Raw genomic sequence first — 72,089 nt, forward strand, 5'->3', positions numbered from 1 at the left:
ATCAGAGCACTAGGTTGCCTAGGACTCATGATGACGAGCATGCTTACTAGATTCTGGAAGATCGGTAGGGAGACATCTGTACTTATCTTCTAGAGGATATGGAGTTTAGGAATAATTTCATTTATATTTTTCTCTATAATTAATGATTTAACTCTTCTATTTTTGTTCTCTCGCAGATGGGAAGAACACGTACTGCATCTACATTTGAACAGCAGCCGGAGCCCCTAGTGGTAGCTTCTACGAGGGGCAAAGGTTGAGGCCGAGGTCATTCCAGAGGTCGAGGCCTAGGTCGCGTGAGAGGTCGAGGATGAGGTCACGCTAGAGGCTGAGCTAGAGGCATAGCTCAGCCTAGATCTCAAGCAGTAACACTAGTAGTGGAGCTTCAGGTAGATTTTAATAAGGAGGTTCCAGCTCAAACTATACCTGTTGGACTAGCTCAGGTCCCGAAAGATTTCATCGCTACTCTAGTACCTCAGGAAGATCTAGTCCATTTGGTGGGCCTTATGGAGAGTGTGGCCCAACCTGCTAAATTTCTGGTGGCACCAACTGTCTCTTAGGCTGGGAGAGGAGCACATACTCCCTCTACTCACACTCTGGTGCAGGGGTCTGATAAGAGGCCTCGTCATTTTGATAGGTTTAGTGGTGCCTCGACTGGAGGCAGGAGTACTTTTGGTAGAGTCCATCCTCCCAGACCATTTTAGTCAGTGCTTTAGGCATCTCACAATGCTTTAGGTAGTCGCGACCCTTATGTGTCTCATCCGGATCAGCTAGCCTACAGCGCACCACTAGCCCCTATTATTGAACCTCCGCTCTAGAGTTTTTTGGGGTGGTTACCCTAGTCGACAGGATCAGTTCTAGGGTCAACAGTCACAGCAGCCAAGGGCCTACAATACTTGTGATGATCCGAGGCACATTACTAGATTTTGCCCACGGACACCGAGCAAATCACAATAGTTGGGTTCTCGTGCCATGGTTCCGGCATTGATTACTTCACGGCCCACTCAGATAGTTAGAGGCAGGGGTCAGGCAGCCAGAGGTGGAGGTCAGGCTGCTAGAGGTGGGGGTTAGGCCGTTAGAGGTGTAGACCAGCCAGTTAGAGGTCGTCCTAGAGACGTGGTTTAGAGTGGTGAGGCCCAACCCAGATGTTATGCTTTCCCAATTAGACCTGAGGTTGAGTCATCTAACACTGTTATCACAGGTATTGTTCCAGTTTACCGTAGAGATGCTTCAGTTCTATTTGATCTGGGCTCTACTTATTCCTATGTGTCATCCTATTTTGCTTCATATCGTGCCTTGTGATTCTTTGAGTGCTTCTATGTATGTCTCTATACCTGTGGGAGATTCTATTATTGTAGATCATGTCTATCGTTCGATCATGGTTACTATTGGGAGTCTTGAGACTAGCACTCTTGGGTATGGATTGGCTGTCACCTTATCATACTATATTGGATTGTCACACTAAGACGGTGACCTTAGCCTTGTTGAGGTTGCCTCGATTAGAGTAGAGGGGGATCCTGGCCATTTTACTAGTAGTGTTATCTCTTATGTGAAGGCTCGATGTATGGTCGAGATGAGGTGTCTACCTTATTTAGCTTATGTCCGCGATTCTAGTGCGGACGTTCCTTCCATGGATTTAGTACCAGTTGTTCGTAAGTTCCTAGAGATGAGTTTGTGAGTTCCTAGAGCTTATTTGACTTCTGTATTGATTTGGCTCCGAGCACTCAACCCATTTCTATTCTGTCGTACCGTATGGCCCTACCAAAGTTGAAAGAATTGAAAGAATAGGTACAAGATTTGCTTAATAAGGGCTTCATTAGATCTAGTATCTCTCCTAGGGGTGCTCCCGTGTTGTTCGTGAAGAAGAAAGATGGGTCGATGAGGATGTGTATAGATTATCGGTAGTTGAACAAAGTCACTATCAAGAACAAGTATCCATTGTCGAGGATTGATGACTAATATATCAGTTTCAGGATGCCAAAGTGTTTTCGAAGATTGATTTGAGGTCTGGCTACCATCAGTTGAACATTAGGGCATCCGATGTCCCTAAGACATCTTTTCGGACTCGGTATGGGCATTATGAGTTCCTAGTGATGTCATTTAGGCTGATAAATGCCCTAGCAGTTGCTTTCTTGGGGCATGTTGTATAAGCAGAGGTATAAAGGTGGATCCTAAGAAGATTAAGTCAGCTTAGCACTGGCCTAGACCCATTTCAACTATAGAGATCTGGAGTTTACTAGGTTTGGCGGGTTGTTACCGCTGGTTCGTGGAAGAGTTTCCATCTACAGCAACCCCATTGACTAGATTGACCCAGAAGGATGCCCCATTCAAATGGTCAGATGAGTGTGAGTTGAACTTTCAGAAGCTTAAGAATACTTTGAATACAACGTCGATGTTGATGTTGCCCACAGGTTCATGATCTTACACAGTGTATTGTGATGGATCTCGTGTTGGGATCGATGTAGCAATGATGTAGAATGGCAGGGTAATTACTTATGCATCGCGGTAACTGAAGATTCATGAGAAGAATTACCCTGTTCATGACTTAGAGTTTGCAGCCATTGTTCATGCGCTAAAAATTTGGAGGCATTATATTTAAGGCGTGACGTGCGAGGTATTCATAGATCATCAAAGTTTACAATATTTGTTCAAGAAAAGGGATCTTAATTTGAGGCAGAGGAGGTGGTTGGAGCTATTGAAAGACTATGATATCACCATTTTGTATCATCTAAAGAAGGCCAATGTGGTGGTTGATGCCTTGAGTAGAAAGGTAGTGAGTACGGGTAACCTTGCATACATTCCAATTGGTGAGAGACTGTTGGCATCAGATGTTCAGGCTTAGGCCAATCAATTTGTGAGGTTATACATTTTAGAGCACAGTCGTGTTCTAGCTTGTATAATCACTCAGTCCTCCTTGTATGAGCGCATTAGAGAGCTACAGTATGATGACTCACATTTGCTTGTCTTTAGGGCATAGTGCGGCATAATGGTGCCAAGCAGGTTACTATTGGAGATTATGGAGTTTTGAGGATGCAAGATTGTATTTGTATTCCCAATGTGGATGGGCTTCATGAGTTGATTCTTAAGGAGGCCCACAGTTCCCAGTATTCTATTCATCCGGGTGCCTCCAAGATGTATTAGGACTTGCGACGCCATTATTGGTGGATGAGGATGAAAACGGATATAGGTTCATATGTAGCTCGATGTTTAAATTGTCAGCAAGTAAAGTATGAGCATCAGAGACCTGGTGGTTTGCTTTAGAAGTTAGAGATTCCTGAGTGGAAGTCACTATGGATTTTATTATTGCATTCCCATAGACTCATAGGAAGTTCGACGTGGTATGGGTCATTGTGGAAAGGCTGACCAAGTAAGCACATTTAATTCTTGTTGCAGTGTCTATCATTTCTGATCAAGGTACACAGTTCACCTCGCACTTTTGGAGGGCAGTACAGTGTGAGTTGGGAACGCAGGTTGATTTGAGCACAACATTTCATCCCCAGATGGACGGATAGTCCAATGCACTAGCCAGATATTGAAGGACATGCTTCACGCTTGTGTTATGGATTTCGGGGATTCTTGGGACCATTTCTTTCTTTTGGAGTTCCCCTATAAAAATAGCTAAAAGTCGAGCATTCAGATGGATCCCTATGAGGCATTACACAAGAGGCGGTGTCGCTTGTCAGTTGGATGGTTCGAGCCGGGGGAGGCTCGGTTGTTGGGTACCAATTTGGTATAGGATGCCTTGGATAAGGTCAAGATTATTTAGGACCGACTTCATACAACTTAGTCTAGGCAGAATAGTTATGCCGATCATAGAGTTCGTGATGTTGCATTCATGGTTGGAGAGAGAGTATCGCTCCGAGTTTCACCCATAAATGGTGTGATAATGTTCAGAAAGAAGAGCAAGTTGAGCCCTAGGTATATCGGACCCTTTGAGATTCTTGAGAGAGTGGGTGAAGTGGTCTACAGGCTTGCATTTCCACTTAGTTTATCAGCAGTCCATCCAGTTTTCCATGTGTCCATGGTCTGGAAGTATTACAGTGATCCGTCCCATAGGTTAGATTTCATCTAAGTCCAATTGGACAAGGATTTGACTTATGAGGAGGAGCCGGTGGCTATTCTAGCCTGGCAGGTTCGACAGTTAAGGTCTAAGAGTTATCTTTCAGTTTGAGTGCAGTGGAGGGGTGGGGTCAAATGGTCGAGGCAACCCCTTGGGAGTCCGAGTCGGCCATGTGGAGTAGATATCCACACCTTTTCACCAGTCCAGGTACTTTTCTATGTCCGTTCTAGTACGAACGTTTATTTTAGAGGTGGAGAATGTGATGACCTAATAGGTCATCTAGAGATTTAACCCATAATTCTGCGTTTCGAAACCTCAAATACCTCTTTTAGCCTTTATCGATTTGCGGATCTAGAAGGCTTTTATGTGAAATATTGATTAAAATATGAATTCGTACTTTATAATTCATTTGAGTTGACTTCGATCAACGTTTTGAGCAAACAAACTCAGATCTATGTTTTGACGGTCTCGATAGGTCCGCATTGTGATTTGGAACTTAGGCGTACGCCCGGAAACGAATTCGGAGGTCCCTAGCTCGAGTTATCACAATTTGTTGAAAATTTGAAGTTTAAAGGTTTAAAGAATTTATAAATCTGGCCGAAGTTTGACTTTGTTACTACTGGGTCTGAATTTTTGTTCTGGAGCTTGGTATAAGTTCATTATTGTATTTATGCCTTATCTGTAAAATTTGGTACAAAATAGAGTTGAATTGACGTATTTCGGACGCCCGGTTGTTAAAATAAAAGTTGTGTGCATAGTGTTTTTGAACTTATGTACATATTTGGTTTGGAGTCCCGAGGGCTCAGGTGAGTTTAGGATAAGCTACAGGTGTTTTGAACTTAAGGAAAAATGTTGGTTTGGTTTCTATTGGTTTCTGGTGTCTTCTTCTTCGCAACGTGAAGAATGTCCCACGATCGCGAAGGGTAGTGTGGGACAGAGGAGGAAATTGTTCTCCGCAAACACAGGGTCCTGTTCGTGAGTGCGAAGTGGAGGGGGCTCGCCCTTCACGAATGCGATTGTTCCTCTGCGAACGCGATGTATTGTGGGCCTGGGGGTACAGGGTTGGACTGCCACGCGAAAGCAGACCATGGGTCGCATACGCAATGGTCAGGGGGAAGAACCATAGCAAACACGGAGCACTTCTCGCAAACACGAAGGCCATTCTGGCCGTTTTGCTTCGCGGTCGCATCAGGCCCTTCGCGAGCGCGAAGAAGGCCTGACGCCAGACCTTAAAACATTTCAAAATCGGTATTTCATGCATTTTCCATAATCTTTCCATTAGGGCTCGGCCTAGAGGCGATTTTGAAGAGAAAAGTCACCACAAATTCATAGGTTAGTATACTTTAACTCATTTTCTTCTATATTTTTTACATCACTCATTAATTTCTAACCTTAATCTTTGTTCTTCCATGGTAGAAAACTAGGGATTTGGGAAGAATTGGGGTTTTTGCAAATTCGGGATTTAAACCTCAATTTGGGGTGGGATTTCGAAACTAATTACATAATCGGGCTCGGGGATGAATGGGTAAATGGGTTTTGGTTCGAATCTCGGACTTTGACCAAGCTGGCCCGAGGTTGACTTTTTGGGAAAAAGTATAAAAATCTTAATTTTATGTATTATAATTGATTCCCTTAGCATTATTTGACGTTATCGAGTCGATTGTGATTAGATACGAGTAGTTTGGAGACGGATTCTAGAGGAAAGGCCCCGGTAGAGCTCTAAGTTGACTACGGAGTGAGGTAAGTGTCGTGGTTAACCTTGACTTGAGGGATCAAACTTGTTTGCCTATTTGCTATGTGTTTAAATGTGTGGGTACAATTTATATATGAGGTGGCGAGTACTTATGCGTTGTTAGATTAAAGCATGTGGGTGGGACTTGTTACTTGTAATTTATTGCCTTCCTTACTTATGATATCCGTGCTTAGATTAGTTTATTTCTTATTTGATCGCTCTTTCCACATTTATGAATTAAATTGTGATGGTTGAGTATTTCTTTGAAATTGAGGATTGGTATATTGGAACCATTATTGACGTAAGGTTTATTCTTGCTTATTCTTATATTCATTACTACATGGTAAGGGAGAGTGTTAATGCACAAAGGGTGATGTCGTGCCGATTATTGCTTCATTTACTGACTAATGCATGGTGAGGAAGAGAGTTAAATCACTAAGAGTGGTGGCGTGCCATATTTATCGTTTCAGGGAGAGATTGAGAGTAAAAGCACGAAGGGTGATGTCATACCATTATTATTGTTTCAATGGCGAGGTTGAGAGTAAAAGCAAGATGGGTGATGTCGTGCCATTTTTATTCATTATGTTTACCTATTTTTATTGGTTGAGGATTTATTGACTGTCTTATGTTGTCATTCCTGTTGTAATTATCATATCTTAATTCCCATTTGCATGTCCCCTCCAAATTTTACATGTTAATTCTTTATTTGTTATTATGTTGCATATATACCTTCGTTTGTACATGTTTAATTACGTGAGTGTCCTGTCATAGCCTCGTCAATATCTCGTCGAGGTTAGGCTCAACACATACGGAGTACATTGAGTCGGTTGTACTCATACTACACTCTGCACTTCTTGTGTAGATTTTGGTACTAGCCCTAGTTGTACGTGAGGTGCATTAGCTCGGATTGGCATATTTGGAGACTCGAGGTAGATCTATTGGCGCCTACAGACCTTGAAGTCCCCTTCCTCATTCATTATTTACTGTTTATTTCATTCGAAATAGTTGTATTTATTTGAGACTCTATTTGTAGAATATCTAGTAGCTCATGTACTTGTGACTCCAAATCCCGAATTTGTACTTAGACATTTTTGGTTGTTTTACCTTTTCGCACATTCTCTCAGCCTTATTTCAGTTTAAATGGGTATAATTACTTGAAATGTTTAAAATTGGCTTAAGAATTGCTCTAACAATGCTTGCCTAGCGAATGAAATGTTAGGTGTCATCACGGTCCTGAAGGTGGGAACTCCATATTGTGACAAATGTTTTTCTAAAATTTGTTTTTCTTGATATTTATTACATAGGAATATATTATCCTTTTAATATTTATTAATATTATGTCGAATAATAAGTATGAATCTGGCGACCTAAAACTTCAAAGGAAGAGAAGAGTTGAATTTTTTATACAACCCCCAAAAGACAACCATGATAAAATTTTAACAAAAAATATAAAAAAACCTAAATAAAAAGATATATATGAATGTTATCGAGATAACCAAAACACTAGTCTAGTTGAGTTAGATGATAAAATTATCCAAGAAGAAGATAAGGGAAATTAGTGAGAAATCTGACATTGATCCTCAAGAAAGCTAAGAACATATAGATGAACCAATTAATTGTATTTTTCGAAATATATATGATCTTAGTTAATTGTCTAATATTTAAATAAATTTGAGTGATCTATAAGTGGAAAATGAACTAATTAGAATACTGACATAAATTTTTCAAATGACAAATTCTTAAGATGTTTTTCTAATATAACTAAAAAATGAGGAAAGACATGAAAGAAAATGATTAATTTATTCTAAATACTTGGATGGAGTATTGTATTTTATTGCAAGTGTATATAATGTCTACTATTAGTAACATAAACTAGCAAGTAAAGGTATCAACCATTGCAGAAACGTAGGTGCTAAGCTTAAAACTCATGAAACATCAAATGAGCATATTATTAATATAGGTATGCGGCTTGATTTAAAAATGAGATAGAACAAAAATAAAATAATTGATAAAGATGTTCAAGATCAAATCAATAGAGATGGAGAGTGTTGAAAATATGTATTGTCAAGAATTATTATCGTGATAAGAATTATTGAAAAAGTAGTTTGGCAAGGAAACAATAAACGAATCTATCAAGAAAGCAATATAATTTTTTTCAAATCTATTTCAAATGATTGCAGAAATTGATCTAATCATACAAGAGCATATTCAATGAATTAAACATGATGATATTCATAATCATTACCTTGGACATAATATACAAAACGGATTGTTGAATTCTTTGGCAAGTGAAATTAGAATAAATTATCACAAAAATTACAGAAACAAAGTTTTCAGCAATCATACTTAATTTCACTCCAAATACTAGTAACTAAGAATGTATTTCTTTTCTACTACAGAGGGTAAATATTCAACAAATCCAATAAATATTGCTAAGTATTTTTTAAATTTTTTAAAAGTTGGTGATACAAGTAAAAAGAGTCTTTTTAAAGTTGTTGTAGATGAGATAAAAAAATATTGGACTTGATAATGATAATTTTAGAGGACAAGGATATCGTAATGAATCTAATATGAAGGAAAAAAAATACTATGGAGTGCAAAAAAGAAACTTCTCTATATAAATCTTATGTCATTTTATAAATCATATGGTTGCCATAATTTTAATTTAGCACTGTGCTTGTGATATGAGTTCTTGCACAAAAGCTATTATTTTTGGAGTGGTACAACATATAAGTTAACTATTTTTTTCTTTCACTAGACGATGAAAAGTTTTAAAAGATAGTGTACCCAGCCTAAATCTTAAATTATTGGGACAAGCATAATGAGTAAGTCGTATTGAAAGAATTAAAATAATAAAATTTCAAGCTCCACAAATAGGAGGTGCTTTATTGAAATTAACAGAATTTAATACGGATCCAAAAATTAAAAGTGAAGCTAATTGTTTAGCAACATGTGAGCTTAAAAACTTTGAGTTCTTATTAGGTGTGACTATATTTGACATGATATATTGTTTGTAGTTATGTGATGACTCGGTGGATGTTTTGTGTATTTGAGCCCCATTTCTCTATTTAATATTTTTCGTATTTATATATTATTTTGTAACTTGCGAGGATGGCTGATTTAGTTTCGGGAAGGTTGTGGAATAAATTGGAACACTTAGTTCTATGATTGATAGCTTAAGTTATAAGAGTTGACTGAGGGTTGACTTTTGTATAAAGGACCTCAAAATGGTATTTTAATGGTTTCAATAGGTTCATATGGTGATTTTGGACTCAGGCATGTGTCCGGAATTAGATTTGGATGTTCCCAGGTTGATTTGACTCTAATTGGTGAAAGTTGAAAATTTGAAGGTCTGGAAAGTTAATAGGTTTGACCGCGAGTTGACTCTAAGGTTATTAGGGTCAGATTTTATTTTGGAAGTTAAAATAGGTTCATTATGTCATTTAAAATATGTGTGCAAAATTTGGAGTAATTCCAAGTTGGTTAGACGCGGTTCAACATGAGTTTTGAAAGTTGGAAGTTAATTAGTTCATTATGCTTGAATTGAGGTGCGATTTTTAGTTTCAATGATATTTTGTATACTTTGAGATCTCGAACAGGTCCATATTATATTGTGGGTCTAGTTGGTGTGATTGGACGCGGTCCCGAAGGACTAGGGTGTGTTTTGAATAGATTTCGGATCATTTTGGAGCTAGTTGGCTAATCAGGACTGGTGTTTTTACACCTGCAAGATTTGGTCCTCAGGCACGAGTCCGCAGAAGCAAATCTGGGGTCGCAAATGCGAGTTTGGATGGGATCAAGTTTGTCTGCAAAAGCAGCAGTCCTTGCTCAGGTGCGCTACATGTAGCGCAGAAACGACTCCGCAGAAGCGAAATGGCGAAGGCATAAGTGGATTCCGCATATGCGAGGCTTTTTTCCGCAGATGTAGTGTCATAAAAGCGACATTTAGATCGCAAAAGTGATAATCGCTGGGTAGAACTGTCACGAACTTAAATTCGGACCAAGTCATGATGGCGTCTCCCGTGAAGACAAGGCCAACCGACACTTCCCACTTCGGTATTTAACAGTTAAACAGTAAGAAACAGTCTAAGCATGATAAAATAATCCAAAGTTTAAGCAGATAATAGCATAAGTTGCGGAATACAACCCAACACAGCCCGATACCGGGGTATCACTAGTCATAAGCATCTAAATAATCCGGAATACTCAGAGAAATCTACAGAGTTTAATACAATAACTAAGAACATGGAGAATAAGATAGGGAAGAAGTTCCGGGCTACGAATGCCAACAGCTACCTAGAGACTCCTCGGATCCGCCTGAGATGGAAAGATCAGCACTCGGGAGTGGGACCAGATGCGCCTGAATCTGCACACGGGGTGCAAGGAGTAAAGTGAGTAATCCAACTCAGTGAGTAATAATCATAAATAAGGACTAAAAGCAGGAAATTACGTAAAGCACATTTGTAGACAATAATGAAGCAGTAAAACCAGTGAAAGATATGTGAAAGTCATTTAACTCGAATTAAACTTCATGAAAACCTTTTTCAATAATTTAAGCAGGTAAATGACAAGCAATTAAGAAAAATAAACACATAAAGGTTCGCCCCTCGAGCACAGTATCAACAAATCCGCCCCTCGGGAAATATATCAGAACAATACCAGCCCCTCGGGCAATATTTTACATCACAATGGGTACCCGCACTCACTGGGGCCCAAGCGCAATATCAAGCCATCTCGTGGCATCATCACTAGGCTCTCAACCTCATATCAACAAGCCACCTCGTGGCGTACATATCTTAGGCCCTCGGCCTCATAATCAATATCAAATGTTTCCTCACAATATAGGCCCTCGGCCTTATTCAGTCAAAATCCTTACAAGCCACTCGGGCAATAGTAAAACACGATTCTCAGCCCAAAATCATTTAAAAGATTATATAAGTGTTAAAACAAAGTAAACATGGCTGAGTACAAAAACAATGAAATATAACATGACTGAGTTCAAGTATATAGTCAAAACAGTAAGGAAATATCAATAAAAGTCCCCGAAAGGTTTAAATAGTTGTCACGAAGCCCAAATATGGCATTCAGCCCAAATAATGATGATAGCAAATAGATTTCAGTCAAACACGCGGTAAGATAGTCATTCGGGACGGACTAAGTCACAAAACCCAACAGTGCACGACCCCACGCTCGTCATCAAGCGTGTGCGTTACCTCAATATAGCACAACGATGTGCAATCCGGTGTTTCATACCCTCAGAACATCATTTACAATCATTACTCTCCTCAATCCGGTCAAATCTCTAGCCTGCGATGCCTTTGCCACTCGAATCGGCCTCCACTTGCGTCGAATCTATCCAAAATCAGAATCACGACGTCAAATATGCTAAGGGAACGAAGCCCAAGCGAAAATAATCAATTTACAACATAAATCACGAAATTACCAAAACCCGACCCCCGGGACCACGTCTCGGAATTTGATAATTTTTACATCAATAGATTCCTTATCTCCCCACGGGTTCATACATATCTTAAGTTCTGAAATCCGACCTCAAATGGTCCTTCAAATCCTCAATCAAAGATCTAAGTTTCTAAGCCCTTGTTTCCCCAAACTTTGATCCTTAAATTCCATAAATTACAAGCCTAATCCATGAAATAATACCACAGAAACGAGTTTTAGGTCCAAAATCCTTATCTCAATGAAGTTCCCTTGAAATCCCTCTTCAAAATCGTCCAAAAAGCTCCAAAGCCGACTCAAAATGGTGAAATAGCTCAAAAATCGCGAAGGACACAATTTATACCTTCTGGCCCAGGCATTTTCGCATCTGCGGCCAATTTACCGCTTCTGCGGTACCGCATTTGCGGTCAACCAACTACTTCTGTGGTTTTGACTTATGTTCCTCTATTCTGCATCTGCGATCCCATATCCGCATCTATGCCATTGTAGGTGCGGTCCTCCTAACCGCTTTTGCGGTTTCCTGCCTACTTCCCAGCTTCTGCTTCTGCGATCATTTTCCTGCATATGCGGTGTTGCACCTACGGTCCCCAATCCGCAGGTGCGGAAATACCATAAGCAGAAAAATCTGCAACCTCACAAGATCTCAAACTCCTCCGTCAAACATCCGAAATCACTCTGAGGCCCCCGGGACCTCAACCAAAAGCACAAACATATCCCATAACCTTATTCAAACTTGTACCAATCTTCAAAACACCTCAAACAACATCAAATCAACCGAAACACATCGGATTCAAGCCTAAGTTTCAAAAAATCTTCCGAATTCCGCTTTTGATCAAAAACCCAACCAAACCACGTCCGAATGACCTGAAATTTTGCGCACACATCCCAAATGACACAACGGAACTACTGTAACTCTCGGAATTCCATTACGACCCCTATATCAAAATCTCGCCTACCAACAGGAAATCACCAAAATATCAACTTCGCCAATTCAATCCTAAATCTACTTCGAACCTCTAAAATTCATTCCGATCACGTTCCTAAGTCCCAAACCACCTCCCAAAGCTAACTGAACCATCAGAACTCGCATTTGAGCCCTCTAGCACATAAGCCAACATCCGGTTAACTTTTTCAACTACGCTTCCTCAAAAGAGAAAAGGTGTCTCAACCCTTCCAAATCCTTTCCGAACCTGAGCCGACCAACTCGATCACATATAGAACTGATAAACAAAGAAATAAGAAACAGAAATGGGGGAAACAAAGCGGTAACTCATGAGACGACTGTCCGGGTCGTCACATTCTCCCCAACTTAAACAAACATTCGTCCTCGAACGAGTCAAGAAACATACATAAAGCCTCAAATAGGTAAGGATATCTGCTACGCATCTCCCGCTCGGTCTCCCATGTAGCTTCCTCCACAGGCCGACTTCGTCACTGCACTTTCACTGAAGCTAATCTTTTGACCTCAACTTTCGAACCTGGCGACCCAAAATAGCTACTGGCTCCACATCATAAGTCAAATCATCATCCAACTAAACTGTGCTGAAATCCAAAACATGAGACGGATCCCCAATATACTTCCAGAGCATAGAAATATAAAATACCGTATGTACACTCGACAAGCTGGGTGGCAAAGCAAGCTCATAGGCCATCTCCCCAATCCTCCGAAGCACCTCAAAAGGCATAATGAACCGAGGACTCAATTTCCCTTTCTTCCCAAATCTCATAACACCCTTCATGGGTGAAACCTTCAACAGAACCTTCTCACCAACCATGTAGGACACATCCCGAACCTTCCTATCAGCATAGCTCTTCTGTCTTGACTGCGCTGTACGAAGCCTCTCCTAAATCACCTTCACCTTTTCTAAAGCATCCTGCACCAGGTCTGTCCCCAATAGCCTAGCATCACCGGGCTCGAACCAACCGACTGGAGATCTATACCGCCTCCTATGCAAAGCCTCATACGGAGCCATCTGAATACTCGACTGGTAGCTGTTGTTATAAGCAAACTCTGCAAATGGTAGAAACTGATCCCATGAACCTCCGAAATCAATGGCACAAGCACGCAACATGTCCTCTAATATTTGAATAGTGCGCTCAGACTGCCCGTTTGTTTGAGGGTGAAAAGTTGTGCTCAACTCAACCTGAGTGGCCAACTCTCGCTGTACAGACCTCTAATACTACGGAATAAACTAAGTGCCCCTTATCTGAAATGGTGGAAATTGGGACACCATGCAAATGAACAATCTCCCAAATATAGATCTCTGCCAACCGCTCTGAAGAATAGGTAGTACACACAGGAATGAAGTGCGCGGACTTAGTCAGCCGATCCACGATCACCCAAATAGCATTGAACTTCTTCAAAGTCCGTGGAAGTCCAACTACAAAGTCCATAGTGATCCTCTCCCACTTCCACTCTGGAATATCCATCCGCTGAAGCAAGTCACCCGGTCTCTAATGCTCATATTTCACCTGCTGACAATTAAGACATCGAGCTACAAATCCCACAATGTCTTTCTTCATTCTCCTCCACCAATAGTGCTGCCTCAAATCCTGATACATCTTTGCAGCACCCGGATGAATGGAATAGCGCAAACTATGGGCCTCCTCCAAAATCAACTCCTGAAGCCCATCCACATTGGGCACACAAATCCGGACCTGCATCCTCAACACCCCATCATCACCAATGGTCAAATCTCTGGCATCATCGTGCTGAACTCTGTCGTTGAGGACAAGCAAATGCAGATCATCATACTGGCGCTCTCTGATGCGATCATATAAGGAAGATCGAGAAACCACACAATACCCGACTGGGCTCCGAAATATCTAACCTCATGAACCAATTGGCCAATGCCTAAACATCAACTGCAAGAGGTCTCTCCCCAACTAGAATATATGCCAAATTTCCCATACTCACTGCCTTTCGGCTCAAAGCATCGGCCACCACATTGGCCTTCCCGGATGGTACAATATAGTGATAACATAATCCTTAAGCAACTCCAACCACCTCTGTTGCCTCAAATTAAGATCCTTCTGCTTGAACAAGTGCTGGAGGCTATGATGATCAGTAAACACCTCACAAGACACACCATACAAGTCCTCCAAATCTTCAATGCATGAACTATGGCAGCCAACTCCAAATCATGAACGGGGTAGTTCTTCTCATGGGGCTTCAACTGACGAGAAGCATAAGCAATAACTCTACCCTCCTGCATCAACACACAACCAATCCCAACTTTCGAAGCATCATAATACACGGTATATGAACTTGAAGCTAATGGCAAAACTAACACTGGAGCTGTGCTCAAGGCTGTCTTGAGCTTCTGAAAGCTCTCCTCACACTCGTCCGACCATACAAATGAAGTACCCTTCTGAGTCAAATTGGTCAAGGGCGATGCGATAGACGAGAATCCCTAAACAAACCGGTGATAATAGCCTGCCAAACCAAGAAAGCTATGAATGTCTATGGATGAGGACGGTCTGGGCCAACTCTGGACTGCCTCTATCTTCTTCGGATCAACCTGAATACCCTCACTAGACACCACATGCCCCAAGAAAGCCACTGAACTGAGCCAAAACTCACACTTGGAGAATTTTGTATAAAGTTTCTCCTCCATCAATCTCTGCAACACAACTCTCAAATGCTCTGCGTGCTCCTCCTGACTACGTGAATACAACAGAATATCATCAATGAAGACTATGACAAACGAGTCGAGATAAGACCGAAACACATTGTTCATCAAATGCATGAACATTGCTGGGGCATTGGTCAGCCCAAAAGACATCACTAAGAACTCATAATGACCATATCGGGTCCTGAAAGCCTTCTTAAGAATATCTGAGTCCCTGATCTTCAACTGGTGATAACCTGAACGGAGATCAATCTTGGAGAACACTCTCGCTCCCTGAAGATGGTCGAATAAATCATTAATGAGAGGTAAAGAATACGTGTTCTTAACTGTTACTTTGTTCAGTTGCCTATAATCAATGCACATCCTCATAGTTCCATCCTTTTTCTTCACAAATAGAACCAGCACACCCCAAGGTAACACACTAGGCCGAATGAACCCCTTACCAAGGAGTTCCTGAAGTTGCTCCTTTAACTCTTTCAACTCCGCTAGTGCCATACAATATGACGGAATAGAAATGGGATGAGTGCCCGGCACCAGGTCAATACCAAAATCAATATCCATGTCCAGTGGCATGCCCGACAGGTCTGTAGGAAACATATCGGGAAAATCCCTCACAACCAGAATAGAATCAATACTTAGAGTCTCTACACCGACATCCCTCACAAAGGCTAGATATGAGTGCTACTTTTGAGGAGGTTATGGATATTGCCCGTGAGATTGAGTCTGTTCATTGCCAGGAGCGAGAGGAGAGGGAGGCCAAGAGGCCTCGAGGATCTGGTAGCTATAATGGTGCTCCTTCGAGAGGTCAATTTCAGCACGGCAGAGGCCGTCCATTCAGGCATGCTTAGCCAGCTCGCGCAGGTTATCATGGGGTGTCACCGGGTCATGGTTCTCACAGTTCTCATCAGGGCTAGTCATCAATTAGTGCCCTTCCAGCTTAGAGTTCGTCCCGTGCTCCATCAGTTCAGGGCTCTTCTATGCCAGGTGCATCGGCTAGTCACTCCGGTGCGAGGGGTTCCCTTCAGTCCCCTTCTCCAGCACCTAGGAGTTGTTATGAGTATGGTGATATGGGTCATATGTGGAGGTAGTTCCTTTGTCGTCTTGCGAGTTCATCTCAACAAAGGGGTCAGTCATCGGCTTCAACGCCAATTGCTTCATCACCACCTGCTCAGCCAGCTAGGGGTGGAGTTCAGTTAGCTAGGGGTCGCCCCAGAGGGGGAGGTCGATCAGGTGGTGGTTAGGCCTGTTTCTATGCACTTCCAGCTAGACCTGATGTTATTGCTTCCGATGTTGTCATTACAGGTATTATTTCAGTCTGCCACAGAGATGTCTCTGTATTATTTGTTCTCAGTTCCACCTTTTCTTATGTGTCATAATACTTTGCTCGTTATTTGGGTACGCCCCATGAGTCTCGTGTTTCACCTGTTCATGTATCTACCCCAGTGGGCGATATTGTTATTGTAGACCGTGTGTACCGATCGTGTGTTGTGACTATTGGGGGTCTGGATACCCGAGTGGATCTTTTATTATTGTGAATGGTGGATTTTTATGTCATTTTGTGCATGGATTTGTTATCTCTGTGTCGTTCTATTCTGGACTGTCCTGCTAAGACAATGACCTTGGCTATACCGTGTGTGCCCTGGATCGAGTGGCGAGGTTTGACTGATTATGTTCCCAGTAGGAGCCATCAACAAACCTCTTAATCCTCTCACTATTTGTCGGAACCAACCAAATAGCATGACGAGCTAACTCGGAGAACCTCATCTCATACTGTGTCGCAGTCATCTCTCCCTGATGCAACCACTCAAACTCCCTATGCAGCTCCTCTCTGCGAGACTGCGACACATACTTCTCTAGAAAGAGAATGGAGAACTGCTGCCAGGTAAGGGGTGCTGCACCAAAAGGCCTATGCCTCTCAAAAGCCTCCTACCAAGTGAAGGCAACTCCAGAAAACTGATAAGTAGTGAAAGCGACCCCGCTGGTCTCCAGAATACCCGCTGTACGAAGCATACTCTAACACTTATCCAAGAAGCACTAGGCATCCACTCCCTCTGTACCACTAAAGGATGGAGGCTGAAGCCTACAAATCCTCTCCAATCTACACTGCTCATCCTCTCGCATGGCAGGAACTACATAGTTCTGAGCAGCTGCAACCAGCTGGTTTGGATGTGCCCCCGTCGTCTGAAGTCCCTACACGACCTGCTTAGGTGTGCGAGCGGCAGGAGTCTCGATTGACTCCCCCGGCCTGAGAAATAACTGCGGTTGTAGTGTTGAGACCGCCTAAGTTAGGCTAGTACAAACTGATAGAATCTGAGCCAAGGCCTCTTGAAGACCCGGAATCACAATGGGCACAGTTGGTGTTGCTGGAGTGTCCATAACTGGGACCCGATCCTAAACTGGGGCGGCTGGTGGATTTGCAGGTGCTGCCCTAACTATTGTGCGGGCCACACCCTTGCCCCTACCGCGACTACGACCGCATCCTCAGCCTCTAGTGGCCACAACTGGTGGTGCTGGTGGTCATCCATCCTGACCGGTAGCGTGTGTCCTCACCATCTGTGAGAGAATAGAATAACAGAAGTTTAGTACTCGGACTAACAAATTCGCACGACATGAATTTCAAGAATATGAAGTTTTTCCTAAAGGTTCTACAGCCTCTCGAGGATAAATAGAGACGTCTCCGTACCTATCCGAAAGACTCTACTAAACGTGCTCATGACTCGTGAGACCTATGTAACCTAGGCTCTGATACCAACTTGTTACGACCCTAAACCCAGACCCGGTCGTGATGGCGCCTCTCGTGAAGACAAGGCCATCCGACACTTCTCACTTTGGTATTTAACATTTAAACAGTAAGAAACAATCTAAGCATAATAAAATAATTCAAAGTTTAAACATATAATAGCATATTTTGCGGAATACAACCCAACACAGCCCGATACCGGGGTGTCACTAGTCATGTGCATCTAAACAATCTGGAATACTCAGAGAAATCTACAGAGTTTAATACAGTAACTAAGAATATGGAGAGTAAGATAGGGAAAAAGCTTCGGGCTGCGAACGCCGACAGTTACCTAGAGACTTCTCGGATCCGCCTGAGCTGGAAAGATCAGCACTCGGGAGCGATACCAGATGTGCCCGAATCTGTACACATGGTGCAGGGAGTAAAGTGAGTACTCCAACTTAGTGAGTAATAATCATAAATAAGGACTGAAAGCAAGAAATCACGTAAAGCACATTTGTAGACTATAATGAATCAGTAAAACCAGTGAAAGTCATTTAACTCGAATTAAACTTCACGAAAACCTTTTTCAACAATTTAACCAGGTAAATGACAGGCAATTAATGAAAATAAACACATAGAGGTTCGCCCCTCGAGCACATTATCAACAAATTCGCCCCTCGGGCAATATCTCAGAACAATACCAGCCCCTCGGGCTATATCTCACATTACAATGGGTACCCACGCTCACTGGGGGTGTGCATACTCCTGGAGGGCCCCCTTACGGCCCAAGCGCAATATCAATCCATCTTGTAGCATCATCACTAGGCTCTCGACCTCATATCAACAAGCTACCTCGTGGCATACATATCTCAGGCCCTCGACCTCATAATCAATATCAAATGTTTCCTCACAACATAGGCCTTCGGCCTTACTCAGTCAAAATCCTCACAAGCCACTCAGGCAATAGTAAAATACGATTCTCAACCCAAAATCATTTAAAAGATCATTTAAGTGTTAAAACAGAGTAAACATGGCTGAGTACGAAAACAGTGAAATATAACATGACTGAGTTCAGGTATATAGTCAAAACAGTAAGGAAATATCAATAAAAGTCCCTGAAGGATTCAAATAGTTGGCACGAAGCCAAATATGGCATTCAGCCCAAATAATGATGATAGCAAATAGATTTCAGTAAAACACGCGGTAAGATAGTCATTCGGGATGGACTAAGTCACAATCCCCAACAGTGCACGACCCCACGCTCGTCATCAAGCGTGTACGCCACCTCAATATAGCACAATGATATGCAACCCGGGGTTTCATACCTTTAGAACACCATTTCCAATCATTACTCTCCTCAATCCGGTCAAATCTCTAGCCCGTGACGCCTTTGCCCCTCGAATCAGCCTCCACTCGCGTCGAATCTATCCAAAATAAGAATCTCGGCGTCAAAATATGCTAAGGGAACGAAGCCCAAGCGAAAATAATCAATTTACAACATAAATCCCGAATTTACCAAAACCCGACCTCTGGGCCCACGTCTTGGAATTCGATAATTTTTACATCAATAGATTCCTTATCTCCCTACGAGTTCATACATATCTAAAGTTCTGAAATCCGACCTCAAATGGTCGTTCAAATCCTCAATCAAAGGTTTAAGTTTCCAAGCCATAGTTTCCCCAAACTTTGATCCTTTCTATAAATTACAAGCCTAATCCGTGAAATAATACCATAGAAACGAGTTTTAGGTCCAAAATCCTTACCTCAATGAAGTTCCCTTGAAATCCCTCTCCAAAATCGTCCAAAAAGCTCCAAAGCCGACTCAAAAATGATGAAATAGCTAAAAAATCACGAAGGACACAATTTATACCTTCTGGCCTAGGTATTTTCGCATCTACGGCCAATTTACCGCTTCTGCGGTACCGCATTTGCGGTCAATCAACCGTTCTGCGGTTTTGACTTATTTTCCTCTATTCCGCATCTGCGATCCCATATCCGCATCTGCGACATCGCAGGTGCGGTCCTCCTAACCGCTTCTGCTGTTTCCTGCCTACTTCCCAGCTTCTGCTTTTGCGATCATTTTCCCGCATATGCGGCGTCCCCAATCCGCAGGTACGGAAATACTAGAAGCAGAAAAATTTGCAACCTCACAAAATCTCAAACTCCTCCGTCAACCATCCGAAATCACTCCGAGGCCTCCGGGACCTCAACCAAAAGCATAAACATATCCCATAACCTTATTCAGACTTGTACCAATCTTCAAAATACCTCAAACAATATCAAATCAACCGAAACACATCGGATTCAAGCCTAAGTTTTCAAAAATCTTCCAAATTCCACTTTTGATCATAAACCCAACCAAACCACGTCCGAATGACCTGAAATTTTGCACACACATCCCAAATGATATAACGGAACTACTGCAACTCTCGGAATTCTATTCCGACCCCTATATCAAAATCTCGCCTACCAACCGGAAATCGCCAAAATATCAACTTCGCCAATTCAAGCTTAAATCTACTCCGAACCTCCAAAACTTATTCCGATCACGCTCCTAAGTCCCAAATCACCTCCCGAAGCTAACCGAATCATCAGAACTCACATCCGAGCCCTATATCACATAAGTTAACATCCGATTGACTTTTCCAACTTACGCTTCCTCAAAAGAAACTAAGTGTCTCAAACCCTTCCAAATCCTTTCCGAATCCGAGCCGACCAACTCGATCACATATAGAACCGATAAACAAAGTAATAAGAAGCAGAAATGGGGAAAACAAAGTGGTAACTTATGAGACGACTGGTTTGGTCGTTACAAGAACTAATGTAATCGAGGGTTTGACTTATTTATCAACATTTGAGATTGGGAGCTCGGATTGAGGCAATATTTTAGGCGGTTTCACTCACTTGGATTGGGTAAGTGTTCTTGACTCGGATTTGATGATTATTCATGATTCTATCTTTGATTTTCGCATTTGATTGGTGAATCTAAGGGTGAAAAATTGAAAAGTTTTGGCAAAACATTTCTAAAGTAAAAAATGGAGATTTGAACCTCGATTTGAAGTCAGATTTGGATGAAACTTGTATATTTGGACTCATATTCGAATGGGTGATCGGGATTTGAGGTTTTTTAGGTTCCACCGGTTAACTTTTTGGTTGACTTTTTGCAATTTGATAAAGATTGGAATTTTATTACTTGAAAAGTATTAACGGAAATAGTACAAGTATATGATAATACTTTAATCAATAAAGTCAATCAAATAAAAAAGTATGATTCTTTTTCAAATACCTATGTTGCTTATAGAATAATGTTAACAGTTCCTACAGTCGTTGCCTCAGCAAAAAAAAAATTAAAATTAAAATTGGTAAAATCTTACTTAAGATAAACAATTTCTCAAGAGAGATTGAATGAATTAGCTATATTATCAATTAAAAAAGAATTGTTAAAAGAAATCAATTATAAAATAATTATTCATAACTTTGCTTCTTTAAAATATAGAAATAAATATTTCAAAGAAAAAATATACATAATTTTTTTTTTTGGCTTAGCCTCAATACTATTGAGCCACCCCTCGGTACAACAAGGCAGAACCATCCCAATCATCTGTGTTGTGAAAAAGATACTGAGCACTCTTAATTTTACCCTTTGCATTTAGGATCAGAAAAGATGCTGAATTTTGCTTTTACTTCGGGACAAATCTAGTCTGTTCCTTGTGGTTTAAGGACAAACATTTCGATGGAATCAAACCCTCTAAAGAACAAAGTATCACATTTTAGGGGCTGAAATGAAAAGATAGAAAGAAATGAAATATATGCCTTCTTGTACATTTAAACAAATAAACAAAAGAAATGACAAGAATATATTGTTTTTGACAAAGAAAAGAGTCAAAGTAGAATCAAACTATTGTTTTCTTGCACTAATTTTGCAGATTTTCAGAAGTAATTATCAACTGAAAGGAGGCAAACATATGGAAATTTTAACCTCATCTGGTTTCTTCTTTGTTCTTTTCATATTTTTTTCTTCCAATACATCCAAAAAGAGGCATGTATATACTACATTCACTGCTAAAATTACAGGAATTCTTGACAAACAAATTCTGTAGCTAAATAAAAAAATCCGTTACTAATCCTATTTAGTAACAGATTAGCGACAAATTATCAAGAAATTCTATTAGTTACAAGCGATTTAGCGATATATTAGTGACGGAGTTCGTAACTAATTCTAGTTTTTGGTTTGTAGTGATTTTTCTTAACTTCAATCCAATCACGTCTAAAATAATAGGCAAACGTAAGATTTTAACCCAAAAATAAAAAGGAAGAACGAGAATAAAAAAAAAATTACAAGTTAAAGGAAAGATGCAACACCAATATATGGAATTATCTTATTAAGTACCAATAAGACATGAATGAATTGGTTAAAACATCCAAATGAAGGGTGAACACAAAGCCTGTTTAAACTGTCTAATTTCCTCTCACATTACAAACTAAAAGATTAACAAAAAAGAAAGAAACTTAGACCTAATTCTATATAATATTCTGAGAGGAATTTAGAAGAAGGTGTAGGCAGAAGCATCCATAGGGTGGATAAGATAGGTCAGAACTAAAGCCACCAGCATCAGCACATATGCAATCCCTTGATCAACTGCTGTTCCTGCAAATTGCATTTACAATCTTTATAGGTGAAACAATTACTATATAGTATTTTGATTAGAAGAAAGATTTACAGAGTAATTGACATGTTAATTAAGAGTATTATAGTTTACAATGCATGTCCTCCCACTAGGGGTGTTCAAACCGAACCGGAAAACCGTACCAAACCGAAAAATCAAACCAAACCGATTAAAAAACCCGACTAGGTTTGGTATTGAGTAAAAAAATCTGAACCAAACCGACATATAAATATATAAATTTTATTCATATTTTTAAGACTTTATAGTGATTTTTCTTTAGAAAATGTAGAAATATTTGGGATCCTCTCATGTATTAACCTTGAAAGCGTGAATTAACGAAAAATTATTGTTAGACGACTAAGAAAATAACTATCATGTGTTACTAAAAAAATTCACTCATTAGAATATCTTAGTAGATCATATGTTTGTCAATGTTTTCCATATTTACTAAACATATATTCACTTATCAAAACTTTATCTATAAATTTAACAAAGTAAGATTGAAATAATATTCATGTAACAAAAAAACCCGAAAATCTGAAAGCCCGACAAAACCGAACCAATCCAAACCGATATAATTGGTTTGGTTTGATTTTGATAAAAACCGAACCAATCCGGTCCATGTACACCCCTACCTCCCACTATTGTTCTATATACTAACTCTTTAAACATCAGATTTTTACAGGGAAAACAATTACTTCAAATTTTATTTGGAAAAATTGATCAAAGTGAGTTATCAAAACAAGTATATGTTAGAAGAAGCTGGGATAGGAAAAAAACAAAGAATTTTCATGGTTCAACAACCTAATTAGAACCGAGAAAACGCAAATTTGACCTCTCAAGCACTACTAGGAAATACTTTTTTAATACGTACTATATATACAATAATATCACACTCATTCTTAATCAACTGATTCTAATACCATCAAAAATTATGATGGGATGAATAGAATCCATCCACCATTAACTAGAGCTTTCGGTTCTACCCTCTCGTATAAAAAAATTTTGATAGGGAGAGAATTCCCCTTTAATGTTCCTTACGGGTTGCAAATTTTGACTAGTCGGGGTCCCAATACGGACACCAAATACCAGTGGAAAATCCAAAAAAAAACAGATTCTAAATACTAAAGTGTAGCACAAAGATGTGCAAGGAGGATTAGTATTAGTATGAAGATTCTTTATAATAATTAAAAAAAAAAAAAAAGAGTATTTGTATTAAGAATGAAGAAAGGGGAAAATGGAATACCATCACTGGCAGGTGCAGGAGCAGGTGCAAATTCCTGAGATTGTGCAAAGGGGATGACAGTGGCCAATGCCACAACAAAGATGGCCAACACAGCGACTCTAGACATTTCCATTCTCACAAATCTCAATACTCAAAGTCAAGATTGACCTTTTGAAGTATCTTGGCACCTAATAAATTTAAAAGAGATGAAAAAGATTGAGTCTGATATTGCAGAGGCTTTGAAGTTAGAAACACTTGGGAAATTTCGAAGAGGTTTATATACATGTACATAAGTGATGTACTCCCACGAACTCGGTGTTATAATTTGCTTTTTAGTTTGTCCAGAAAAAATGTTATATTTTTTTATTTAAGAATAATTTAATTTTAAATTTCTTATTTATGTATTAATGAGATAATTTATAATTAAATAAATATTTATGGTTATCTTAGACCAAATTTTAGAAAAATTATTTTATTTCTTAAATTTCATGTCTAGTCAAATACCGCCACATAAATTGTGACCGAAGAAATATATTGTATAAGTATATTAGTACTATATAATTACTATGTGGTACCGGCGGTCCATTCTTGAATTATGGGTCCATCATATTACTATGATGCTTTGTAAGCCATGTGCCGCCTCCTCCTCTCCACTCTGTCAAGCTTTGTCGTTTTGACACCTTTTACATAAAAATGTCCCTTTTACTATTTATTCAGCATTCCATTTTATATGGTGATATGTTTTTGTTTATTTTATGTGAATATATTTGATTGAATATAATTTTTTTGAATTTATTTTTGATGCATAAGTGAAATTTATACAATATACCGAAATTATCCTTGCTTGAAATAATTAAATGAGTGATGGTCAGAGCTCAATATATCTTTTCCGTTTTTATTTCCTAATAAAAGAGTGAATTTTTATATTAAGTGGATTAAAATAAGTCATGTTATTAAGGATAAAACTAAAACGTTAAACTTCAAATAATTTTAAATTAGAGAATGGTGTTGTTTTTGAACAAATTTAAAATACAAGTTTGTCACAGATCGATTGAATAATTGATTAAACACAAAATTTAAAACGGTGGTTGCAATGACCTGATAGGTCATCTAGAGTTTTAGAATCTAATTATGTGTTTTGAAGCCTCAAATACCTTATTTAACCTTCCTCGATTTGCGTGCTCAGTCCGGATATTTTTTCGAAAAGCGTTTATGTTGAAAAATTGACAAAATATGAAATTTTGCCTTAAAAATCCATTTGAATTGATTTCGGTCAACGTTTTGAGCAAACGGATCCGAATCCGTATATTGACGGTCCCAGTGGGTATCGTAATTTGGGACGTGGGCGTATGCCCGAAATCGAATTCGGAGGTCCCTAGCTCGAGTTTTCGTATATTGTTGAAAAATTGAAGTTTGAAGTGTTAATGAATCTAAAAGTTTGGCCAATATTTGACTTTATTGATATCAGATCCGTATTCTGATTCTGGAATCCAGTATAGGTCCATTACTATATTTATGACTTGTCTGTCAAATTTAGTGAGAAACGAAGTTGGTTTGACGTGATTCGCACGTCCTGTTGTTAAAATATAAGCTCATTAGTTTTCTTAAAAATTTCATTCGATTTGGTGTCTGATTTGTAGTTCTAAGTATTATTTTGAGGATTTGATCGCGCGAGCACGTTCATATGATGTTTTTGGACTTGTGTACATATTTGGTTTGGAGCACCGAGGGTTCGGGTGAGTTTCGAATAGGCTACGGAGTGGTTTGGACTTAAACACAGCTGGTGTTCTTCAGTTTCTGGTGCAGGCTTCAGACCTCGCACTGGCCTTGCAATTGCGATCTGGCAGCATCCTTGTCAGGTTCGCATTTGCGACCAATTCTTCACAATTGCGAAGTGGGACTGGGGGGGATAGTATTCGCAATTACGATCAAATGATCGCATTTGCAGGATGGCCAATGTTCGCAATTGCAAACAAATCATTGCAATTGCGATGATAGCAGAAATGCTGGGACATCGCATTTGTGAAGTATTTCACATTCTACAACTTGTCAAATATGAGTTAGAGGGGATTTTTTTCTCATTCTTCAAATTTTCAAACCTAGAGAACCCTAAAGGCGATTTTCCAAAGAGCCCTTCTTCCCCCAATTTATTGGTAAGTGATTTTAACCTATTTTCTTTCAATCTTCCATTACATTCATAAGATTTCAACCTAAAATCTAGTATTTTCATGATAGAAATTGGGGGTTTGGGTAGAATTAGAAATTTTTATAAAATTGGGATTTAGACCTCAAATTGAGGTCAGATTTCAAAATAAATTACATAATCGGACTCAAAGATAAATGAGTAATCGGGTTTTGGTCCGAAATTTAGATTTGAACCAAACGGCCCGGGAGTTGACTTTTCAATAATGACCGAAATTGAATCTTTTGCAACCGTGGGTAGTTCCTAAGGCTTATGTTGAATCGTTTGGTTGGTAATTTTCTAGATTTTGTTGGTTCAAAGGCTTGTTTGAAAGGCAAAGCTGTGGTTGAGCTTTGAGTTGATCTTTGAAGCGAGGTAAGTGTCGTGGTTCACCTTGACTTGAGGGATTAGGACTTATTTGCCTATTTGCTACTTGTTTAGATGTTGGGTACAACGTATATGTGAGGTGACAGGTACTTATGCATTATTGTTGGGTTAAAACATGCGGATGGGACTTGTTTCCTGTAATTTAATGCTTTCCTTGATCATGATATCCATGCTTAGACTAGTTAATTACTAAATTGATCGTTTTTTCCGCGTTTATGGACTATCTTTGATAATTGAGTATTATTTCTGAAGTTGAGACTGGTACTGTGGAACCACTTTTGACGTAAGGCTTGTTCTTGTTCATTCTATCTTCATGTTGATATATGTTCATTTACCATATTGTGAGAGTTAATACACGCAAGATGATTTTGTGCCATATTGTGAGAGTTAATGCACGAAGAATAATGTCGTGTCATATTTTGAGAATTAATGCACGAAGGGTGATGTCATCCTGTGTCTATTGATGTATGATGAATTTGAGAGTAAAAGCATGAAGGGTAATGTTGTGCCGTTATTATTGTTTCATAGTGAGGTTGAGAGTAAAAGCACGAAGGGTGATGCCGTGCAGTTTTGTTCATTATGTTTATCTGCTTTGCTGGTTGATGGCTTATTGACTGTTTCTTGATATCATTTCCTGTTGTACTTATCGTATCTTGTACCCCCTTTTGCATGTCCCTTCCCAACTGTACTTGTTTAACCTTTATTGTTGTTATATTGTACATATATTATTAATTGCACAGGTTTATTTACGTCTTGTCATAGCCTCGTCACTACCTCGTCGAGGTTAGGCTCGATACTTACGAAGTACATGGGGTCGGTTGTACTCATACTACACTCTGCACTTCTTGTGCAGATTTTGGTTCTGGTCCCAGTTGCCCGTGAGGTGCATTATCTTGGATCAATTGACTTGGAGAGTCGAGGTAGATCTGTTGGCGTCCGCAGATCTTGAAGTCCCCTTCCATTTCCCCTATTTACTGCTCTTTTCATTCGACACAATTGTACTTATTTCAGACTTTGTTTGTAGAAATTCTAGAAGCTCGTGAACTTGTGACTCCACATCCGGATTGTATTAGATATTGGTTTATTATGATATTTCGTACATTATTTTGAACTTCATTTTCTATTTAATTGGTTCTACTGATTTGAATTGGTTAAAATTGGCTTAATGATCCTCTAACGTTGGCTTACCTAGCAAGTGAAATGTTAGACACCATCATGGTCTTGAAGATGGAAATTCCGAATCGTGACAGTGATATCAGTAACAACAGGTAACAACCATCCAAACAAGATGTAAAGATAACTTTTAAAAGTAATGATTGAAGTTAATTCCATAAAAAAGCATCAATAATTAAAATTCCAATAATTTAACGATTTTCTCACCGATGTTTGAAGTTACATTTAATTTCTTGATTATTGAACAATCTCTTCAGAGACTGCCTGTCACGATCCGGATTTTTCATTCTCGGGAGTTGTGATGGCGCCTACTAATGTGAGCTAGGCAAGCCGACTGTTTGAACAAATTACCTTTTTACCCATTTTATATTCTTTAACAACTATGAAGCAATAACATGTAGACAACAGAATTTACAATAAGCGGATAAAAAGTAATGAACTATCTGAATATGTATCCAATACAACTGCTTGAGCATCGACTACCCAGAACTGGTGTCACAGTTTCACAGACGGTCTAAGAATACTACATACAAAGTCTGAAAGATAAAAAATACATTGTTTCTGAAATAAGTAAAGGAAACAGGATAAAGGGGTAGAGGGAGACACCAGGGCCTACGGACGCCTGCAGGACTACCTTGGATCTCCGTGTGGACTGAAGGTAGCCACCCAAGCTACGGTGCAAAAGCTGCTGCTCCGGAATCTGCACACAGTGTAGAGTGTAGTATCAGCACAACCGACCCCATGTGCTGGTAAGTGCCTAGCCTAACCTCGGCGAATTAGTGACGAGGCTAGGACCAGACTAATAAATAAACCTGTGCAGTTAAATCATATACATCGGAAAAGAAGAACCATAATATACAGTCAAGAATGGGAAGGGGAAACAAGCTGCGGGTAAACATCAATTAAGAATAGAAAGATAGAGAGTAAATACAAGAAACACCATATCTCAACTATCAGCAAAAAAATCAGGAATCAAACAAGTGCACGGTATCACCCTTCGTGCTTTTACTCTCGTCCTCACCAAAAGAATCAATATAAATTGCACGACATCACCCTTCGTGCTTTTACTCTCGTCCTCACTATAAAATCAGTATAATCGGCACGGAATGGTACATCGTGCAGCACGGCATCACCTTTCGTGCTTTACACTCTTCCTTACAAAATCATACACGGCATCACCCTTCGTGCTTTATCACTCCCTCACCAAAACAATACACGGCATCACCCTTCGTGCTTTAACTCTCTTCCTCACCCAAACAACAATCACAAACAATAAGGTAAGGAAATAAATGAAATTACAATAAGAATCTCGGCAAGGGAATAATGGTTCAACAATCGAGTCCCGGCAAGGGAACAACATCAAAAGAAACATCAACATCCCGGCAAGGGAGATAACATTAAAAGCAACAATATCCCGGCAAGGGAGGCCACGTAATGATTTCTTCTTTTTCTCACTTTTACTTCACAACTCACTTCACAACTTGAGCCAATGCTCTAAAAGATTCAATTACCACTTATACTTTCACATTTCATTATACAACTTGAGTCAACGCTCCTCAATGTTCAAATGTCACAATTACTTCTACAAACTTTGCCCAACGATAGAAATTATCATCAAAGCATGAATAGTACAACGAAGTCATAATAATCAAAATATAAGACTCACGGGCATGCTTGACACCAACGTATAGATACTCGTCACCATGCCTATACGTCGTACTCAACAAATACCACATAGCAAATAGGACTCATCTCCTAATCCCTCAAGCTAAGGTTAGACCAAACACTTACCTCGATGCCACGAACACAATTCAAGTTTGTACTATTGCTTTACCTCTTGATTCCACCACCAATTCGCTCGTATCTAGCCACAAGTTACTTAATTACATCAATAAATGCTAAATGAATCAATTCTAATGCATGAAAATAAGTTTTCCAAACTTTTACACAAAAAGTCAAAAATCGCCCCGGGCCCACATGGTCAAAACCCGAGGTTCGAACCAAAACTCAATTACCCATTCCCCCACGAACCCAAATAATAATTTGTTTTGAAATCGGACCTCAAATCGAGGTCCAAATCCCCAATTTTTGAAAAATCTAGGTTCTACCCAAAACACCCAATTTCCCACATAAAAATCATTGATTTTGAGTTGAAATCATGTGAAAAGATGTTAAAGTTGAAGAAAACTAGTTAGAAATCACTTACAATCGATTAGGAAGAGAAGTTTCCTTTGAAAAATCGCCCTAGAGAGTATGTTTTGAGAAGATGTGAAAAATGGTTGAAAATGCGTCTAAATTATGAACTTACAGGTTGCAGGTATCGCAATTTGCGAACCCAGGCTCTGCTAAGCTCGCATTTGCGAGGCAACTTTCGCATTTGCGAAGTCGGAATTGCGAAAATATAGTCGCATTTGCGATAACAGACCTAAATGGGGAGCATCGCATTTGCGAAGGGAAATCTCGCATTTGCGAGGAAGGGATGGCCTGGGCTGTTTCGCATTTGCGACTCAGCCCTCGCATTTGCGAGCCAGGCCTGCAATGAAACAGCTGAAGCCTGCAATTTTTCAAGTCTAAAATCCACCCCGTGGCCTATCCAAAACTCACCCCAGCCCTCGGGGCTCCAAACCAAACATGCACACCAACCTAAAAACATCATACGGACTCGCTCGTGCATTCAAATCACTAAAATAACATCAGCAACTATGAATTTAGCATCAAAATCATGCAATTCCTTAAGAACTTCAAAATTTTCAATTTTCCCAAATACGATCCGATTCACGTCATTTCAAGTCCGTTTCTTACCAAATTTCACAGACTCATCTTAAATCACATATAAGACCTATACCGAGCTCCTGAACCAAAATACAGACCCGATACCATCAAGGTTTAAACACATTTCACTTTCAAAAACTCATAAATATTCCAGAAAATAATTTTCTTTAAAAATTTATTTCTCGGGTTTGGGACCTCGGAATTCGATTCCGGGCATACTCCCAAGTCCCATATTTTCCTACAGACCCTCCGGGACCGTCAAATTACGGGTCTGGGTCCGTTTACCCAAAATGTTGACCGAAGTCAACTTAAATTCATTTTAAAGTCAAAATTCATCATTTTCCACAGATTTTCACATATTGGCTTTCCGGTTACGCGCCCGGACTGCGTATGCAAATCGAGGTGAGACAGAAAGAGGTTTTTAAGGTCTCGGAATGCAGAATTTATTTTTAAAACAAGTAGGTCATCACACTATCCAACTTTAGGATCTTTTTACTATTTTTCAACATGAATTTTTTAGAAAACAATTCAAGAGATTCCTTTTTTTGTTGTTGGTAACACTCCACAGCAGGATGTCTCGGCAGCTTAGTAGGAATGTTACATAATCTCTCTCTCTGGATTATATGGTTTAGCTAGTGTGTGTAATAGTACAACTCCCTTAGTAGCTTTTACTTCTAATACTAGTGTTGTTTCCCAAGTAGTGAGAAACAAATAATCTAGCTCTATCTTTGTACAACGGATGCCGTGTATGCATCAAAAACTCTAAACCTATGTAAATATTTATTATGTTATAATATTGCCTATCTTTCCAACCAAAAAAAAAATTTAATTCAAGAGATTCCAATTCTTGTTACTTTTTGCCCTTTATGACAGCCTAACAGCTAAAAGCAATACAGTTGGGATCAACGGATAAAAATATTTTTAAATAGAGATTTCCATCACAAATGCCGACTGGTACCAAAAAAACATTAGCCTATTTCGAATTTTAAAATGTTACATTTAAGAGTTGCATTAGCTATTATCTAGCTGTTACATAATAATAATAATAATAGTAATAATAATAAATGATTGCTCTGTTCAAATGATTGAGAAAGGCTCAATGTAAGTACTAAATGATTAGCGTAATCAACTTTACATATTTCAATAATAATAATAATACTGAATTCGCGAGTCCAGAAATCAATTGTGGTTCTTTTGGACTCAAATTACATAAATAAGTGGAAAAAAAATTACCTTTCTATATATAATGCCAAAATACGTCACGTTATACCTTAACGGTAACTTTTGCCGTTAAGGTATAACGTGGCGTATTTTGGCACTATATATACTGACGATTTGACTGACAGGTATAGCGTGTTGTATTCTTACGCTATACATATAGCGTAAAAATACAGCACGCTATACCCCTGATTAAATAATCCCCTTCATCTTCTTCCTCGACCAGAACGAGCCCTTCCCATTTTTTTACTTCAACCTGTTTCTGGTCCCCCCACCCCATCGTCTTCTTTGAAAAAACAAAATTGTGGGCCCCACCCATAACACAAAATGTTAAGAACGTAGGCCCCACATTAGTAGAGCATCGTATTATTGTGGTTTCACTCTTTCGGACTCAAATTTTCACACAAAACACTACATCGAGGTATTTCGATTTATTTTATGTCGAAACTTGTATAATAATGCATATTAGATGATTGAATGTGTTTCCATGTCGTTTTGTATTTTATTTGCGAAACTAGTATGTTATATTTATTCGGACTTAGATATTAGTGTTCTAAAAAAATGCAAAATTGAGAAATAATTTTTTCTGTTAATATCAGGATTTAGATCTTAGTGTTTCCATGTCGTTTTGTGTTTATTTGCGAAACTAGTATGTTATATGTATTTTTGTGAATGTTATGTGATTAAAATATATTTGTTGTTTATATTTAGTTTAGATTATTCATTAGCGTAGTAAAATGTAAAACCTTTTAGCGTAGTAAACTGTAGAGTATTTTAGCGTAGAATCCCTGTAGTTTAAGTATTTCTATACTGGTAGATTAAAATATATACTTTGTACAATTAAATAATTAAAAATTAAGAATGTAAATTATAAAACAAACACACACAAAATTATCAAAATATTGAATTGGACACACATAATTATTTATGATAGTTTGGTGCTATTGGGCCTCAAATATCGAGTCTGGAACCCAATAGGTATATATACTTTGTACAATTACATATTAAAAATTAAGAATTTAAATTATAAAACAAACACACACAAAATTATCAAAATATTGAATTTGACACACATAATTATTTATGATAGTTTGATGCTACTGGACCTCAAATATCGAGCCTGGAACCCCATAGGTATATATACTTTCTACAATTACATATTAAAAATTAAGAATTTAAATTATAAAACAAACACACACAAAATTATCAAAATATTGAATTTGACACACATAATTATTCATGATAGTTTGGTGCTACTAGGCCTCAAGTATCGAGCTTGGAACCCAATAGGTATATATACTTTGTACAATTAAATAATTAAAAATTAAGAATGTAAATTATAAAACAAACACACACAAAATTATCAAAATATTGAATTTGACACACATAATTATTCATGATAGTTTGGTGCTACTGGGCCTCAAATATCGAGCCTGGAACCCAATAGGTATATATACTTTGTACAATTAAATAATTTAAAATTAAGAACTTAAATTATAAAACAAACAAACATACACAAAGTATTGAATTTGACGTACATAAATATTCATGATAGTTTGGTGCTACTGGGCCTCAAATATTGAGCCTGGAACCCAATAGGTATATATACTTTGTACAATTACATATTAAACATACAATTAATGTTGTTTAATTTACAGTTGACGATATGGACGCAGCGCCTATACATCCCGGCCCTTACTCTCGTGAGCTATTAGTGATACAGGGCGATCATAGGTCCGCCCATATATGGGATGGAGAGTTACTGTCCCAGACTCTCCGCGCTAGGAGAGTGGACGATCTGTGGAATTTTTTGAGGCCCAGAGATCTCCACTCCCGTGTATTCCAGCGCCTACAGGATAGGGGATTTTATAGGATTATTGATATCGGGCGGATGCAGCTCGACTAGGCTTAAATCACGGCGTTGATTGAGCGGTAGCGATCGGAGACACACACTTTTCACCTGCCCATTGGCGAGGCCACCATCACGCTGCACGACATGGAGGTTTTATATGACGTGTTTGTTGATGGCATGACCGTTTCACTGCCTATTGCTATGAGATCTATGTCGTGCGATGATTATTTGGACATGCTGCAGCAGCTCACGGGTTTCAGGCCACAGGACGAGACTTTTTTGTCGGGTGCCAGTCGATTGGCTTTGACCCTTATTAGACAGTACCTGGATGTATTCCACCCCGATATCACCGACGATACAGAGGAGATACATATTACCCGGTATACGAGGTTGTTGTTGCTTCTTCTATTTGGATGGGTCTTGTTCCCGAACACTTCGGGGAACCTAGTTAGCCTGAGATTTCTTCATCATATTCAGCTGCTAGATGAGTTACCCTATTACAGTTGGGGTGCTGTTGTTCTCGCCTACATGTACAAGCAGATGTGCCGGGCGAGCATGGGCACTTAGAGAGATGTTTGTGGTTTTTTTCCGCTTCTACAGGTGACAACATATTCAAATAATCTGTTCATCAGTTCCAACTATACCTAGTTAGAATTTATCTTAAACCTGACGTCATCTTTATATGTTAGATTTGGGCCTGGGAGCAGTTCTTGCAGTTTCAGCCACCTCTACCACAATTACCTCCTAATGTAGCACCTCTGGAACTCCCTCTAGCTAGGAGGTGGGTTCTCCGCCCTTACACTTTCACGATAGTATGATGCTCATCAAAATCTCCCCCTCTACAGGGATGTGTTGGATCTGCTGGAGGGCACACAGGTAAATATGTACCTAAACTTACCTGGTATAGATTAACTTAGTGTTGCACATACTTACGTTTTGTGTTCTTATTTGATAGTTCATCTGGACGTCATACAACGATGATTTGATAGCTGGCCTACCAGATTATTGCTGGCCGGCCGACTGATTTGGAGCACTTTTGCCCCGCTCATATGCCTCGATATTATGGAGCATCATGCCTCGGAGCGGGTACTTCGCCAGTTTGGCCGCCCGTGGTATATACCGAGGGGGCCTATATGGGAGCCTAGACATTATCAGAGGGATGATCATTCTAGGGAGGACGACACATTTATGGCATGGTTAGTGGCGCAGATCCATATTTTGGACCAACGAGATCAGATGATTCTGCCCCCACCTACACAGATCCAGGAGGTGGCTATTTAGAGGAATATGTCCTGGTACCGCCACGCTACCCGATTTTTTATCGGGAACCCTATTCATCAGGCTGGCAGTCGCTACGTTCCATACGCTGGGCGACATGAGGCCCTGTTATTTTTTCTGTTATTATTAATTATATAACTGTAACTTAGTGCAATATATGTAGTTTATATTTTATACATTGTGCAGGCTATTGGACTACATATAGTCTATCAGATGGGATTGCAGATGCAGGATCATGTCGATGATCATGCGGCTGCCTTGGAGGATTACAATCGTCGATTTGTAGAGTTGGCTGCCCGAACACCACAGCGAGCCCGGGAGGATCAACGTTTGGCACACATGCCTGATTATGTGGAGCCAGAGCAGTATGAGCGAGGCCCTGGTGTCGCACGAGGTGGTGGTTCCCGACGAGGTGGTGGTGCCTGACGAGGCGGGGGTGCCGGACGACGTGGCTGTGGGCGGAGAGGAGGTGGTCCCCAGCAAGGGGGCGTTGAGGTCCCTACTGATGATGTTGCTGCTGATCTGCCGGGTGGCCTACATGAGACGGACATGCCATCATACAGCCTTGGGATGGATCTCACTCTAGGGACTTTGCAGGTGACCCCGTCTGGTCAATTATTGATCACGGGCATAGACCTTTCTAGAGTGGATTGGGATACATACTTTCCAGGCCCATCTAATGTTGCTGAGGAGCGACCCCAGATTTACATAGTAGGCGTTGGCTGAGTTATGGTTCATCATCACAGGCGCATGTATGGTTTTCTTAGTATTGAATTACAATTGTCTTTATTTTCCATAACTTTATTAATTTCCTTTTTAAGGCTGAACGCGATGCTGACATGGCTGCGACAGAAGATTACATTCAGGAGCCCGACGATATCGTGGTAAGACAATTTAAATTGTTGTGACTTATTATATACTTTGCTATACTGAGCTTTCTATTCTTATGTAGGTTTTTACTGGACTGACGACCCCTTTTACCGATCCTGTCAGTACCACTAATGTTCATGATGCGGCGCATCCGGATATTAGGAGGCGACTTGATGATGACGATCCCGATAGCATACCCAGGCGGGATGGGATGCGCCTCAAACCATCAGCTGCGTTGAAGCACACTGGATGCGGGACACATTGATTTTCTTTCCTTGTTTTTTGTATTTGATGTAAATAATATTTTTGTATATACATTAACAATAATTTTTATATAATATGTGCATTACTTTTTTAATTCTCCTTCATTAGTTAGTTTCGTACTACAACACAAACACAAGCATTAAAACTTAAATTCCATTACAATTAATAAAAATAAAGTTCGTTACAACTAATTTAGTTTAATACTCCAATACAAACATAGCAAATTAACATAATTAAAATTCAATACAACTAATAAAAATATACGACACAGGAAACATAAAGATAAAGTGATACACTAAACACATACATATCAATGTTTAGTCCCTGTCGTGAATTATTCTCTGCTCCAACCACTTAAATTATTCTTCCAACTTATTTTTTTCTTCTTCTACCTCTTTCAGTTTCGCTTTCAACTCCGTAACCTCTCTTTTATGTTCTCTTTCACGTTCCCGTTATTTTAAACACAAATTATGAAGATCGTTCAAAGATTCTTTTTAGTATTCCTGATAACAGGGTTCATCAACCCATACCTCAAAATCGCAAATAGGTTCGTCGGAAACCTTATAAAACTTGTTCAAACATTCTCAATAGCGGCGTCCAGCTTCACCATTATCCCAACAACTTTGCATCATGCATTTTTTCCACACTTACACCTTGGTACATAAAGAGGTTGAGACATTTGTGCATTAAAAAACTTGCTTTTAGTTATTGTTGAGCGTAGAAAATATTTAGAATGAGCCCGTTATTTATAGGCAAGACAACACACATAACGTAGTATTTAACTGCACCATATATACACATAACGTAGTATTTAACCGCGCTATGCTTTGCGTGTTAAAAGTTCTGACAGGTACAAAACAGCTTTATGTCAGTTGACAGCTTTTTCAGTTCGACAAGACAACACATATAACGTAGTATTTATCCGCACTATATATACACATAACGTAGTATTTAACCGCGCTATGCTTTGCGTGTTAAAGGTTCTGACGGGTACGAAACAACTTTATGTCAGTTGGGCAGCTTTTTCAGTTCAACAAGACAACACACATAACGTAGTATTTATCTGCACTATATATACACATAACATAGTATTTAACCGCGCTATGCTTTGCGTGTTAAAGGTTCTGACGGGTACGAAACAGCTTTATGTCAGTTGGGTAGCTTTTTCAGTTCGACAAGACAACACACATATATAAAATAACAAACATAATTAACATTAAATTAATCAGCTTTATGAAATTTCAATGTTGTTTCCAGTTCTTCCGAATATATAATTTTTTTTAATTATCATTAAAAACTGAAATGGAAAAGTTCAACTCATAATTAACAAACATAATTTTATTTTATAAACCTTGCAACATAAACAAAATAACTACATATTACAACATAAACTCATTGATAGTTAGGCACAATAGAAGAAAACCCACAACGAGCTTGATTACTATTACCACCCAAAGGACATTTTCGACGGTCATGTCCTGTTTGCGAGCATATACCATATCTGCGCGCATAAACAGTAACACTAACATCCATTTGGTTTCGTATACACGTTCTCTTCTTCACCTGTATTCGATGCAAATAGGACTTGTTATACACTATTTTAAATGGTTCAGGCGGCCAATAATGCTCATCACTCACTGGATGCAACTGCCCACTATATGTGTTTAGGTACTTCGCAACACTATATTGTTGATCAACATAGTTGGTTATACCTAAGCCAACTTTTTGAAAGCACTTGATGGCATGTGAGCAAGGCATGTAGTAGACGGACCATTTCCCACAAGAGCATAACCTTGTAGATTCATTTACAGTATGTACATTATTCCCCTAATTTTGATGGATAGCGGTGCGAACTTCAAAAACATTTCTTTCGTTATCATACTGCAAAATGAATGCCAATGTGCTCGTCGTCTGTATTTCTCAAATCTCTTCATCGGCACTAGCATAAATTCAACACCCCTTTCCATCAATGATGTTGCAGCTGCAGACCTTTCAACAAACCTCTCTGTCATCTGCTTGAACGACATCCGCACCATGGCCGTGACAGGCAATCCTCTTGCTGACTTCAATAACCCGTTGAAAAACTCTAACATATTTGTAGTTAGAGTTCCCCATCATCTGCCACCATCCACATGCAAAGTCCACTTTGAAGGGTCATGTCACATTAACCAACGATAGGCTGCCTCGTCCTCTTGCCTGATATATTCAATGTGCCTCCGGAATTTATATTGTTGGTGGTCTGTTGCTGCCATCCACATCAAATTATGCAGATCCTTGTTGGGATATGCCTTCTGGAAATTGGCTTTAAAATACCTCACACAGTAACGGTTGTAGGCATAAGGTTCTTGCCAAGCAGGCAAGTTCTCCATAGAACTTAAGATACCGCCGTGTCGATCAGATATTAGACAAATACTGGATTGCTGTTTGACAACGTGCTCTTTCAAGTGGTTCAAAAACAACGTCCACGTCTCTTGGCTTTCATTGGCACAAATAGAAAAAGCTAGAGGAAATATCTGTCCATTAGCATCTACTGCCACGGCTATCAACAACTTGATATTGTACTTTTCATAGACATGAGTGTCGTCTATGGATATTACGGGCCGACAATATGAAAAACCATCAATTGCTAGTTTAAACGCCCATAACACGTAATTGAATATATATTCTGGTTTACCCGGACTCTGCTCAAGCTTCCATTTAACAACCGTCCCAGGGTTAAACTGCTGTAGTGCGGTCATGTACCTGGACAGAGCTGCAAATGACTTATCCCAGTTACCATAGACTATTTCAAACACTCATTTGCGCCTGAGATATGCCTTTCTTTTGGTAATGGTATGGCCATGGTCCTGGTGGATTGATGTAATGCACTCTTTGATTTTATACCTTATGGACGCTTCGATGTGTGGAATAAGGAAAAGAGAAATCAAGTCAATATCCAAGTTGAAGTGATTCCCGTTGAATGTGTCTATTTCGCATGTGTGGGTGGAAATGTATTTACCCACTTTCCACAGACCTGTCTTCTTCTTGCTCGAGCGCAACATCCAATGACATGGTCAAAACCACATGCGATAAACAACCTTGTATACATCCGGACTTGACTCCCATACCATCATCTCACAACACTCTTTTACGCTATGCATTTTACAAGCCCTGCTTATGTGCGCTTTATCAGGAAAAAGCATGCCCTTTGCCAGCACCGTTGGTCTAGACTCATCCCACATTGCTGTCTGAATTTCATCAAAGTCCCTTGTGAGAGCTTCCACATCTGGCATGCTTGACAAGTTATCAAGGTAAGGAATCTCCCTTGAATGAAACGACACTTGGAACTGGTACACACTTCGTCTAGGGGGGTGGAGCATACTCTCTGGTCGAATCAGGTCCTTCCTTCTCATCCTCCTCATCACCATCCCCACGAGGAAAGGGTGGCTCATCTCTAGATTCATTAGTATTGTTGTCGTAATCACTGTACTCTTCCTCACTCTGTGCATCTGCCAGATCCCGATTTAATACGTCGTCTTCAGACAATTGAGTGAGTACATGTGGTTCAACTTATTCGTTTTCACTGCACAATCAACAAAATAATAAGCTACTGAAATTAATAAATACTTTCCATATAGTTGTATCACTTCACTTACAAGTCGTAATGTGATGAAATTCTATGATGGACATTTTCATTTAGGTGATGACTACCGGATGGACCACCATGATCCAACACACCAAAACTATGCTTTGGTTCATAATTTGTAAAATTCATATCCGGTCGGTACCTCCTGTTAAATGTATGAACGTTAATACAAATTCAAAACAACAAAAATGTACATCGTAACACAAAGGAAAATTAAAGTTTACCACTTGTCTTGTGAATTATGAAAAGCAGGCGGCGATAAGTTTAAATCAAGGAAAACTCTTTCATCCGGAACCTATCCGGCAAAAACTGCTCCAGAATAACCACCCGATGACTGGGGGTTATCCAGAACCTGTCCGACAACCTCATTGTTGGGAACGTATTCGACCTTGACGTACATATCCAACATTTTGATTACAAGAAATTCCCGGTATTCATCCGGAGTCCCGAGAAAATCCCTCAAAGTTTCATCATTATAGATGTTTAACTCCGAGTAAAAAGCAGCCCCTTGCGGAGTGATGGAATACATATATCTTCCGGTTACTTTAAGTATCACTCAGTGTTTCCTCACACTCATTTTTTTGCATAACAACGATATCAATTTATCGTACTCCATTGTAAGTGGTAATTTAACATGACCCCATGGAGATAAATAATACCTCACAGAGTTATTCTCCATCACAACCTCACCCCCTTCCCCCCAATATAATGAAACTCTTATTCTACGCTCTTCAGACATTACGAAAACATTCTTGAGAATTTAACAAGAAGAAAAAATTGAATAGGAGTTAGAATTTTTTGTGAATGGATTTTCCTAAAATCTTAACCCCTTTATATAGGAAATGGCTAGCCCGGGGGTTGAAATTTTTGATGTATAGCGCTCTTTGAATATACGCTATACACATTTGAATTATTGTTATGTCAGTTAACTTATTGATGGGCCCATAATCAGGGGTATAGCGTACTGTATTTTTACGCTATATGTATAGCGTAAAATATAGCACGCTATACCTGTCAGTCAAATCGTTAGTATATATAGCGCCAAAATACGCCACATTATACCTTAACGACAAAAGTTACCGTTAAGGTATAGCGTGGCATATTTTAGCGTTATATATAGTAAGTTAATATTTTTTACCTATTTACGTAATTTGAGTCCAAAAGAACCACAATTGGGTTCCGGACTCCTTAACCCAATTGGGAAAGCAAAAAGTGCTTGGAATTTTAGGGAACCTTACGACATGCACATGCAAATGGAATTACGAGTATGCTGACCGACCCCACATATATTCCACATATGAACAATGACGCAATTGATCATATATATGCCCCATTGAACCCGATTATCACCTCCTCGCATTTGGCCTTTGTTCATCATTTTGCGGGTAAAAATTACACGGGGCGCCCTATTTGATCGCCCCCATTTAACCTATACCTATTTTGTTAATGTTTTAACTTGTACCCATTTTTTAAACAACTTCAGCTCCCTTTCTCCTCCTCCTTCTCCTCCTCAAAGTTATATCCGCCCTCATTTATCTTCCGGTGATTATATCCCACCATAATATCTTCGTAAAAAAGATATATGGAGCATTCACAATGTAGTAGGCTGAAGTTCAACTCTAAGAAGGCTCCTCTGTTCGTTTTTACTAATACAACACCACCTAGATATGCATCTGAGTAACATCATTATTAAGAAAATAAAAAGTGCTCGCATATTATCAATTGTTCAAAGTACATCTCAAATACGTAAACATGGCATATTAGTGTGATAATTTGACGAAGTGGTAGTTTATATTTAAAATTAAACTAGATGTTGGAAGAAGTTCATTTATCTTCCTGTGATTATATCCCATCACAATATCTTCGTAAAAAAGATATATGGAGCATTCACAATGTAGTAGGCTGAAGTTCAACCCTAAGAAGGCTGAAGTTCGCTAGTTACAAACAAAAACTTTAGCTCTAGAGCTAAAGTTCGATAGTTACAAACAAAAATTTCAGCTCTAGAGCTGAAGTTCGACAGTTACAAAATAAAAACTTTAGCTCTAGAACTGAAGTTCGCTAGTTACAAAACAAAAACTTCAACTCTAGAGCTGAAGTTCCCCAGTTACAAAACAAAAACTTCAGCTCTAGAGTTGAAGTTTCCCAGTTACAAAAACAAAAATTTCAGCTCTAGAGCTGAAGTTCGCCAGTTACAAAACAAAGACTTCAGCTCTATAGCTGAAGTTCACCAGTTACAAAATAAAAACTTCAGCACACTTCAGTCTCGTCTACTAGAATGTTGAAGTTTTGCGTGATTGCCTTTGCTACTTTAACCCCGTATGCTGAAGTTACGCGAAAAGTGGGTATGCTTGCAATTTTTTTTGCAAAGCGGGCACAAGTTAAAACGTGACCCAAAAAACGAGTATAGATGCAAATGCCCCATTTTGCAGCGTCGTTATGGTTCATAACACATGGTAGGCATATAAATTTTATTGGAATTAAATGCGTTAAATAATTTAAATTATATTTTAAATTTAAGTTATATTAGTTCAAATAAATTTATTGGGCTAATATAATTGGATTAATTATAAGTCCAATATATATGGACTAAATAAATAGTTCATAATCCATTGGGCTAGTTCATTTAATTGGGCTACAAGTAATGAGGACGTGGCATGCTAAGTCAAATGACGTGGCATGCCAAGTCAAACGGAAGAGCCAATAGGATCATGCCACATGTCAAATGACGTGGCATGCCAAGTCAAACGGAAGAGCCAATAGGATCATGCCACATGTCAAAATGACACGGCAAGCCAAGTCACATATAAATGCCAATAAAACCGCGCCATTTGTACAAATGACATGTTCTGTCCAATCAAATGCGGCCTTGTCAAGCTTCAATTTGATTGGTCGGAAAGAATTTGTTCTCATCACAAACTCTTCCCTCCTATAACTATAAATGAGGGTCTTCATAACTCAGGAATCAGACCAAAAGTTATAACAAGAAGCAAGAGAGAGCATGTGGATCAAACAATACAGATTTCTCTAAAACCTACAAGCATTCAAGTGTTCTAAGTATTAAAACATCAAGACGTAGATTCAAGAACAAACTGCAAGCCCTTGGACTAAAAATACGTCAAGATCAACATCAGGCCTCAAGCACTTGTATTAAAATAAAATAAAATTCAAGATTAAGCTCGAAGGATCTTTTATTTATTATTTAAAAGCAGAATGAGAGGACTCATAGATATTGTACACTCATACTGTTTGAAATAAAATACTACGATTGTCGTAATATTTTTCGGTCTTGATTTTATTTTCTCGATGCAATTTATTCTCTCCAAATTCTAGCATGCCCGGTGGGACAATCTCTACCTCTCATCTCAACTTTTCAATCACCAAAGTCCAAGAACGTCGAAATGGCTTCAAAGAAAATCAACTCCAGAACAACATCCACCAAGGCTGCTAACTCCAGGTTCTATGCTTATGTGGAAAGCATCCTCGATGTTACCTTTGAAAACTTCGGACCAGTTACGAGGAGAAAAGCAAGCTCTTTAGGACAACAAGCACTCCAAGTGTCGTCCTCTTTAACCCCTGTTATCGGATTTTCATCCTCAAAAGAAGCAAGATCCTATACGAATGTAACTGAAGAAGGAAGCCATATTGCTGAAAAGATCAAGAAAACTCTAGCTATGCTTGACCTCTCCGGATCGAAGAACTCTGTTGTGAAGGAAGGTGATGATATGTTAAGTGATGGGTCTTCCCCACTTATACCGCATACTGTGAGCCATTCGAGAATCAATATGTGTGACAATCCATGCTACTCATCATCTACAACAATCATGCAAGCCATGGTGACAAACACTTCATCTGTGGAAGAGCAATTGGCAAACTTGACGGAAGCAATCGTTGGCTTGACCAAGTGCATGCAAAATCAAGATGATAGAATCGACAAGCTAACAGATAGGGTGGGAATCTTGATGGAAGAATAATCCACCTATGCACCTGACAAAATCCCAGAAGTTCTAGAGAGTGATTCTCCCCAAAGACAAGTATCATCCACTAAGGCTATCCGTGTCTCATCTGAAGGGATGATTCCAATTGATCAACTAAAGGAGTTCATTAAAGGAACTATTAAAAGCAAGTACGAAGTTGCTACCAAGTCTTCTCTTACATATGCAAAGCCATATACTGCGAGGATCGATATGTTGAAGATGTTTGCTGGCTACCAACCTCCAAAGTTTCAACAGTTTGATAGAAAAGGCAATCCAAAGCAATACGTGGCACACTTCGTTGAGACATACAACAATGCTAGGACTTGTGGAGATTACCTCGTCAAGCAGTTTGTTCGCTCGCTAAAAGGAAATTCTTTTGGTTGGCATATAGACCTCAAGGCAGGATCTATTGATAGTTGGGATCAACTATAGCAATAGTTCCTCAATCGCTTTTATAGCACAAGACGCACTGTGAGCATGGTGGAACTTACAAATACTCGTCAACGAAAGGGTAAACCAGACATCAACTTTATCAATCGTTGGAGGAATGAAAGCCTTAATTCCAAAGACATGCTTAGTGAAGCTTCTGGCATAGATATGTACATCCAAGACATGCATTTGGGAGTATGATACATTTTGCAAGGTATCAAGCTTAGAACATTTGAAGAACTTGTGACTCGTGCCCATGACATGGAGTTGAGCATGGCCTCTTCTGGAAATGGAAGGTTGTACATCTATGAAACTCACAAAGGGAACGACAAGCAAGAAGTCGGGAAATAGTGGAAGTTCGTACCTAAGTCTGAAAACAAAGAAGCTATGAATCTCAACACATCACCTGTGAAGTTGACGACGAAGGTGAGAATGAAGCAGAGTATGAAATCCACTTTTTTTCAAGATAAGCCAAGTGGAAAGTTGACTCTAAAAGCAATACAAGAGAAAGAGTACCTATTTCTGGATTCTGATGTGCAAGCCAGTTTTGAAGAACTCCTCGAGTTAAATCTCGTTGAGCTTCCGGAGATGAAGCGACCAAATGAAGTTGGGAAAATGAATGACCCAAATTACTGCAAATATCATCGACTTGTAAGACTCCCTCTGGAGAAGCGCTTTGTCTTCAAGGACAAAATTATGGACTTGGCCTGTGAAAAGAAGATCGTGCTTGAAGATGAGAAGGCAAGTGCGAACCAAGTCTTTATCACCTTTGGCTCATTCAGTCTAGATGAGCCATGCAGTTTCAAAGAAATCAAAGACGAAGAATTACTAGAGAATAACAAAGTCGAAGTAGACCACCATAATAATGATGAAGGTTGGACATTGGTGACTTGTCGTAGGCACCACAAAAGAAGCCCACGAAAAGAATTAATAGAACAACCAACAAGAAAAATGATGGTGAAAAGACCAAGGAGATGGAATCCAGTTAAGCATTTGAAGAAAGCAAAAGGGGAGGTGCACCATCCTCAAAAGCACGACATCTAGTGACCTTGGAGGACTTCTTACCAAGTTGGTTCCGCGCAAATATTTCCCATGAGAGTATTGATGCCTCTTGTGCCATGCTGACAAAGGGGAAAAAAGTGATGACCTACCATTGGCACCATCTTCGGAAAAGCTCATCGAGTCTATTCCTCTAGAAGTTAATGCTTGTGAGGAAAAAGTTACATTCACAAATAAAGATCTTCTACTAGGTGACACTCCCCATAACCGCCTGTTGTACTTGCTTGGATATATGCGCGATGAAAGGGTAAATTAAATTTTGGTAGATGGAGGATCCTTAGTGAACATCTTGACAATTCGCACTATGAAAGAACTTGGCATTCCTATGAACGAACTATCAGAAAGTCGTGTGATCATTCAAGGATTCAACCAAGGGGGAAAAAGAGCCATAGGCGCGATCAGGTTAGGGATCACCATTGAAGATATGCAATCAAGTGCATGGCTGCATGTGATCGATGCGAAGACTTCATATAACGTCTTGCTTGGAAGGCCTTAGATACATGAGAATAAAGTGGTTCCATCTACCTACCATCAATGTTTGAAGTACTACGAGGGTGAAGTCGAGAAGAAGATAGTTGCTGATGATGAGCCATTCACTGAAGACAAGTCACACTTAAGTGAAGATGTTATACTGAAGAACCGCATTGTAAAGGAACTACAAGCTGATGGTGTCACAAATGGAAAAAATGACAAGTTCATGACTAAGAGAGCTGAGGTGGTTGCCGAAAAAACCAAAGTTGTTACTGAGGAGGTACAACCTAACTCGAATAAATCTTATAGAGAGATATTGTGTCTTATGGCAAGAAATAACCCATGCGCTCCAATATGTCCATAAAAAGAAGAAAGATGAAGGTGAGTCATCTAACCTCCAAACTAACATGCTAAGGGGGTTAACTCTTTCGGTCAAAAGAATTGAGGAAGTAAAGTTGTCTGCAACGCCACTTGCAGCTTTTGTGGCCTAAAATTATTTACAGAATGTGGCACTCCCTACAAAGCGAACAGATGAAGGTTTTGAACCCAATGCTTACAGGCTATTTGCAAAAGCTAGATACAATCCCAATGAGCCATCAAATTTAGGGAAGATCCCATCAGACTCTGCTACGAGACAACCACGTGAAGGTTTGGGATACAACCAACCGTCACCAATGCGCATCTCCATAAGAAGGACAAACAACAATTATATCACTGTAGAAGACGAATTTGCCGCTTCTAACAGGCCTTCTATCTTTGATCGACTTGGAAAATCAACTGTGAAGACTTACATATTTGAGTGATTGGGTCCATTAAAGAGGGGGAACAAGTTCCCAAAAAATTATCAAAGCATAAGAGCACCTGCTTCGCCCAAAATCCAAAAAATCTCTAAGGATTTCCAAAGTTTGGTTCCTTCTAGAATGAGGCGACAAAAAAACTTGTGGTTTCATGTAAAGAAGTACTGAAGGTAAAGCCATATAATGTGGTCTACACTAAGGAACGTGATGAAGACGAAGAAAGTGTAGGTTCTTCGTATTATGTTACTGCAAGGTGAGAGTGGTATTTCGTCTCTAATGGGGATGATGAGAAATTGGAGGATGTTTCATCATGTTATCACATATTCTTCAACGATGGGGACCCTCAAGAAGATGAATATGCGAAAGATGCTCCACCTGAACTTGAAAGGGTTGGGGGTGAAGACAACAATTGATGCCTTAAAGTAGTTAACCTTAGCACTGATGAAGAGCCAAGACCCACCTACCTAAGTGCTTTACTAGAAGCTGATGAAGAAAGAACTTATATGGAGTTACTTAAGGAGTTTAAAGATGTCGTTTCTTGGAGTTACAAGGATATTTATGGCTTGGACCCTAAAGTAGAAGTCCATCACCTTGAAGTCAAGAATGGCGCTCGTCCTATTAAGCAAGCTCAAAGGCACTTTAGACCGGACTTGGTTCCCTTGATTGAAAGTGAAGTTAACAACCTCATTGAAGTTGGCTTTATTCGTGAAGTTAAATACCCAACGTGGATCTCAAGTATTGTCCCTCCCTATAAGGAAGAAAAATGGCCAGATTTGGGTATGCGTTGACTCAGGGATCTCAACAATGTGTGTTGTAAAGATGAATTCCCTTTTCATATTCCAAAGCTGATGATTGATGCTACTACTGATTATGAGTCATTGTCTTTCATGGACGGTTGGTTGGGCTATAACCAAATTCGCATGGCATCAAAAGATGAAGAGCTTACTACATTTCGCACCCCCAAGGGTATTTATTGCTACAAAGTAATGCCTTTTGGCTTAAAGAATGCTAGTTCTACTTATCAAAGGGCTATGCATAATATCTTTGATGACCTTCTCCACAAGAATGTCGAATGCTATGTGGACGACTTGGTAGTAAAATCAAGAACAAGGGGCAACCACCTGAAAAACTTGAGAATGGTGTTTGATTTGCTCTGGAGGTACCAACTTAGGATGAATCCATTGGAATGCACCTTGGAAGTTATTTCTGGAAAGTTCCTTGGTTTTATTGTTTGACATCGAGGGATCAAAATTGATCAATCCAAAGTGGATGCCATTTTGAAAATGCTTGAGCCTCGCGATATTCATGAATTGAAAAGTCTGCAAGGAAATCTATATACCTTAGGAGATTTATCTCAAACCTAGCTGGGAGGTTTCAACCATTCAGGCGCCTCATGAAGAAAGGCGTTCCTTTCAAGTGGGACCAAGCATGTAGCAATGCCTTTGAAAGCATCAAAACTTACTTGATGAATCCTCCAGTTTTGGCAACCCCTATACCTGGAAAGCCGTTGATACTATATATTTCAACACAAGAAAGGTCTATTGGAGCACTGCCCTAGAAAATAGTGAGAGTAAAGAAAACTCTCTTTACTGCTTGAGCAAGATGATGACACCAAACGTGTTGAATTATTCGCCAATTGAAAAGTTGTGTTTGGCGCTAGTCTTCTCAATTCAAAAGTTGAAGCACTATTTTCAAGCTCATGTTGTTGTTCTTATTTCGAAAGTAAATCCCATCAAGTTGGTGATGTCGAAACCTGTTCTTAGTAATCGACTAGCGAGATGGTACCTCCAAGTTCAATAATTCAAGATTGTGTACGTCCCTCAAAAGGTTGTAAAAGGACAAGCATTGGTAGACTTCTTGGTAGATCATCCGATACCTGATGACCGATAACTAACTGATGAATTACGTAATAAATACACAATGGTCGTTGAAGTACAACCTCCATGGAAGATGTACTTTGATGGTGCTTCACATTGCGGAGGAGCCGATGCTGGCGTAGTATTTGTCACTCCTCAAGGGGAGGTTCTGCCCTACTCCTTTATGTTGACACAACTCTGCTCTAACAACGTTGCTGAGTATTATGCGTTAATACTTGGGCTTGAAATGGCTGTCAAAATAAAGCAGTTGCAATTACAAGGCTTTAGTGACTCTCATTTAGTGATCAAACAGCTTTTAGGTAGTTACGAGTTCAAGAAACCTAAACTACGCCCATATCATGATTATACTAAAATATTAATTGGGTGGGTCGGTGACGTAACTATTAAACATGTGAGTAGGAAAGAAAACAAGAAGGATGATGTTTTAGCTGCCCTTGCTTCATTTTTAACCCTACCTGATCAAACGCAAGTTACTCTCTGCCAAAAATGTGTAGTACTACCGCTAAATAAGGGTAAAAGTAAAGAAAATAAACTCGAGCATCTTGTCGTTGTTTCTAAAGCTGAGAAGGAAGAATGGCAACAACCCATTATCGATTACTTGAGCTACGGGATACTTCCAGAAAATCCGAAGGACTGAAATCTGCTATTGTGCACCTTGTTTCCTTTACTACAAAGATACACTATACAAAAGATCATTCGAGGGAGTACTCTTGCGATGCTTAGGGGAAGATGAAGCACTCCAAGCTTTGTAAGAAGCGCATTCTGGGGTATGTGGATCACATCAGTCTGGACCAAAGCTCCATTTCCATATAAAATGGATGGGATATTATTGGCCAACAATGGTAAAAAGATTGATTGGACTACACTCAAACTTGCAAGGCTTTCCAATTCCATGCAAATTTTATTCATCAACCTCCCGAAATGTTACACCCAACTATTGCATCCTGGCCATTTGACGCTCGGGGATTAGATGTTGTTGGACCACTGCCAAAGTCCTTTGGTGGGCACTTATATCTTGGCTGCAACTGACTACTTCTCAAAATGGTCTGAAGTTATTAACTTTAAGGAGGTAAAGAAGGAAAATGTTGCAAATTTCCTCCGAGTAAACATAATATATCGCTTCGGCATTCCTCATTACGTAATAATGGATAATGGAAAGTCATTCGATAATAGGTTGATGAACAAGATTTATGTCTCTTTGGCTTCAAGCAACGTAACTCTTCGATGTACAATGTTGCTGCAATGGCCTAGTTGAGGCATTCAACACGACTCTATACAACTTGTTAAAGAAAGTCGTCTCCAAATCAAAATGAGATTGGCATGATCGTTTGGAAGAGGCTCTGTGGGCATACAAGACAACTCAACGCACATTAACACAAGCGACCCCTTATCATTACGATTAGTTATTCAAGAAGGGATCACTGATGAAGAAAATGCTCAACTTTGATTAGCAGAGTTGGAAGCTCTTGATGAGAAGAGGTTGGAAGCTCAACAGAGTCTTAAATGTTATTAGGCTCGATTGTCTCGCGCCTTCAATAAAAGAGTTCGCCCAAGATCCTTTCAAGTAGGAGATCAAGTACTTGCCATATGAAGACCCATTATTACTTTCCATAAACTTGTAGGGAAGTTCACTTTCAAATGGAATGGGATATATGTCATGCAAGAAGCTTATTCAAGTGGGGCTTACAAGCTAGTTGATACAGATGGCATGGGAATCAACCCTATCAATGGCAAGTTTTTAAAAGAAGTACTATCTTTGAAGTTGCAACGCTCCTTGACGCACGAGCCTAAACTGCATGTTCCTATATTCCTGGTCTGCATCAGTCTAAAATGTGTACAGCCACCAAAAATAAAAGAGTCCACTAGGTTGAAAACCTCAAAAAGAGGCAGCCTAGGCAAAAGTTAGGACATAAAAAAAATTCTGCTAGGTTGAAAACCTCGAAAGAGGAATCCTAGGAGAAAGTTAGGACATAAAAGAAATTACCCATTCTGAACTACGGTATGACTTGATCCTCTTCACTGAGGTACATAGGCAGCTTAGAGTTTCATTCTAAGTTCAGTCACATAAGTTCAAAAGATGCATATTGCCCCAATCATTGTCCAAATGAAGTATGATGGAAAAGATTCATTCAACCAACACTTGAAAGTCGGGATGAAATATCATTCTTCTATTGAATTTTGGATCTCATATGACTTAAAGGGGGCAAGCCTCCATGGTAAACCATTGTCTTCAATGGGACAATTATATCTTTTCGGAGGCTGCCAAGTATTTGCGCTAAAGTCTGGGGGTTCACTATGTCTTCATGTTCGCCAAATCTTTAAGTCTGCTGGTCTTCAAGTTCTTCGGTCTTCAAGTCAAAATATTTAATCTCTCAGAGAGTCGGGCCATCTTAAGAGTAATCTCTCCGATAGTCGAGCCACATTGAGAGTAATCTCTTCGATAGTCGAGCCACATTAAGAGTAATATCTCCGATAATCTAGCTATATTGAGAGTAATATTTTCGATAGACGGGCCACCTTGAGAGTAATCTCTCCGATAGTCGGGCCACCTTGAGAGTAATCTCTCCTATAGTCAAGCCACATTGAGAGTAATCTCTTCGATATTCAGACCGGGATAAGTATTCATCCCTTCACACCCCAATACCACCTTCTTCATGCATGGAGCATGTCCTTCTCGTTTTGCCTACCAAAAAAACAACAAAGGATGAAAAAACGAAAGAAAAGAAAATAAGTTACCTTGCCTCTATGCTTCACGTGGGTTGCGAACAATGTGAATTGATGTTCAATAAAGGAAGAGCATGCGATTATTTATAGGTTTCTGAAGGCAGCTACTGAAAACGCGTTGTCGATATGGGATAACTGCAATAGCCAAACTCCTGGAGAGACTCAATTTGGTTAAGGCGGTGCAAAGTTTTCCAAACCTATTTGGAGTCGGACACAAATCTATTATACAAGTAATATTCATCAAAGCAGTTTGATTCTAATAGGATTCGTGAGGAATCCAAGTAAAACCAAAGAATCGTCATTATGAATTGGAGGATTACCTTGGCTGTTTGCATTCAAACACAAACTAAATCTTGAACAACTAACCAGAGAAGGCTTACACCAAGATTTATTAATGAATAAATCACATGAAATTTCACTGAAAGGCTCACTTCTTTTAAATTCCCATTCTTCTCAAGTTACATTATAGAACAAGTACACGTGGGGATCAACTGAGCAACTGTAAGAATTCAATCAAATGAAGTAATAATTGTCTTTTACATACTTCAAGTCTCGTTTTAAAAGCTCGACAAGTCTACGACTCGACAAGTCTTGAAGTAGGGGGCATTTGTAGGCATGTAAATTTTATTTGAATTAAATCCGTAAAATAATTTGGACTATATTTTAAATTCAAGTTATATTAGTTCAAATAAATTTATTGAGATAATATAATTGAATTAATTATAAGTCCAATATATATGGATTAAATAAATAGGTCCTAATCTATTGGGCTAGTGTCACGACCCAAGTTCTCCTTCCGTGAACCGTCGACGACACCTAGTCTCTACGAATAGGTAAGCCTAACATTTTACGGAAATGGAAAGAAAACCTGAAAACTAACAATTTAACAAGAAAATTTAATTAAGAAGTTTAAATGTCGCTCGGCATATACAATAAACACTCGAAAAATTAACATAAATGCTCCCAAAAACCCAGAATATCATGAGTCACAAGCTATAGAAGTATATAGTGCTTCTAAACTCCAGAAAACTATCCACGAAGAAAATACAAAAAGTCTTTAACTTAAGGAAGAGTAGAGAGGGACTTCTAGGTCTACGGACGCGGCAAATATACCTCAAAGTCTCTAAGATCTCCTCGCTTCACTGGAAATATGGCTGGGAAGAGGTACCTGGATCTGTACACAAAAAACATGTGCAGGAAAGGGCATGAGTACACCACAACAGTACCCAGTAAGTGCCAAGCCTAACCTCGGTCGAGTAGTGATGAGATTAGGCCAGGGCCATACTGGTATATATATGTATAATAAGATAAAACAATATGAAATATTGCAGTAAAGATAAATCCTAACAGTCAACGAAAATGAAATCACAGAAAAATAACAACTCAGTACACAAAGATAGCAACATGGGATCTTCCGGGACACCGTCCCGTAGTCCCAAACGTAAATGTGCAGGGGGTCTCCCGGAATACCATTCTGTCATCTCAAAGTAAATATTCAGTATAGGGGGATCTCCCGGGATACCATCCCGTAGTCCCAAACATAAACGTGTAGGGGGATCTCCCGGAATATCGTTCCGTAGTTCCAAAGTAAATATACAGCTCAATCAACATAAACAACAATTCCACAAGAAATTCTACAGTTTAGAATAAATTCATATCAAAGAAGACACGAAATTTTACACTAAACATGCTGCACAGGGTTCAAGTAAACAGTTAAAGCAGTTAAGGCACGTAGGCATGTTTTCCTAGGCTAAACATGATAGTTACATGTACTAGTATAGCTCAATTAAAGGAAAACAGATATTTGCTTAATGAAAACGGGGGTTTTCAACAAATAGCCTGTGTACGTACTCATCACCTCACATACATGACATTCATATATCAACAGTACCAAATCCTAAAGGGAGTTCCCCCACACAAGGTTAGGCAAGCCATTTACCTCGAACCAAGCTCAATCAATCCGAAATCACGCTCTTGCCACGAGTATCCAACTCCGAGTGGCCCAAATCTAATTAAATCAATTACATAACGTAAATATAGCTACAAACAACTAATTTACCTAATGAAATCAAAGCTAAGATGAGAAAATAGAAAAACGCCCAAAAATCCTCCCCGAGCCCACGTCTTGGAATTATGTAAAAGTCACAAATTTTGAACACCCGTTCGCTCAAGAGTTCACTTATACAAAAATCATCCAAAACCAATACCTAATTCCCACTCAAACCTCAGATTTTTGATTAAGGGACTTTTCTCCCATTTTCCAAACTTCCACCCTCAATTCCTTAATTTGATGAAGAATACAACAATAGATTAATGTAATATGATCAAAATTGAGTTAGTATTAGTTACCCAATAGCTCTCTCGAAAAATCGCTTTTCACCGAGCTCCAAATTGAATTTTGTGTTATGAAATTTCAAACCCTTGAAATCCCTTTTTCTGCCCAGCGATTTTTGCTTCTGCGAGGGGTCCACCGCATCTTCGGTCCTACACCTGCGGAAAAACCATCTCAGGTGCGGACATAACTTAAGTGAACAAGAACCGCTTTTGCGGTTAAAGGCCACTTCTGCATGCCCGCTTTTGCGCCTTTTATCCGCTCCTGTGAGTCCGCTACTACGATCCCAGTTGGGCAGGCCCAATTCGGCTTTTGCGGCTCTGCACCTACGGTCAAAAATGCGTATGTGCGAAAACAATAGGTGTAGCAACTTCAGCAAATTTGCATAAGTCCCAAATCAATCCGTTAAGCATGCGAAACACATCCGAGGTCCCCGGGACCTCAATCAAACATACCAACCAATCCTAAAGTACCATACGAACTTAGTCGAGCCCTCAGATTACATCAAACAGCGCTATAATCACGAATCACCCTCCAATCCAAACTTAATGAATTTAAAATTCTACAACCGATGCCAAAACCAACCAAATCACGTCCGATTGACCCCATATTTTGCACAAAAGTCATATTCAACACTACGAACCTGCTCCAACTTCCGGAATTCAGATTCCAACCCCGATATCAAAAATTCCACTACCGGCCCGAAACTCCAAAAATTTAACTTTCGTAATTTCAAGCCTAAATGAGCTACGGACCTCAAAAACACAATCCAGACATGCCCCTAAGCCCAAAATCACCCAACGGAGCTAACAGAATCGAGGAAATTTCATTCTGGAGCCGTCTTCACATTGTTCTGACTACGGTCCAAATTTTGAGACTTAAGCTTTCATTTAGGGACTAAGTGTCCCAAAATACTCTGAAATTCAAAACGAATCATCCCGACAAATCACAATAGCAGAAAATAGATACGTGGAAGCAGTTAATAGGGGATCGGGGCGTAAATTCTCAAAATGGCCTGCCAGGTTGTTACATCTAGCCCATTTAATTGGCTACAAGTGATGAGCCCACTCATTAGGCCCAAAATGTCATCTTCCTGAGGCCCAGTTTGGTACCACATGTCAAATGACGTGGCATGCCAAGTCAAATAAAATAGCCAATAGGATCATGCCATGTATCAAATGATGTGGCATGCCAAGTCAAATGGAAGAACCAATAAGATCATGTCACATGTCAACATGACAAGGCAAGCCAAGTCACATATAAAGGCCAATAAAACCGCGCCACATGTGCAAGTGACATGTTTTATCCAATCAAATGCGGCCTTGTCAAGCTTCAATCTGATTGGTTGGAAAGAGTTTGTTCTCATCACAAACTCTTCCCTCCCACAACTATAAATATGTGTCTTCATAACTCAGATAGAAGACCAAATATTATAACAAGAAACAAGAGAGAGCTCGTGGATCAAACGCTACAGATTTCTCTAAAAGCTACAAGCATTCAAGTGCTTTAAGGATTAAAAGATCAAGACGAAGATTCAAGAACAAGCTGCAAGCCCTTGGATTAAAAATACGTCAAGATTAAGATCAAGCCTCAAGCACTTGGATTAAAATAAAATAAAATTAAAGATTAAGCTCGAAGGCTCTTTTCTTTACTATTGAAAAGTAGAATCAGAGGATTCATAGAGATTGTATATTCATATTGTTTGAAATAAAAAACTACGATTGTCGCAATATTTTTCGGTCTTGATTTTATTTTGTCGACGCAATTTATTCTCTACACACATGTTTGATTTAGGAATAGGATCCTTGCCTTTTAGCCATCTATCTTTAGGTAGGGAGGACTTAATGAGTCACGAAATTTTAAACCAAAAAATAAGATTATAAAAGGGGGATTTTAACCTAGCTATACTATATGAGAAACTTATTTACCTATGTTCTCTATGTTTTGTAGTTTTTAATACGTATTTAGGTTTTTCTAGCAAATTGTATACATTGCTCCTTAAAAGGTTCTCACCCCATTATTAGTGCCTTCAATTAAGGGGTGCAATTACATCTTTTCCTTTTTGTTCCCTTTCCTCTTCTCTCTCCTTTTTTTTTACATCAAAATGCCTTAATCTACGGCAAGAATCTCCATCTTCTCTCTTCTCACCGTTGTTGGCGACTTTATATTATTAAAAAAAATTCAAGTGTATCATTATTTTGCTGGGAGACTGGACAACACTGATAATGAAGAAATATTTAGGAATTGTATGATAACTATATCATAATTGTATTTGAATTATATCAGATATATCAATCCTAAAACATAATTGTATCATACTTGTATCACAATTGTATTTAACTTGTATCCGGTACATTAATACCCAAAATAATACCTGATACAATACTAATAAATTAATATATAATTATCATATATCTATGATACAAACTGCGAAATTCGCCACGAACTCACAATATACAATAAATATACAATTGTCATACATTTTTAATACAATTCCTTCAATAATTACGATACATAAACAATTATAATACAATCACGATACATTTCTGAAAAATTGTGATACAATTATTATCTTCATCTTCTTCAAGTTTCAATCATAACTCTACACTAAAAATATAATATAATCATATTATAATGTATTAGAATTGTATTGAGTATTGTTTTGTGTATTGATGTACCGTATATAAGTCACATAAAATAAAGATTTTAGAAAGAAAGAAAATAAGATTCAAAACTTACCCACAACTTGATTCTAGAGAAATATTCTGAATTTCGTCTGCATTGTATCAATAAGAAATAGAGATTTTAGGTGATTAGTAAAAATTGGGTTTGAAAATCTTTGAAAAAGGAAGAGAATCGTAATTCGGGAAAGGGAGGGGGTATACAAATAAAAGAGAGATTTTGGGTGATTGTAACAACCGGTTGGTCGTTTTGAGAGTTATAGCCATGTCCCCCATTTCCTACTATCACGACCCCAAATGCCTGGTCGTGATGGTGCCTATAATATTACTAGGCAAGCCAACCCAACCATTAATCACATCAAATTTCTTTTATAAAACCATTTTCTAACACGGGTTTAAATCTCAAATTTTCATAAGAAATGTATAAAACAACTATAAATGTGCGGAAATCAATAAAACACTAAACCAACACAGCCCAAACATCTGGTGTCACGAGTCTAGAGCCTCTAACATACAACCGGCTGTCTAATACATCATAAGTCCAAAATGCAGAAAAGAACAAGATAGGAAGGAGGAAAGCAGGGCTACGGATGCCATGCAACTACCTTGCAGTCTTCGGCAAACTCTGATAATGCTGAGGACCCTCCCTCTGCCGCTCGGGCACCTGGATCTGCACACAAGGTGTAGGGAATAACGTGAGTACGCAAACTCAGTAAGTAACTAAAGTAAATAAGGTCTGAAAGTAGTGACGAGCAGTTAAAAATCATATAAAGGAGCAAACAACATAATAACAGATCAAACTCCACAGTTTAATAACCAGTCTCGTCATAAAATCTTCATTTTCAATTGGAATACTTGAAATCATTTACTTAGCAATTTTTCAATAGAGGCTTATTTTAAAAGAAGAGTGAAATCAGTGAAAATATCATAAATGGGCCCCTCGGGCAAGGTATCACTCAGAATATGGCATCTCGGGCAGCCTCTCAGTCACTCATGACTCAACTCTCGTCACTCAGTACTCACTCATAGCACTCAGGCTCAATAATATCTCATAATAGTAATAATCATAGTAACCGCTACGGCGCACATCCCGATCTATAGTTTATAGTCGACTACGCTCACTGGGGGTGTACAGACTCCGGAGGGGCTCCTACAGCCCAAGCGTCATATCACTACAGCATACAGCCCAATCCGTATAAGTATCGCTGCGGCGTGCAACCTGATCCATAATATATATATCCTCACCATTAGGTCATCAACCTTTCTCAGTCATTAACCTCACAGCCGCTCGGGCATAATAGAAGAAATCAGGAAACTCAGTCCAAACAGTTCTCACATTTTAAGAAGTACAGTGATAAAACCAGTTTTAAACAATAAACAGGTAAAACATGACTGAGGATATGCTTTCAAACAAATAGAGTGAGGAAAAACAGTAAAAAGGCCCCTAAGGATCTCAACAGGTCAGCACAAGGCCTCAAACATGGCATACAGCCCATAATACATTGTAAATGTCTAAAATACGGGATATTATAAGATTTCAAATCAAATACGCGGCTTAATAGTCGCTACAGGATGGAGCAAGTCACAATCCCTGCCGGTGCACGCCCACACACTCGTCACCTAGCATGTGTGTCACCTCATTTAACAAAACAATTCGAAATACCGGGGTTTGTATCCTTAGTTCCAGATTTACAATGGTTACTTACCTCAAACCGGATGAAAATACTACTCCGCGATGCCTTTACCCCTCGCCTCAGCCTCAATTCGCACCGAATCTACCCAAAATAAGAATCACAAAGGGACGAAGCCCATGCGAAATAAATCAAATTATACCAAAAATCCCGAAATTGGCCAAACCCGACCCGTGGGCCTATGTCTCGAAACTCGATAAAAATCACATCAACGGAATCCTTATCACTTCCCGAGTTCATTCATACCAAAAGCATCAAAATCCAACCACAAATGACCCCTCAAATCCCAAACTCTAAGTTTCCAATTACAAGCCCTAGTTCTTCAATTTTAGGCTTAAATTCCATGATTAATTGGGTGGAATTCACATTAGAATCGAGTATTATGCCCATAAATCTTACCTCCAAGTATTTCCCCTTGAATCCCTCTTCAATCCTCTTCAAAGAGCTTCAAAATCGCCCAAAAATGGAGGAACATAGCCCCAAAATCATGGAAATGAGCTTTTAAAACATTCTGCCCAGCACTTTAAATTCCTTCATCGCGATCGCGGGACCTCCTTCGCAATCGCGAAGCACAAATTATTAGAACCCAAATTTTACCCTATGCAAATGCATCATCTCCCACGCCAACACGATGCTCAGGCATCCTACACATACGCGATCGCGGACAGGGGACCGCGTTCGCGATACACAAACTCAAGGTCAATCCCCTGGTCCATTTAACCCTACGCGAACACGACCTTCTGCACGCGTTCACGAACAATAACCTCACTGACTTACGCGATCGTGTCTCCAACTTCGTGAACGTGAAGAACAACCTAGACCGCCCCTACAAAAGCTCTACGCGATCGCGAGACTCCCTATGCGATCGTGAAGAAGAAAAACCTGCAACAGCTGAAGCCCAAAAATCTGCAACTTTCCACAACATGAAATAGTCCATTTAACCACCCGAAACTCACCCGATGCCCTCGAGAACTCAACCAAACATGCCAACATATTCCATAACATTATTCAAACTTATTCCAACCTTCATAACGCTTAAAACAACATCAAAACAACAAATTCGCATCAGATTCAAGTTAAGAATCCCAAAATCCTCTAAATTACACTTTTGATAAAAAACCCAACCAAACCACATGTGAATGACCTAAAATTTTTCACACACATCCCAAATGAAACAACGGAACTAATGTAACTCTCGGAATTCCATTCCGACCCTTATATCAAAATCTCACCTATCAACCGGAAAACGCCAAAAATCTAATTTCGCTAATTCAAGCCTAAATCTACTCCGGACCTCCAAAACACATTCCGACCATGCTCCTAAGTCCCAAATCACCTCCCGAAGTTATCTGAACCATCGGGACTCACATCCAAGCCCTTTAACACATAAGTCAACATCCGATTGACTTTTCCAACTTAAGCTTCCTCAAAAGAGACTAAGTGTCTCAAACCTTGCCAAAACCTCTCCGAACCTGAATCGATCAACCCGATGACATGAAATACAACTGAACAATTCAATAAGAAGCAGAAATGGGCGAAACAGAGCGGTAACTCATGAGACGATTGGTCGGGTCGTCACATCCTCCCCCTTTTAAATAAACGTTCGTCCTCGAACGAGTCAAGAAACATACCTGAGGCCTCAAATAGGTAAGGATATCTGCTCCGTATCTCCCGCTCGGTCTTCTAGGTAGCCTCCTCCACGGGCCGACCTCTCCACTGCACTTTCACTGAAGATATATCCTTTGATATCAACTTTCGAACCTGACGCTCCAAAATAGTTGATGGCTCCACATCATAAGTCAAATCACCATCCAACTGAAGCATGTTGAAATCTAAAACATGAGACGGATCCCCAATATACTTCCGGAGCATAGAAACATGAAATACTGGATGCACACTCGACAAGCTGGGTGTCAAAGTAAGCTCATAAGCCACCTCCCCAATCCTCCGAAGCACCTCAAAGGCCCAATGAACCGAGGACTCAATTTCCCTTTCTTCATAAATCTCATAACACCCTTCATGGGTGAAACCTTCAACAAAACCTTCTCGATAACCATGTAGGACACATCCCGTACCTTCCTGTCAGCATAACTCTTTTGTCTCGACTGCGTTGTACGAAGCCTCTCCTAAATCACCTTCACCTTGTCTAAAGCATCCTGCACCAAGCTTGTACCCAATAGCCTAGCCTCACCAGGCTCAAATCAACCAATTGGAGATCTACACTGCCTCCCATACAAAGCCTCATATGGAGCCATCTGAATACTCGACTGGTAGCTGTTATTATCAGCAAACTCTGCAAGCGGTAGAAACTGATCCCATGACCCTCTGAAATCAATGACACAAGTACACAACATGTCCTCCAATATCTGAATAGTGCACTCGGACTTCCCGTCCGTGTGAGGGTGAAAAGTTGTGCTCAACTCAACCTGAGTACCGAACTCTCGCTGCACAGACCTCCAAAACTACGAAGTAAACTGAGTGTCCCTATCTGAAATGATTGAAACTGGGACACCATGCAAACGAACAATCTCCCGGATATAGATCTCTGCCTATCGCTCTGAAGAATAGGTAGTACACATAGGAATGAAGTGCGCGAACTTGGTCAGTCAATCCACAATCACCCAAATAACATCAAACTTCTTCAAGGTCCATGGAAGCCCGACTACAAAGTCCATGGTGATCCGCTCCCACTTCCACTTTGCAATATCCATCCGCTGAAGCAAGCCACCAGGCCTCTGATGCTCATATTTCACTTGTTGACAATTGAGACACCGAGCCACAAATCCCACAATGTATTTCTTTATTCTCCGCCACCAATAATGTTGTCTCAGATCCTGATACATCTTCGTGGCACCCGAATGAATGGAATACCGCGAGCTATGGGCCTCCTCCAGAATCAACTCACGAAGCCTATCCACATTGGGTACACAAATCCGGCCCTACATCCTCAACACCCCATTGTCACCAATAGTCACATCTTTGGCATCATCATGCTGAACTTTGTCCTTAAGGACAAGCAAGTGCGGATCATCATATTAGCGCTCTCTGATGCGATCATATAAGGAAGACTGAGAAACCATGCAAGCCAATACCCGATTGGGCTCCAAAATATCTAACCTCGCGAACTGATTAGCTAAGGCCTGAACATCCACTATAAGATGTCTCTTCCTAACTGGAATGTATGCCACACTCCCCATACTCACCGCCTTTCGGCTCAAAGCATAGGTCACCACGTTGGCCTTCCCCGGACGGTACAATATAGTAATATCATAATCCTGTAGCAACTCCAACCACCTCCGCTGCCTCAAATTGAGATCCTTCTGCTTGAACAAGTGCTGGAGGCTACGATAATCAGTGAACACCTCACAAGACACACCATACAAGTAATGCCTCCAAATCTTCAAGGCGTGAACAATGGCAGCCAACTCTAAATCATGAACGGGGTAGTTCTTCTCATGGGGATTCAACTGACGAGAAGCATAAGCAATAACTCTACCCTCCTGCATCAACACACACCCAATACCAACTCTTAAAGCATCACAATACACGGTATATAAACCTGAAGCTGATGGCAAAACTAACACTAGAGCTGTGGTCAAGGCTGTCTTGAGCTTCTGAAAGATCTCCTCACACTCATCTGACCATAAAAATAAATCACCCATCTGAGTCAACTTGGTCAAGGGCGATGTGATAGATGAGAATTCCTGAACAAACCGGTGGTAATAACCTGCCAGACCAAGAAAGCTGCGAATCTCTGTGGCTGAGGACAGTCTAGGCCAACTCTAAACTGCCTCAATCTTCTTCAGATCAACCTAATACCCTCACTGGACACCACGTGCCCCAAGAACGCCACTAAACTGAGCCAAAACTCACACTTGGAGAATTTTGCATAAAGCTTATCCTCCCTCAATCTTTGCAACACAACTCTTAAATGCTCTGCGTGCTCCTCTTGACTACACGAATACACCAGAATATCATCAATGAAGACTATGACAAATGAGTCAAGATAAGGTCGGAACACGTTGTTCATCAGATGCTTGAACACTACTAGGGCATTGGTCAGCCCAAAAGACATCACCAAGAACTCATAATGACCATATTGAGTCCTAAAAGCTGTCTTAAGAATATCCGAGTCCTTGATTTCAACTGGTGATAACCTAAACGGAGATCAATCTTGGAGAACACTCTCGCTTCCTGAAGCTAGTCAAACAAATCATCAATGCAAGGCAAAGGATACTTGTTCTTAATTGTAACCTTATTCAACTGCCTGTAATCAATGCTAATCCTCATAGTGCCATGCTTCTTCTTCACAAATAGAACCGGCACACCCCAAGGCGACACACTAGGCCGAATGAACCCCTTATCAAGGAGTTCCTGAAGCTGCTCCTTTAACTCCTTCAACTTCGCTGGTGCCATACGATACGATGGAATAAAGATGGGTTGCGTTCCTGGCACTAGGTCATTACCAAAATCAATATCCCTCTCCGGTAGCATGCCCGACAGGTCTGCAAGAAACTCATCGGGAAACTCCCTCACAATTGGGATAGAATCAATATTGGGAGTCTCTGCACCGACATCCCTCACAAAGTCTAGATACGAAAGACAACCCTTTCCAACCATGTGCTGGTCCTTCAAGAATGAGATTACCCTACTAGGAACATAATTAGTCAAACCTCACCACTCAATCTGTGGCACACCCGATATAGCCAATGTCAGTGTCTTAGCATGACAGTCTAGAATAGCACGACACGGAGATAACCAAACCATGCCCAAAATAACATCGAAATCCACCATACATAATAATAAAAGGTCCACTCAGCTCTCCATACCCACAATAGTCACCACACACGACTGGTACACACAGTCTACAACAACAATATCGCCCACCAGAGTAGATACGTGAATAGGTGAAACAAGAGACTCATGAGGCATATCCAAATAACGGGCAAAGTATGATAACATATAAGAAAAGGTGGAATCGGGATCAAATAATACAGAGGCATCTCTGTGGCAGACTGAAACAATACCTAAAATCACAGCATTTGAAACAGCAACATCTGGTCTACCTGAGAGGGCATAGAAATGAGCCTGACCACCACCTGATCGACCTCCCCCTCTAGGGCAACCCCTAGCTGATTGACCCCAACCCCTAGCTGCCTAGGCGGGTGGTGAAGTAACTGGAGCTAAAGTCGAGGGCTGACCCCTCTGCTGAGACGGACCATCAAGAAGACGAGGACACTACCTCCTCATATACCCAAACTTTCCACACTCATAACAACTCCCCGGTTCTAGATATGGGACTGAAGGGAACCCCTGACACCAAAATGGCCAGTGGAAGGACCTGGCATGGAAAAACCCTGAACTGATGGAGCACGGGACGAACTCTGGGCTGGAAGGGCACTAAGTGATAAATGGCCCTGATGAGAACTGTGAGAACCATGACCTGATGATGCCCCATGATAACCTAGGCGAGCTGACTGGGTCTCCCTGAATGGACGACCTCTACCCTGCTAAAACTGACCCTTCAAAGGACGCTACCAAAGCTACCAGATCCCCGAGGCCTCTTGGCCTCCCTCTCCTCTCGCTCATGGTGACGAACCGACTCAATCTCACAGGCGATGTCAACAACCTCCTCGAAAGTAGCATCTATTACCCTCTCCTTAGTCATGAGAATCCGAAGCTGATATGTGAGGCCATCAACGAACCTCCTGATCCTCTCTCGATCTGTGGGAACCAACCAGACCGCATGATGAGCTAACTCAGAGAACCACATATCATACTGTGTCACAGTCATCTCTCCCTAATGCAACTGCTCGAACTGCCTGCGCAGCTCCTCTCGGCGAGACTGTGGCACATACTTCTCCAAAAAAAGAATAGAGAATTGCTGCCAGGTAAGGGGTGCTGCACCAATAGGCCTACGCCTCTCATAATCCTCCCACCAAGTGAAGGCAGCTCTATAAAACTGAAAGGTAGTGAAAGCGACCCCGTTAGTCTCCAAAATACCCATTGTATGAAGCATCCTCTGACACTTATCCAAGAAACCCTGGGCATCCTCGCCCTCTACACCACTGAAGGTCGGAGGCTGAAGTCTACCAAATGTCTCTAATCGACGTTGCTTATTGTCAGGCATAACTGGTACCACATACTCCTGAGTTGGTGCAACCGGCTGGGATAGAGGTGCTCCCGGTGTCTGAAGTCCTTGCACAACCTGCTTAGGTGTACGAGCAACGGGAGTCTGGGTGCCTCCCCCAGCCCAAGAAGTAGCTGCAGCCGTAGTAACTGAGACCGCCTGAGCCAGACCGGTACACACTAATAAAATCTGAGCTAAAGCCTCCTGAAGGCGTGGAATCACAACAGGCACAGTTGGTGCTTGAGCTGGTGCTATTGTAGCGTCCACAACTGGGACCTGATCCTGAACTGGGGCGACGGGTGGATCTGTAGGTGCTGCTCTAGCTACTATGCGGGCTACACCCCTACCCCTTCCATGGCCTCGTCCGCATCCTCAACCTCCAGTGGCCCCAGCTGGTGGTACTAGTGGTCATCCATCATGTCCGATAGCACATGTCCTCACCATCTGTGAGAGAATGGAATAATAGAAGTTTAGTACTTGGATCAGCAGATTCGCACAACAAGAATTTCAAGAATATGAAGTTTTTCCTAAAGGTTCTGCAGCCTCTCGAGGATAAATACAGACGTCTCCATACCGATCCGCGAGACTCTACTAAACCGGCTCATGACTCGCGAGACCTATGTAACCTAGGCTCTGATATCAACTTGTCACGACCCCAAATGCCCGGTCGTGATGGCGCCTATAACATTAGTAGGCAAGCCAGCCTAAACATTAATCACAACAAATTTCTTTTATAAAACCATTTTCTAACACGGGTTTAAATCTCAATTTTTCATAAGAAATGTATAAAATAACTATAAATGTGCGAAAATCAATAAAACACTAAACCAACACAGCCCAAACATCTAGTGTCATGGGTCTAGAGCCTCTAAACATACAACCGACTGTCTAATACATCATAAGTCTAAAATGCATAAAAGAACAAGATAGGAAGGAGGATCAGGGCTGCAGACGCGATGCAGCTACCTTGCAGTCTCCGGCAAACTCTGATAATGCTAAGGACCCTCACTCTGCCGCTCGGGCACTTGGATCTGCACACAAGGTGTAGGGAGTAACGTGAGTACGCCAACTTAGTAAGTAACTAAAGTAAATAAGGTCTGAAAGTAGTGACGAGCAGTTAAAAATCATATAAAGGAGCAAACAACAGAATAACAAATCGAACTCCACAGTTTAAAAAAAAGTCTCGTCATAAAATCTTCAGTCTTAATAATATCTCATAATAGTAATAATCATAGTAACCATTGTGCGCGCAGCCCGATCCATCATTTATAGTCGGCTACGCTCACTGGGGGTGTACAGACTCCGGAGGGTCTCCTACAGCCTAAGCGTCATATCACTGCGGTGTGCAGCCCGATCTGTATAAGTATCGCTACGGCATGCAACCCGATCCATATATATATATATATATATCCTCACCATTAGGTCCTCTACCTCTCTCAGTCATTAACCTCACAACCGCTCGGGCATAACAGTAGAAATCAAGGAACTCAGTTCGAACAAATCTCACATTTTAAGAAATATAGTGATAAAACCAGTTTTAAATAATAAATAGGTAAAACATGACTGAGGATATGCTTTCAAACAAATAGAATGAGGAAAAATAGTAAAAATTCCCCTAAGGGTCTCAACAGGTCGGCACAAGGCCCCAAACATGGCATACATCCCATAATACAGTGTAAATGTCTAAAATATGGAATATTATAAGATTTCAAATCAAATATGCGGCTTAATAGTCGCTACGGGACGGACCAAGTCACAATTCCTACCGTTACACACCCACACGCTCGTCACCTAGCATGTGTGTCACCTCATTTATCAAAACAATTCGAAATACCGGGGTTTGTACCCTTAGTTCCAGATTTACAATGGTTACTTACCTCAAACCGGATGAAAATACTACTCTGCGACGCCTTTGCCCCTCGCCTCGGCCTCAATTCGCGTCGATTCTACCCAAAATCAGAATCATAACGTTAGAATAGGCTAAAGGGACGAAGCCCATGCGAAATAAATCAAATTATACCAAAAATTCCAAAATTGGCCAAACCCGACCCCCGGACCCACGTCTCGAAACTCGATAAAATCACATCAACAGAATCCTTATCACTTCCCGAGTTCGTTCATACCAAAAGCATCAAAATCCAACCACAAACGACCCATCAAATCCCAAATTCTAGGTCTCCAATTACAAGCCCTAGTTCTTCTATTTTAGGCTTAAATTCCATGATTAATTGGGTGGAATTCACATTAGAATCGAGTATTAAGTCCATAAATCTTACCTCCAAGTGTTTCCCCTTGAATCCCTCTTCAATCCTCTTATAAAGCTTTAAAATCGCCAAAATGGAGGAACTTAGACCCAAAATCGCGGAAATGAGCTTTTAAAACATTCTGCCCAGTACTTTAAATTCCTTCATCGCGATCGCGAAGCACAAATTCTCAGAATCCAATTTTTACCCTACGCGAACATGTCATCTCCCACGCGAACGCGATGCTCAGGCATCCTACACCTATGTGATCGTGGACAAAGGACTGTTTTTGCGATGCACAAACTCAAGGTCAATCTCATGGTCCACTTAACCCTACGTGACACGACCCTCTGCACGCGTTCGCAAATAATAACATCACCACCTTATGTGATCGCGTCTCCAACTTCGTGAATGGGAAGAACAACCTGGACCGCCCCTACAAAAGCTCTACGCAATTGCGAGACTCCCTACGTGATCGCGAAGAAGAAAAACCTGCAACAACTGAAGCCCAAAAATCTGCAACTTTCCACAACATGAAATAGTCCGTTTAACCACCCAAAACTCACTCGAGGCCCTCGGGACCTCAACCAAACATGCCAACATATCCCATAACATCATTCAAACTTGTTCCAACCTTCGGAACGCTTAAAACAACATCAAAACACCAAATTCGCATTGGATCCAAGGCTAAAAATTCTAAAATTCTCTAAATTACGCTTTTGATAAAAAAAACCCAACCAAACCACGTCCGAATGACCTAAAAATTTTCACACATCCCAAATGACACAAGGTAACTACTGCAACTCTCGAAATTCCATTCCGACCCCTATATCAAAATCTCACCTATCAACCGGAAAACGTCAAAAGTCCAATTTCACCAATTCAACCCTAAATCTACTATGGATCTCCAAAACACATTTCGATCACGCTCCTAAGTCCCAAATCACCTTCCGGAGCTATCCAAACCATCAGAACTCACATTCGAGCCCTCTAACACATATGTTAACATCCGGTTGACTTTTTTAACTTAAGCTTCCTCAAAAGATACTAAGTATCTCAAACCTTGCTAAAACCTCTCCGAACCCGAATCGATCAACCCGATGAGATAAAATACAACTAAACAATGCAATAAGAAGCAGAAATTGGGGAAACAGAACGGTAACTCATGAGACCACTGGCCGGGTCGTCACACCTGCTTCTTTTGTGTTCTTCATCTATATTATGATATACCGGGTTAGTTGGTTCAGGTTCGGAGTGGTTTCGGAGTGAATTGAGACACATAGTCTCTTATTTTTAAGCATAAGTTGGAAAAGTTGACAGGATGTTGATTTATGAGTTAACGATCTCAGATTTGAAATTTAATGGTTCATTTAGCTCTGTTAGGTGATTTTGGACTTAGGAGCGCATCCGAAATGTGATTTGGAGGTCCGTGGTAGAATTAGGCTTGAATTGGCCAAAGTTAGAATTTTAGCAATTTTGGCCGGTAGTGGAAATTTTGATATCGGGGTTGGATTGGATTTCCGGAAGTTGGAGTAGGTTCATGGTGTCATTTCTGACTTGTGTGCAAATTTTGAGGTCAGTCGGATGTGATTTGATAGGTTTCGGCATCATTTGTAGAATTCAAAAGATTTGAAGTCATTTAGGCTTGAATCCAAGTGTAATTTGGTGTTTTGATGTTGATTTGAGTGATTTTAAGGTTTGATTAAGTTCGTATGATGTTATAGGATCTGTTGGTATGATTCGTTTTGGGACTCGGGGTGATTTCGGGTGGTTGCCGACTTGATTTGAGTGGACGAAATACAGCTGAAGTGTTGTTGTTGCTTGTGTAAATGCACATGCAGAGTGGGAACCGTAGGTGCATGCCCACAGAAGCGAAAGAGGTAATGTAGATGCGGAAAAGAAGGAACTGGGCAAGATCTGCAGGTGCAAAGATTTTCCCGCACCTACGAGGATCGTAGATGCAGGTAGCTGGGCGCAGGTGCGTTGGAAGGCCGCATGTGCGATGTATTCCGCACCTGCGATGGACGCAGATGGGGTCTTGGAGCCGCAGAAGTGGAGGCTAGGATTTTAAGTGAAATCTGCACCTGCGATAGAATTTCTGCAGGTGCGCCATCGCAGAAGCGACCAATGGACCGCAAGTGCGGTATTACTGGGCAGAAAAGCACTAGCTCGAGGTTTTATCTTCCACTTTCAATTTTGGACTTGAGGAACTCGGGAGAGAGGTAATATTTTGAAGATTTTCAAGGAGCAACATTGGGGTAAGTGATTCTAACCTGTTATGGTCTAAATTTCGTGAATCCATGGCCTTATTCATCATCTAATTAAGGATTTGAGCTAGAAATTTAGGGATTTAGGGTTTGAGAATTAGAGAGTGGATTTTGGGGATTTGGGTGACCAAATGAGGTCGTATTTTGATAAATTTGGTATGGTTAGACTCGTGAGTGAATGGGCTTTCGGGTTTTGTGACTTTTGTCAGATTTCGAGAGGTTGGCCCGGGGCCGGGTTTGAGTCGATTTTAAATTTTGGCTATAATTTGGTATTTTTCTTGTGAAATTGGTTCCTTTAGCCTATATTTATTGTATTGTATTGCTTGTGGCTAGATTCTGGACGTTTGGATGCCGATTTGAGAGGCAATGGCATCGTAGAGTAGGATTTCGCTTGGTTTGAGGTAAGTAACGCTTCCAAACTTGGTTCTGAGGGTTCAAAACCCTGAACTATGTGGTATGTGATTAGTATTGAGGTGACGCATATACCAAGTGAAGGGCGTGCGGGCGTGAACCGTGAGAATTGTGACCTAGGTGATTCCATGGCACCATTTAGTGACCTTATCCTGTTGATATCCATGTTTTCATCATGTGATAAAGTAGTTGAGCTGTAAATCATGCTAGATATCATGTTTAGGCTTTGTGCTAGTATTGTTTGAATCCTTAGCGGTCGTTTCTTGCTGTCATCTCACTAGTTTTCATTTAATATTCCATACTCAGTCATGATCATGCATTTTTATATCATATCTCACTCTCAGTTATTTACTAATTCATCATATCATTGTTCCGATTTGTTTTCATGACATTGTGAGCCCGTGGTGAGACTGGAGAGGTTGATGACTGAGTGAGGCCGAGAGCCTGGTTATGAGTGACGGTTATGGGATTGGGCTTCACGCTGCAGTAGTTATATTGATGATTATAATAGCGCTTGGGCTGCAGGAGCCTCTATGGAGTCTGTAACACACCCCCAGTGAGCGCAGATGATATTATTAAGGGATGGATTTCCTTGGACATGGATTTGTCCGAATGACTTGATACCTGGAGATAGATTTATCCATAGGGTTTTATTGCCCTTTTTCCTCGGTACTGGGTGTCTTACAGTCAGTGTTGTATATGTTCCGGGATGGATTTCCCTGGGTCGGATGGCCATATACATTACCGAGTGGTTGAGCGTTTGAGAGTAGGAGCACATGGTGCATTTTATACTTTCAGTGCATTGGCATGTAGAGATTAGCTGAGCTATATACTTTACACTATTTAGATATTTATTTACTTTACTACTTTGAGTTGTAATTTGACTTAAAAGCATGCCTACATTTCTATACATTTATTCATGTTATACTTGTTGAGGTTAACTTCGTCACTACCTTTCAGTCCAAAGTTTGAACTTGTTACTTACTGAGTTGAAGTACCCACTTTACTCTCTGCACCTTGTGTGCAGATCTAGGTGATACCGATCGTAGCGGCGGTTGCTGATCGAGGTTCTAGAGTTTGGAGACTATCGAACTAGTTGCATGGCATTCACGGGCCTTAACTCTCCTTCTTTATATTTGTCGTACTTTCAGTTTATATCTTTAGACATTGTAGTAGACTGTATTTTCTAATCTAGACGCTCATGTACTTAGTGACACCCTGGTTTTGGGCTGAATTGTATCCCTTTGGTATTTTTCTTGTGAAATTGGTTCCTTTAGCCTATATTGATTGTATTGTATTGCTTGTGGCTAGATTCTGGACGTTTTGATGCCGATTTGAGAGGCAAAAGCATCGCGGAGTAGGATTTTGCTTGGTTTGAGGTAAGTAACGCTTCCAAACTTAGTTTTGAGGGTTCGAAACCCTGAACTATGTGTTATGTGATTAGTATTGATGTGACGCACATGCCACGTGACGGGCGTGCGGGCGTGCACCGTGAGAATTGTGACCTGGGTGATTCCATGGCACCATTTAGTGACTTTATCCTGTTGATATCCATGTTTTCATCATGTGATAAAGTAGTTGAGCTGTAAATCATGCTAGATATCATATTTAGGCTTTGTGCCAGTATTGTTTGAATCCTTAGCGGTCGTTTCTTGCTGTCATCTCACTAGTTTTCATTTAATATTCCATACTCAGTCATGATCATGCATTTTTATATCATATCTCACTCTCAGTTATTTATTAGTTCTTCATATCATTGTTTCGATTTGTTTTCATGACATTGTGAGCCTGTGGTGAGACTGGAGAGGTTGCTGACTGAGTGAGGCCGAGAGCCTGGTTATGAGTGACAATTATGGGATCGGGTTGCATGTTGCAGTAGTTATATTGATAATTATAATAGCGCTTGGGCTGCAGGAGCATCTCCGGAGTCTGTAACACACCCCCAGTGAGCGCAGATGATATCATTGAGGGATGGATTTCCTTGGACATGGATTTGTCCGAATGACTTGATACTTGGAGGTGGATTTCTCCAAAGGGTTTAATTGCCCTTTTTCCTCGGTACTGGGTGACTTACAATCAGTGGTGTATATGTTCCGGGATGGGTTTCCCTGGGTCGGATGACCATATACAGTACTGAGTGGTTGAGCACCTGAGAGTAAGAGCATATGGTGCATTTCATACTTTCAATGCATTAGCATGTAGAGATTAGCTGAGTTGTATACTTTACACTATTCAAATATGTATTTACTTTACTGCTTTGAGCTATATATTTGACTTAAAAGCATGCCTACGTTTCTATACATTTATTCTTGTTATAGTTGTTGAGGTTGAGTTCGTCACTACCTTTCAGTCCAATGTTTTGACTTGTTACTTACTGAGTTGGTGTACTCACATTACTCTCTGCACCTCGTGTGCAGATCCAGGTGATACCAGTCGTAGCGGCAGTTGCTGATCGAGGTTCTAGAGCTTAGAGACTATCGAGGTAGTTGCATGGCATTCACGCGCCTTGACTCTCCTTCTTTATATTTGTCGTACTTTCAGTAGACTGTATATTCTAATCTAGATGCTCATGACCTCAGTGACACCCTGGTTTTGGACTGAATTGTATCCCTTTGGTATTTTTCTTGTGAAATTGGTTCCTTTAGCCTATATTGATTGTATTGTATTGCTTGTGGCTAGATTTTGGACGTTTGGATGCCGATTTGAGAGGAAAAGGCATCGCAAAGTAGGATTTCACTTGGTTTGAGGTAAGTAATGCTTCCAACTTTGTTCTGAGGGTTCGAAACCCTGAACTATGTGTTATGTGATTAGTATTGAGGTGACGCACATGCCAAGTGACAGGCGTGCGAGCGTGCACCGTGAGAATTGTGACCTAGGTGATTCTATGGCACCATTTAGTGACCATATCCTGTTGATATCCATGTTTTCATCATGTGATAAAGTAGTTGAGCTGTAAATCATGCTAGATATCATGTTTAGGCTTTGTGCCAGTATTGTTTGAATCCTTAGCGGTCGTTTCTTGCTGTCATCTCACTAGTTTTCATTTAATATTCCATACTCAGTCATGATCATGCATTTTTATATCATATCTCACTCTCAGTTATTTATTAATTCATCATATCATTGTTCCAATTTGTTTTCATGACATTGTGAGCCCGTGGTGAGATTGGAGAGGTCGATGACTGAGTGAGGCCGAGAGCCTGGTTATGAGTGACGGTTATGGGATTGGGCTGCACGCTGCAGTAGCTATATTGATGATTATAATAGCGCTTGGGCTGCAGGAGCCTCTCCGGAGTTTGTAAGACACCCCACTGAGCGCAGATGATATTATTGAGGGATGGATTTCCTTGGGCATGGATTTGTCCAAATGATTTGATACCTGGAGATAGATATCTCCATAGGGTTTTATTGACCTTTTGCCTCGGTACTGGGTGTCTTACAGTCAGTGTTGTATATGTTCCGGGATGGATTTCCCTGGGTCGGATGGCCATATACATTACCGAGTGGTTGAGCGCTTGAGAGTAGGAGCACATGGTGCATTTTATACTTTCAGTGCATTGGCATGTAGGGATTAGCTGAGCTATATACTTTACACTGTTCTGATATGTATTTACTTTACTGCTTTGAGTTGTATATTTGACTTAAAAGCATGCCTACATTTCTGTACATTTATTCCTGTTATTCTTGTTGAGGTTAACTTCGTCACTACCTTTGATGACTGAGTGAGGCCGAGAGCCTGGTTATGAGTGACAGTTATGGGATCGGGTTGCACGCTGCAGTAGTTATATTGATAATTATAATAGCACTTAGGCTACAGGAGCATCTCTGGAGTCTGTAACACACCCCCAGTGAGCGCAGATGATATCATTGAGGGATGGATTTCCTTGGAT

The 72,089-nt window shown here is 40.1% G+C and overlaps 1 long non-coding RNA gene across 1 annotated transcript; it reads right to left on the minus strand.

Annotated features, from left to right (window-relative positions):
* Positions 1 to 21,948: 21,948 nt before the first annotated feature.
* On the minus strand, positions 21,949 to 23,787 carry LOC104222121 (uncharacterized). Its single transcript, XR_011401490.1, has 2 exons — positions 23,514 to 23,787; positions 21,949 to 22,248 (listed from the first exon to the last, which is right to left on the minus strand). It is a non-coding gene; the product is annotated as an uncharacterized lncRNA (long non-coding RNA).
* Between the last annotated feature and the right edge of the window lie 48,302 nt (positions 23,788 to 72,089).

The sequence above is a fragment of the Nicotiana sylvestris genome, chromosome 8 (assembly GCF_000393655.2).
Source record: "Nicotiana sylvestris chromosome 8, ASM39365v2, whole genome shotgun sequence".
NCBI lineage: Eukaryota > Viridiplantae > Streptophyta > Magnoliopsida > Solanales > Solanaceae > Nicotiana > Nicotiana sylvestris.